The sequence below is a fragment of the Bos javanicus genome, chromosome 17 (assembly GCF_032452875.1).
Source record: "Bos javanicus breed banteng chromosome 17, ARS-OSU_banteng_1.0, whole genome shotgun sequence".
Lineage (NCBI taxonomy): Eukaryota > Metazoa > Chordata > Mammalia > Artiodactyla > Bovidae > Bos > Bos javanicus.
This window is the reverse complement of record NC_083884.1, coordinates 33,673,552-33,745,640: the sequence shown is the minus strand read 5'-3', so window position 1 is coordinate 33,745,640 and position 72,089 is coordinate 33,673,552. Positions and strand designations below refer to the sequence as shown.

Sequence of the window (72,089 nt, the reverse complement as noted above, 5' to 3'; positions counted from 1 at the left end):
GATCTTTCCCACCCAGGAATCGAACTGGGGACCCCTGCATTGTAGGGGGATTGTTTACCAAATGAGCTAACAGGAAAGCCCATCTCATAATTAAAAGATAATAATTAAGAGATCATTTCTTCTCAAATCCTCCTTACAGGCAGATTTTTTGCAGCAAAATAATATATTTTCATTTTTTAAAAATTTTCTAAGGATTATCAGCCTTAAATTCTCCTACTACAAAAATCATTTATTAATACTAAACATGTTTAATGCATTTTGTACCCATTTTTCTTCTTCTCTATGTAAAGTTATGGTATAACTACAGAACATTTCCTTGTGGATTTTATGAATTTGGAGATACTGTGCATTGCAGGTAGATTCTTCACCATCTGAGCCACTGGGGAAGACTACAGTTAAGTCACCTTGTACTTTCTCCCCCCACATTTTACAATCTTGGTTCGCTTGACTTTTGTCTCCATAGACACTAAAGTGTCACCTATTTCTTCAGCTTTTCCTTCAATTTAAATTTAATATTCGATAGTGACATACAAACTCTTGGCTCTGTGTTTTTACTTATTTTGTTGACAATGAACAAGTTACTGCTGCTGCTGCTGTTGCTAAGTCACTTCAGTCGTGTCCGACTCTGTGAGACCCCATAGACGGCAGCCCACCAGGCTCCCCGTCCCTGGGATTCTCCAGGCAAGAACACTGGAGTGGGGTGCCATTTCCTCCTCCAATGCATGAAAGTGAAAAGTCAAAGTGAAATTGATCAGTCATGTCCGACTCCTAGCGACCCCATGGACTGCAACCTACCAGGCTCCTCCATCCATGGGATTTTCCAGGCAAGAGTACTGGAGTGGGGTGCCATTGCCTTCTCCAGAACAAGTTACTAAACCTTTCTAAAACTACTTCCTTAATTCATAAAATGTGGGTAGTGAAATGTATTTCATAAAATTTTGTAAGGATTAAATGCAAAGTTAACTGCATCCAATCCACTTAGCACAAAGCCAGACATAAACAGTATACTCTCCATAGCTCCTACGCTGAGGAAGAGAGTACCCGGAGACTCCATAACTTACAAGATATTTCTTTTTTTAAAGAAGAAAGAAAACCACTAAATTAGCCTTTAACCAAAATTCATGAATTCCCAAGGAAAAGCTCTTCTCTTCATTCTGGTCACTTCCCAAGTGTTGACTGTCTTCTAACTATCCACTTTGAATCTGATGGTCACTGGGCAGAGGCTGTGTTTCAGGCTTTGACTACTGGCCTTGTCCTAAGCAGGCTATTTCTTTGCAAATTCATCCTCTGATTGCTTTAACACCCATGTGTTCTGCCTGCTGTTCTCATTCCCCCAACTCCTGAACTGATGTTACTATTCTTCAAATTGAGAGCATCATGAGGATGGAAACCTACAGGGCAGAAGAATGAATTTAATCCCATTGTTAGTTTCTATTCTAAACTGCTCAGCAAGCAAAGAGCAACTCCTTATAGAATGTGTTGCTCCTGGGAGTGAAAGCGTAATGAACTGTAAAACCAGATGGTTCCATCCCCTGAAGCCTTTACAGGGTTAACTCCCCACAATCATGGGAGCAGCAAGGGTGCCATCTCCTGCCAGTTAGCTCCTCAAATTCCTGGGATAACCAACTCACTCTGTGTCTTCAAAAGCACTCTCCTTTGATTGGGAAAAATATTAAAATTTGTTGCAATGAAGAATGAAATGAAAAATGCTCAGTCCCTTGCTGTAGAAAACTGATAGGTAGTGTTTAATTCTCCTTTCAATGATTCCAAAGGGTTAACATTTTAATCTGTGAAGATAGATGGTTTTTGCTTTCAGATCGAAAGAGAATACAAATACAAGTGACGCTTACAACTATCTACTCTGTAAGAGACTTCATGCCTTTTACATGATTTTTACTGTGACTTTTTTTCCCCTCTTTTACTCTGGCTTTTCTGTTTGTAATCTGATTTAAAGAATTCACCTTCACTGCAGGCACAAGTTCCCTATAAAAGGCTAATAAGAATGGTAAATGCACATCAAGGGAAGTCTCTTTTAACAGAAAACTAAAGCTTTTACTGCAAATAAAATTGAAAATAATAAACCTGGGTCCTTTCTGCTTTCTGTATATCTTATTTTTAAATAATTTTTTTAGGGACAATAACTGGGACATTTATGATCTTATCATCAGTCAATATGGTTCTAAAGACATTTTTTTTTTCTCGGAACTTGGTAAAAAGTGCCTTCATCCAACAAATGCAAGATGAGGAAAAGAAAGAGAAATCTTAAGTTTGTTCATTTGGTCTATATTACAACCTGCATTGTCCTTTGGCTTTTTCAAATTGTGGTACTGTGCTAAACCAAACACAAATCTTGCAATACTATTTTCCTCAGAGATTGTTCTCAAAGATAACTATTCACTTATGACTTGAAATTTCAAAATACTTCAGAAATTTAATTGGGGGAGCAAGTGCTATCACTTTGAAGCAGTGTGTACCTATGTCTCATCTGCAAATCTCAACAGCTGTAAGTTTCATCACTAGTTTCTACAAGTCTCAGCAATCTGTTCATGGGGATTCCCAAATAAATCACAGGTTCCCACTGAAGGACCTAACCTGAGGTTTTATTTTCCTAAGTAGAATATTTCAGAATATTTATTAGTCTTTGAAGAGAAAGCTTATTGCTAATGCCACTTTGGCTTTTAATCTGCTTTTATCTATTTCTTATTTATCTCTACTTCACATTCATTATTAACATGACATTTATGAGGTATAACATTTTGTGCTACCCTAGTCACTAAATGAAAGTCTATAGTTGTATACACTACAATTAATTCTGATTAGTCAGGGGGAAAAAGAGTCTGCACACACAAGTCCATTTAGCTATTTTGATGGAATTAACTTGTCCTGCGAAATCCATAAACTAGCAATCAGTCAGCATTTCATGAAGGAATATGCTGTTTATTTCAATTAGTTACCAAGATTGAACATGCATAGGCCGTATCTCTAGTCTTAGTCACAATACCAGAAAAAGCAAAAATCTGATATGGCTAAGGGTTAAATCAGAACTATTCACACTCAGTCATCATCAGTCACAATAAAAGTTTTTAATGAATGCGTTAGGGACAGTTATTTGATTCAAGCCAGTTAATTTAGAATATCATTTGTTAAATTTGGCAAGTCCTATGGGGGAAAAAAAATGAAAAAGCAACTCACATTTGTTTTGTACCTTAGCAAGGATTTTACATATTAACTCCTTTAATCTTTCCAACATTCTAGTGAAGGTATTATATATATATATATTTTTTTTTTTTTTTGAAGAGGAAATGGAAGCTAAGAGAGGTTAAGTAATTTGCCTACAGTCATACTGCTAGGAAATAGTAGATTCTGGATTTGAAATTAAGGCCAACTTGAAAAGTTCTCACCTTTCTCCAGGCCTGAAGCCCAGGCAGGAAACAGTTTTACATCCTTAGTTAATTCATAGGGTTGCAAGCAGGGTACACTGAAGTGATGTCCTAATGAGTCATCATGGCATGGTTCCTTCTGATGTACAAATTGGCAAATGGAGCCACTTACTTGCAGGAAAGAGAAGAGATGGTTTTATGATGAATGAATAATATTTTAAAATATTGACCTAAAGGGTAAGTTAAACATATTTTTTATTTCCTTGGCTTTTCTTTTTGAATTGGGAATAAGCTCACTTAGTAAATAACTAAAAGGTAAAGTAAATAACTAAAAGTAAATAACTAAAAGGGCTTCCCAGATGTCACAGTGGTTAAGAATCCGCCTGCCAAGCGGGAAGTGCCAGTTTGATCCCTGAGTTGGGAAGATCCCCTGGAGAAGAAATGGCAACCCACTCCAGTATTGTTGCCTGGGAAATCCCATGGACAGAGGAGCCTGGCGCGTGACAGTCCCTGGGGTTGCAAAAAAGTTGGACATGACTTAGGGACCAAACACGAGCAACAAAGCAGGCACATTGTTCAGCACTAAGTTTTTTCCTCACAGGACAAAATATCTTGGCGATTCCTTAGTGTTATGTTAGTACATAGAACTGCCTCATTCTTAGTTTCAGTGTTCATTGTATGGATAGGCAATAATTTATTATTTATTTTACCATGGACATGTTGTCCAAACTTCTTTTTCATTTCAATTTTCATTTCTTTGCTTTGCTTTCATTTTTGTCTGCCAACTCTCTATCATTCAAACCATGCTTCTTCAATGAATAAACATGTACCTTCATCATTTCAAACATGTAGAGGCATATCTGCAGATAGAAGTGGGATTGTTGGATCAAAGAGTCAAAGAGTTTACAGTTTTCTTATCTAGGAAACTGCTTTCTGTAGGGACTGCCACAGTTTTATGCCTATCTGTGATACAGGAGCATGCCTACTTTCTCATGGACTTAAAAAGATTTTTAAAATATCAAATTGGGGAATTTCAGCCATTCTGAAAGACAAAAAAAAATGCCATTTTAGTGTACTTCTTTCATTATTTGTCCCTCTGGGTTATTTTTTGTATATGTGAAAGCTACTGAAAGTATGTATTACTTGTGTCCCTCATTGCTTTATTAAAATCTCTAATTGTGGTAGTTTTTCAGTTGATTCCCTTGAATATTTCCAAGTATGTGACATTGTCTGCACACAGTGATAGCTTTACCTTCTTTACAAACTCAACCTTTTCTTTTTTCTTTTTCTAATTGTGTTGGTACTAACATCAGAATAACTTTTATAACGGTGGTGATAGTGAATTTTATTGACTTATTCTGACTTTAGTGGCAAAGTGACTCATATTTATTAAGTATAAAGCTGACTTGTATATTAAGAAACAAATTTCATTCTATTTCTGTAGTGTTCTTCTTAAGAACTATTGTTGTCATGAGTCATCTGCCTTTTCAGTAGCCATGAAATATACATGCTTTTCTTTTTAGACGTGTAATGAAAAGAACTAAATTAATAGCTTTCTGGATATTAAGTCTTGCTCGAATTTCTGGAATAACCCTGCTGGTTATAATAAAATATTTTTTAATTTGGTGCAGGCTTCTGATTGCTAATATTTAATTAAAATCTTTCGCACCAAAAATTCATAAGTGAGATCAGTCTATTGGTCTGTTAATTTCTTTTTCACATAAGCTTTTCCGTGATTTGGGAAGGTTTACACAGGCAGTCCTCACTTTATGCTGCAGTGTGAAACTGTAAAAATTACCATGCATACTGAAACCTTACACAGTGATCTTTTTTTTTTTTCCCCCTGAATATTCGCTGGAAGGACTGATGCTGAAGGTGAAACCTTACACAGTGATCTTAATAATTCTTGGAATCTGGGTGCAAATTTCACAGCAGTGTAAATATTTGTGTTAACAGTTTCACCAGATAATTTCACACAAGTCAACTCACACTGACTGCTGAGATGACCAAAACAAGCCTTTATTGACTGTGAAAGGTCTTTTTTCAGTCTCCTCATGATCCCTGTTTTCTTTCAATGCAGCAACTAATTCTAGCTTTTTAGCTTGAATCCTAGTTAAACCGGTTGGGATTTTCTATACAGTCTCCACTTAAAAGTAGATGCAAATGCTATGTTTAAATCATAGTGGCTTTCTGTGTGCTTAGTACATTTTATTCCTTTTTTTTTTTTTTTTTTGGTATCCAGGAGTAGAATATGGAATCTTAGTTCCAAACTAGGGATCGAACCCATGCCCCCTACAGTGGAAGATAGAATCTTAACCACTGGACCACCAGGGAAGTCCCTAGTACCTTTTAGACCAAAGGATGTTCAAGAAAGTTTAGCTTGGTTTGTATAGTTACCAAACTTTTTCAACATGGTATGTTCCATAACATCATGCAGATCTAGATCTCATCCTATCTTTGCTTTAATGTTGCCATTTTCACATTTTCTAATTACATCCAATCCACTTTAACATCATCAATTCCCATGGTGTGACTTTGCCACATTTAAATCTTTATTCACCAATTTCTTCTTTTCATAATCCAGTTTTGAAAAATGTCTTATAGGTTTATCACTGTGAGATAAGGAAGCAACACAATTGCATGAGTTGCTGTCTGTGTATGAAATGAGTAACAGATAGTGACCAATTGACCAACTACCAATAGACTTTGAAAGAGAGGATATGATGGTCACTGATCACAATGCATATCTGTTATGTACATGTTGATTTGTGGACTAAAGTCCTGTCCATGAAGTTTGCGACCCTATGGACTGCAGCCTACCAGGCTCCTCTGCCCATGGGATTTTCCAGGCAAGAGTACTAGAGTGGGTTGCCATTGCCTTCTCCACCTATATAATTACTCATAGTTAATACATCATGGTGACTGAAAGTTTAACCCTGCTGTTGAGGAACTTGTGTTATTTAACTAAAATGTAATAACTGAAATTCATGTATATTGGAAACATGTAGTGTGAAGACTACATGTAAAGTATCTGGAAGTAGTTTTAGATAGCATTTTAGGACAGTTTTAAAAACATTAGACTTTCTGCTTAGTATCAGATAGAATTCCTCTGTAAAACGATTTATTCTTGCCTCCTTTTTGTTTTCCTTCCCAAGATAGCTATATTTATTCTATGGAAATCAGATACTTAGATTTTAAAAAATCTTTCTGGGGTCATTAAAGAAGGCTGAAGCACCAAAGAATTGATGCTTTCAAATTGTGGTGCTGTAGAAGATTCTTGAGAGTCCCTTGGACTGCCAGGAAATCAAGCCAGTCAATTCTAAAGGAAATCAACCCTGAGTATTCATTGGAAGGACTGATGCTGCAGCTGAAGCTCCAGTACTTTGGCCACCTGATGGAAAGAGCCAACTCATGGGAAAAGACCCTGATGCTGGGAAAGAGGAGAAGGGGGCAACAGAGTATGAGATGGTTGGATGGTATCACTGACTCAATGGACATGAATTTGAGCAAACTCCAGGAGATAGTGAAGAACAAGAAGTCTGGTGTGCTGCAGTGCATGGGGTCACAAAGAGTCGGAGATGAATTAGCAACTGAACAACAACAACAAAGGAAATGACTAATTGCATCCAGGTTTCTAAATTTTTTAAAATAACGTTAAACATTAGCTTTCCGGGTATACAGCAGATATACGTTGATTGTCTCAGTTTGATCCCTTACCCTAAGAAAGTGCACTTTTGCTGTTTTTTGTTATTATTGTTGTTGTTATCTGGGATCTGTTGTCACTGGATCATCCTTTCTACTTTCCCTGAAACAGTATTTGCTGCTGTTCATTGCAAAAAAATTGGAGGCCCTCTTACTTGTCATGGCAGACCTTACCTTTTTAAAAGAGTCTGAATTACCTGTCTTCTAATGTCACTGAAAATGAAGCATGCAGATTTTGTTAGTGTTCATCTTGTAACTTTTACATAATATTCAGACGAGAAAAGGGAAATTGCTGCCTTACATTTCATGATTACACTAAAAGTAGTCACTGGCTTTTTTCAATACAAAGCCAGATAATTTCACTCATTAATATATATATATCTAATCAATGACATTGAGTTTTTAAATTTAAATTGTTTATGAATTCTTTTGTCATTGTAGCAACTGGGGCCTTGGTTTGTGGGGAAAGTGTGGTTATAAAAGGAGAGTAGGTGACAGTTTTAGGTGGGGGAGTGATGAGGGGGTGATGAAACAGTTCTGTATGCTGACTGTGGTGGCGGTTATATGAATCTATGTGTGTGATAAAGTTTCATAGAACTATTAAAACATGAGTGTATGAAAAACTTGTGAAATACAAAGAGGATCTATAGCTTTTTATAACTGTCCCAATATCAACTTCCTGGTTTTAGTAAGTATACTATGGCTATGTAACATGTTATCATTGGAAGAATCCAGATAAAGAATACACAGGAACTCTGAACCATTTTTGCAAGCAAAATAGAAAGCTTGCTTGCATTGGAGCAAATTCTTGCTCTAATTCTTTGATCGATTTCTTCATACTGAAACATAAACTTTTTAGATAGATATGACTGTAGATAGTAGGAAACTCAATAATATTGTTTAGTCTATGCTCATTCAAGGTTAATAATGTGTTTCATATGTGTCATGGTTGTATTTTCATGTAGCATGGTTGTCTCTCTTCACTTGAAAAATTGGATAAAAAAAAGAAAGACTGTGAACAACTGGGTTATACGCTGCTGTTTTCTATGCTGATCCCTGACAGGAAAACAGGAGCGTCTCTGTTCATAGCATAGCAGGTTGAGAAAGGAAATATGATCCACTGTCCTTTGGAATTATCCAAGTTCACAGTGGATTCCCTGTGGAAATGGAAGTATGTCGGAACAATCAATGTGAAAAGGGGAACAAAAACATCTTAGAGGTTGGGGTGGGGATGGGAAACTATTCAGTTTGGCTTAGGAAGATCTGTCATATGACTGAGACCAAGTTTTCTGAGTCATTTTGTTAAAGGAGGAAGCTGAACTAGATGACCCAAGGCAGTGCTTCACAAGCACGCCTGAAATCCAGAAAATACTGTTGCTAAAGTGATTCTGATGGCCAGCTGGGTTTGGAAGGTCTTTGATCCAAGATAAATCATACATTAAAAAGTATTGTTTTAAGCAAGACTATAACAACTTTTCCGAGAAGGCAATGGTACCCAACTCCAGCACTCTTGCCTGGAAAATCCCATGGACGGAGGAGCCTGGTAGGCTTCAGTCCATGGGGTCACGAAGAGTCGGACACGACTGAGCGACTTCATTTTCACTTTTCACTTTCATGCATTGGAGAAGGAAATGGCAACCCACTCCAGTGTTCTTGCCTGGAGAATCCCAGGGACAGTGAGGGGGGCCTCGTGGGCTGCCGTCTCTGGGGTCGCACAGAGTCGGACACGACTGAAGCGACTTAGCAGCAGCAGCAGCATAACAACTTTTATTGCAGAGATAATGTTCCCAACTTAACCACCAATTAATTGAAAAAACGTGACAGTTTTTAAACCAATCCATATGTGCATTTCCAGACTTATTTAAAAATTGTTTTTTATCCACTGGAAATTTTGGATCACCTTCGAATTTTCATTCTTAAATGAAGAATGTATTTGACTGAAATGTAAATAGCACCTTTATTGCAAGGAAGTCCAATTCTTTTTGATATATTATAAAGTACTGTGAGTAACTCATTGCTCAAGATTTGAATAGGGTCACTACCAAAAAAGGAGAAAATACTTTGATAAAGCTTCTATATGACTTTATGAGTGATTACACATTTCTTGCTTAACATGTTTTATTTTATATTCTCATTAACTCTTCATTGCCTCATTTTCAACATTGACTGAGAAGGTTTTTTTTTTCCTAAAAATATATGTTTTATATTGTCTGTTGTGTTGTTGTGTTACTAGCTCTGTTACATCTAACTCTTTGTAACCCCATGGACTTGCCAGGCTCCTCAATCCATGGAATTCTCCAGGCAAGAATACTGGAGTGGGTTGCATTCCCTTCTTCAGGGGATCTTCCCAACCCAGGAATCGAACCCTCATCTCCTGCATTGCAAGCAGATTCTTTACCATCTGAGCCACTAGGGAAGCCCTTTATACCGTTTAACTACAACAGTTTTAAATAGTTTAGGTAGAAGAATCTACCTAACTGCTTTAAATCCTGACTCTTTACTTCAATCTATATTCCTGCTTGCTTCAGTTTAAAAAAGTCTACCCTCAAATTATTTTTCCTTTAATACTATATTTTACCCTTAAGCCATTGACATATTTTAAAAATAGAAACCAATAAATGTTTCTTCAAATATTCCTAAGGGGCACAGTACAAGAGAGATGGGCAGGATAACAAGAGCTGTTGCCCACACTTGCCCATCTTCTCCCATTAAGGTTCTAGGGTGTCACTCCTGGCTCAAGTCCCACACTTGTACTCTCATCACTGCCCGTGGGAAGGACTGAGATCTGCACTGACAGAGAATGGCTTTTTTCCCCCCAGGAACCTGTAAGCCTGGGCAGAGAAGACATCTGCATCATATACAGTTAGGCTCCATGAGGAAAACATTTCAAAGCACAATGACCACAGTCTTCTTCTTTCTTAGGACATTATGAAAGGCCCAAATGTTACTCTGGGAATTAATACCAAAGAACAGTTCACTCAGTGCAGCGTCACGGGCAAGTGATCTGTCATTAGGCAATGGCATAAAGCTGCTCTCTTGCTTGAATCCCAACTGAGCTCTGGCTGATCTCAACATGTTCCTGTATATTCTTCACCTGTGCTGTGCTTAGTCGTTCAGTCATGTCTGACTCTTTGTGACCCCATGGACTGTAGCCCGCCAGGCTCCTCAGTCCATGGAATTCTCCAGGCAAGAAATCTGGAGTGGGTTGCCATGCCCTCCTCCAGGGGACCTTCCCAACCCAGAAATTGAACTGGAGTCTCCTGCATTGCAGGTGGATTCTTTACCAGCTGAGCTATTAGGGAAGCCCTTATATTCTTCATAAATACATGTGTATGTATAATTCTTCAAGTACTACCAAATAGGTGGAGGCATGAACTGACAAAATGTCCACCAAGGATATGAACAGACATGACTCCCAGCATCTCCCTTTCCTCTTACAAAAGCAAGATTGATGAGGTTTGTGAAGCTCACAGGGAGGAGGGTGTTTTGCACTATCAGTGGTGCCCAGAGCCACACAAGCTTCACAACACTGGTCTAGGAGAGAGTCACACCCGCAGCCAGTGATCTACCTTAGAATAAGGAGCTTCTTGCTGCACCATTTATTTCCATGTGATACTTCTTATAATGTCTAGGCATGGCTTATCTTTACTACAACAGAGTGGTGATAATAGTCAAAATCTAAGAATCTTCTAATGTTATATGTACCTCTAACTCTTCATAACTGTTATCACAAATGGGATTTTGACTAAGTCTATAAACACTCCTTGAGCTTCCCTGGTGGCTCAGATGGTAAAGCGTCTGCCTGCAATAAGGGAGACCCGGGTTCGATCCCTGGTTTGGGAAGATCTCCTGGAGAAGGAAATGGCAATCCACCCCAGTATTCCTGCCTGGAGAATTCCAGGGATGGAGGAGCCTCGTAGGCTACAGTCCATGGGGTCGCAAAGAGTCAGACACAACTGAGAGACTTCACTTTACTTCATAAACACTCCTTAAACTTTCCCCCCACAAAGTATGTTATTGTCTTTAATATAGTACATTAGTAAATAGCAGATTTAAATATAAGTATTTTCATGGAAGTTAAAATTAGACTCATTATGTTAAAATAATTGGATAACTGAATGGAATCTTTAGGACATTTTAAATAGATTGCAGCATGCAAGTTATTAAACAATTATTTATTAAGAATTTTAGCCTAATACACTGAGAAAACCTAACTAAAATATTCCATTTGCTATAATGATGCATTTATCAAGTGTTTTTGGTAGCTGCTAGAAATCCTAGGTCTAGAGTGTCCTTTGAGTTAGCATTTGGACATTTCATAATACATAAGGATAGAGCTACTTTTCAGTCACAGCAAGATAGTCACAGTGATTAGTCATATAGGTACTAAAGCTAGACTGCTGAGGTTCACTCCTAGCTTTTTGACTCATCTACTATATGCTCTTAGGCAAAGTACTTAAACTTCAGTACAAACCTTGAGTGTCTCACTCGTAAAATGATGATGATATTAATGCTTACCTTTGTTGTGAAACTAAATGAGTATATAATATAAAATATCCAAGCCAAGCAACAAGTTGAAAATTTCACATTTAATATTTAAAAACCTATAAGATCCTCCTGAAATAAAAACTAATTAGAAATGAACAATTCTTTCAATAGGATTATCAGTGGACTGTACACTGTACAAGAAAGTCAATGAACTTGAAGATGGTTCAATAGAAATTATCCAAACTATAAACATACAGAAAAAAAAAATTAGTGAAAATAAACTCACAGAATAGAGGATCCAGCTCTGGGACAATATCAAACAGTCTAATATGTATATAAAATGGAAGCCTCAAAAGGAGAAGAGAGAAGGGGGAACCAAGTAATTTGAAGGTGCTATAGTCTTTTCCAAAAGTAATGAAGAAAATCAAATCATATATGCAAAAATCTCAGAAGGTTCCAAGTAACAAGAAAGGAAAACACATCTAGAGACATTCTCCCAGGCAATCTTCCCAACCTAGAGATCGAACCCACGTGTCTTATGCCTTCTGCATTGGCAAGCAGGGTCTTTACCGTTAGGGCCACCCGGAAAGCCCACTAAAAGTAATACATAAAAAGGAAATCTTGACAGCAGCCAGAGGTTGTGGTGGGTGGGGGAGCACAGTAGGGGCGGTCAGAGGAGGGATTAGATACAAACCAAGAATGACAGTGTTTATCTCACTAGAAACTTTGGAATCCAGAGAACAGTGGAGGAACATAAATAAACAACAACACAGATGTATATACTCAGAAAAAATGTTTTAAAAATTAAATAAAAGTGAAATAATAACTTTTCAAGCAAACAAAAGGTGAAAGAAATCACTGCCAGAAGATATGGGCTATAAGAATTGTTACAGGACTTCTTGATCAGAAGAGAGATGACAATAGATAGGAAACTGGATCTGAAAACAGAGAAATGAAGTTTTTCACTTTCATGCGTTGGAGAAGGAAATGGCAACCCACTCCAGTGTTCTTGCCTAGAGAATCCCAGGGACGGGGGAGCCTGGTGGGCTGCCGTCTCTGGGGTCTCACAGAGTCGGACACGACTGAAGCGACTTAGCAGCAGCAGCAGCAGATATGAAAAAGGGCTTCCCTGGTGACTCAGATGATAAAGAATCTGCCTGAAATGTGGGAGACCTGAATTCGATCCATGAGTCGGAAAGATCCCCTGGAGAAAGGAATGGCTACCCACTTCAGTATTCTTGCCTGGAGAATTCTATCAACAGAGGAGCCTGGTGGACTACAGTCCACGGGGTCTCAAAGAGTTGGACATGACTGAGTGACTAACACCACCACCAGAAATGAAATAAAGGGGAGGGGGGAAGTAAATATAAAGGCTTCGTTTTAAAATGATACTGGATGCTTGGGACTAGTGCACTGGGACGACCCAGAGGGATGGTATGGGGAGGGAGGAGGGAGGAGGGTTCAGGATGGGGAACACATGTATACCTGTGGCGGATTCATTTTGATATTTGGCAAAACTAATACAATTATGTAAAGTTTAAAAATAAAATAAAATAAAATAAAATAAAGCCTTTAAAAATAATTGAATGTCTAGAGGGAAAATATTTAGGAATACGTTGTGAGATTTACGTCGTGTTTAGATATAAAAATATGATAACAATAAGAGTATGGGAAAGAGAAAGTGGAAATATGTTATATGTAAAGTGTAATCTTATCTGAAGAAACACAGTGATAAAGTAAGGATGTGTACAGTAGACCCTAGAGCAATCATTAACAAAATTAAGAGCTATAAATAATAGCCAGTAGTTGGAATAACATGGAACCATAAAATGATACTCCAAAATTTATTTAGCTCTAGTCTAGATAAAATTTCCATTGAGAGGCACAGGCCCTAGAAAAGCTGAAAAAGGTAATACGGGAGGAATCATGCTATTTCATACTAAGGTTTAGTGTAAATCTACCACAATCAAGATTGAGCAGTATTGGCAGAGTAAGATTTACACAGATCAAAAGACAGAGAACCCACAGATAGACCCATACAAAGATGCAGAACTGATTTTTGACAAAGGTGCAAAAGTGGTGAAGAAAGAATAAACTTTTCAACAAAACTGCTGAAGTAATTAGATTTCATAGGCCAAAAAAATAAAAGAACCTAACCTAAACCTGAATATCAAATATAAACATTGTAAAACATTTAGAAAAAAAGGACAAAAATCTTTAGGGTCTCAGACTAAGAAAAGGGTTCTTAGATTTGACAGAAAAAGCACAATCTATAATTTTTTTTAAAAAACTGATAAACTGAAATGCATCAAAATTTACAACTTTTGCTCTGCAAGAGAGCATATGAATAAAATGCATACAAGCTACAGACAGAAAATATTTGCAAACCATGTACCTGACAAAGGACTAGTATCTAGAACAAATGAAAAGCTCAAAAAGCTACATTAAAAGCAAATCCAATTGGAAAATAGGCAATCAACACAAACATTTCACTGAACAGAATATACAGATGGCAGATAGACACATGAAGAGATGTTATTAGGGAAATTCAAATTAAAACATGGGTTACTCCTATATACTTATCAGAATGGTTGAAAGAGAAAAACAGTGACAGCATCAAAGGCTGGCAAGGATGTGAGGAACTGAAGCACTCATATTGCTGACGAAAATGTAAAATGATACAGTTACTTTGGGGGCTTCCCTGGTACCTCCATTGGTAAAGAACCTGCCTGCAATGCAGGAGACCAGGGTTTGAGTCTTGGGTCAGGAAGATCCCCTGGAGAAGGAAATTGCTACCCACTCCAGTATTCTTGTCTGGAAAATCCCATGGACAGAGGAGCCTGATGCGCTATAGTTCACGAGGTCACAAGAATCAAACATGACTTAGTGACTAAACCATCACCACTAGTTACTCTGGAAGTTTGGCTGTTTCTTATAATAGCAAACATGCAATTACCATGTGACCCAACAATGGAAGTCTGGGCATTTATTCCAGAGAAGTGATACTCTATCTTTACAAAGAATCTATACACAAATATTAATAGCAGATTTATTACAACTGAAAACTAGAAGAAACAGCCCACATGCCAAATTGTGAGATATAGATACCATTCAATATTATTCAGTAGTAAAAAGAAAATCTACTGACATACACAACTTAGATAAAACTCAAGGGAATTCTGCTGAGTGAAAAAAAGCCAATCCCTAAACAATATATATTCTGATTCTATTTATATAACAATTTTAAAATAATAAAATTATGAAAATGGAGCTTAGATTAGTGGTTGCCAGGAATTAAGAATGGAGGGGCTTAGAAGAAAGCAGGTCACACAAGGGAGGCATGGAACTGTTTTGTATTTTGACTGTTATACAGGATACAAGAACCTATGAAAATTAGTCGCTTAGTCGTATCCGACTCTTTGAAACTCCAGGGACTGTAATACGCCAGGCTCCTCTGTCCACGGGATTCTCCAGGAAAGAATACTGGAGTGAGTAGCCATTCCCTTATCCAGAGGATCTTCCAGACACAGGGAACTAACCTGGGTCTCCTCCATTGCAGGCAGACTCTTTACCATCTGAGCCACCAGGGAACCTATTATGTATGACTGATAAAACTGAATAGAACTAAATGTCCACATGCCTGGGCTTATGGGCAAACACATGGGAACATGAAAACCTGGGTAAATCAAGTGAGTACAAGTAAAATGGGAGAAATTAGAATGATTAGTGGATATCACTATCAATGACAATATCTTGCTTGTGATACTAGTCTACAGTTTCTCAAGATTCTACAGTGGGAGGAAATTAGAGAACGGGTACATAGGATATCTATTATTTTTTTACAATTGCATATGACTCTACAATCATCTCAATAAAAATTTTAGTCAAAAAAATTGACAATTCCAAGTGTGGGTGAAAATGTGCAGAAACTAGAAATCTCATCCATTGCTGATGAGAATGTAAAATGGCACAACCAACTTGTAAAGATTTTATTAGTTTATTATAAATGCAAAGGTATACTTACCTTGCAATTCAGCAATACCACTCTTAGATATTTACCCAAGACCAATTAAATCATATGTTGACACAAATATCTAAATGAAGATACTCATAAGAGCATTATTCATAATAGCTAACAGGTGGAAACAACTCAAAAGTCTGTCAACTATTGAATGAATAAAAAAAAAAATTGTGGTATAGCCTTACAGTGGAATAAATACTGTTCAGCATTAAAAGCCATGCTACTCAACATTAAGAGCCAGGCTACATACTACAATATGGATGAATTGCAAACCATTATGCTAAGTGAAATAAGCCAGGCATAATTGCACCTATGTGATTTTATTTATATTTCTAAAAAGGCAAAACTTAAGAAATCAGGCCAGTGGTTGTCAGAGGCTGGTGGGTGAATGGAGAAAATTGATTTCCAAAGGGCATGTAAAAAGGAAATTTTTGAGATGATGAACATATTCTATATCTCAATTATGGTGGTACTGATATTGTATATGTATGTCAAAACTCATCAAACTATCCTTAAAGGATCAATTTTATTGTATGTAAGTTACACCCCACATAAAAAAAAAATTCAGCAAGACTTACGAATACAACTATTTCTATATATAACAACAAATAGAAAATAAAATAAAAATACGATTCGCGGCAGGATCAAGAAGCAACAAATTACCTAAGAATAATAGATTCACATACGTCTACAAGAAAACTGAGAGATATTACTGCAAATAATGATCAAAACAAGTGAAAGATATACAGGTTCATTGATTGGAAGACTAAATGTATAAACAAATCAATTCATCCAACTCCAAATTGATCTGCAGTTCAATTCAATGGCTCAGTCGTATCCAACTCTTTGCAACCCCATGAATCGCAGCACGCCAGGCCTCCCTGTCCATCACCATCTCCCAGAGTTCACTCAAACTCACGTCCATCGAGTCGGTGATGCCATCCAGCCATCTCACCCTCTTTCGTCCCCTTCTCCTCCTGCCCCCAATCCCTCCCAGCATCAGAGTCTTTTCCAATGAGTCAACTCTTCGCATCAGGTGGCCAAAGTACTGGAGTTTCAGCTTTAGCATCATTCCTTCCAAAGAAATCCCAGGGCTGATCTCCTTCAGAATGGACTGGTTGGATGTCCTTGCAGTCCAAGGGACTCTCAAGAGTCTTCTCCAACACCACAGTTCAAAAGCATCAATTCTTTGGTGCTCAGCTTTCTTCACAGTCCAACTCTCACATCCGTACATGACCACAGGAAAAACCACAGCCTTAACTAGACAGACCTTTGTTGGCAAAGTAATGTCTCTGCTTTTGAATATGCTATCTAGGTTGGTCATAACTTTCCTTCCAAGGAATAAACGTCTTTTAATTTCATGGCTGCAATACCATCTGCAGTGATTTTGGACCCCCCAAAAATAAAGTCAGACACTGTTTCCACTGTTTCCCCATCTATTTCCTATGAAGTGATGGGACCAGATGCCATGATCTTTGTCTTCTGAATGCTGAGCTTTAAGCCAACCTTTTCACTCTCCACTTTCACTTTCATCAAGAGGCTGTTTAGTTCCTCTTCACTTTCTGCCATAAGGGTGGTGTCATCTGCATATCTGAGGTTATTGATATTTCTCAGATTCAATGCAATCTCAGTCAAAATCTCAGCAAGTTTCTTTTTAAAATGACAATTGAGAAGCCAATTTTAAAAGTTCTATGGAAATGCAAAACACTGCGAAGAGTCAAGGCAGTCTTGAAGAAATGAGTGTGAAGATTCACACTGCTGTATATTAAAACTTATAAAGTCATAGTAAGTAAGTGTGTCTGATACTGGCTTGAGGATGAACAGAAAGATCCAGCCATGTAAGAATATCTGATTTATGATGAAGAGATATTAAAATATAGGGAGAGAAATAGATGCTGCATTAATTTGCTATTTCATCAAGATATAACAAAAACCGATTAGAAGAAAACATAGGAGACTTTCATCATGACTTTGAACCAGGCAAATACTTACATAACAGGACACAAAAAGCATAACTTCTTAAAAAATATTAAATAAGAACCTCTATTAAATTGTGCCATTTTGAGTGAAAGGGCAAAGCACAGAATCAGATATTTGTATTGTGTATATTATAAAAAGAGTTTACATCCAAAATACAAAAAATTTCTAGGAACCAAGAAAACCAAGGAGGAAAAACAGCAAAGTTCTTCATGAGAAACCTGTATGCAGGTCAAGAAGCAACATTTAGAATGGTACATTGAACAACAGATTGTTTCAAAATTGGGAAAGGAGTATCTTGTTTGTAATTGTCACCCTGCTTATTTAACTTATAAGCACAGTACATCATGAGAAATGCCGGTTTGGATGAAGCACAAGCTAGAATCAAAATTGCCAGAAGAAATACCAATAACCTAAGATATGCAGATGACACCACCCATAGGCAGAATGCAAAGAGAAACTAAAGAGCCTCTGGATGAAGGCAAAAGTGGAGAGTGAAAAAGGTGGCTTAAAACTCAACATTCAAAAAACTGATTGTGGTACCCAGTCTCATCAATTCATGGTAAATAGACGGGGGTAAAATGGAAACAAAGACATTATATTCTTGGGCTCCAAAATCACTGCAGATGATGACTGCAGCTGTGAAATTAAAAGACACTTGCTCCTTGGAAGAAAAGCTACGACAAACCTAGACAGTGTATTAAAAAGCAGAGACATCAGTTTGCCATCAAAGGTCCGTCTAGTCGAAGCTACGGTTTTTCCAGTAGTCATGTATGGATGCGACAGTTGGACCATAAAGAAGGCTGAGCACTGAAGAACTGATGCTTTCAAACTGTGGTGCTGGAAAAGACTTTTGAGAGTCCCGTGGACAGCAACATCAAACCAGTCAATCCTAAAGGACATCAGTCCTGAATATTAGTTGGAAGGACTGATGCTGAAACTGAAGCTCCAATATTTTGGCCACCTGATGTGAAGAGCTGACTCACTGGAAAAGATCCTAATGCTGGGAAGGATTGAGTGCAGGAGGAGAAGGTGGCAACAGAGGGTGAGATGGCTGGATAGCATTATTGACTCAAGGATGAGTTTGAGCAAACTCCGGGAGATAGTGAGGGACAGGGAGGTCTGGCATGCTGCAGTCCATGGAGTCGCAGAGTCGGACACAACTGAGTGACTGAATGACAACTTCACAAGACAACATATACAAATAAATGAAATTCATATGTAAAAGTGTCTACTTTCTTTAATCACCTGAGGAATGCAAATTCAAACCTCAAATGCAATACTAGTATATAACCAAACACAATGAGCAAAAAAGAAAACAACTAAATACCAAGGTTGACAAAGATGAAGAGCAATAAGACTATTGTATATGGTTGGAGTGCATAAAAATGGATACAACCACTTAGGAAAATTGGGTTACATTATCTATTAAAGCTAATCATACACATAAGACCCAGTAATTTCACTCATCATGAAAACAATGCTTATAGATGGACATCAAAAATATCCACAAAAATATTACTGCCTGTAGAATTCCTAAGAGCCCAAAGCAAAAACAATCCTAATGCTTATTAGTAATAAAATGGATTTTTGATAGTAAATTCGCACAATGCATGCTATGTAAGTTTGACAAGACAGTAATATACAGCATTGAAAAGGGGCAAACCACTATTATATATACAGTGTGTTTAAGTTTTAGAAATATAACATTAAGGGGAAGAAAACACAAAAAAAGACATTGTTTGATTCTATTTCTATGAAATTTAAACAAGCAATCAACACCAATATATGGCGAAGAATAGTGGTTTTCTTTGTTGGAGGTTATGTCTAGGAAGTGGTCAACTTCTTGATCAGGGTGATGGTTCAACAGGTATGTTCAGTTTTTATAAAAATGTATAGGACAGTTACTTAGAACCTGTGCATTTTCCTGTGTACGTTATAGTTCATCCTAAGTTTACAAACAAAATAGGAGTAACAGACACTCATTAAAAATGTAGCATCAGTTCTTTTGGGACATATTTTAGGATGCTTTACTGTATTAGCAGGACAGGCAGAGACTCTATCTTTGTGTGTGTGTGTGTGTGTGTGTGTGCACACGCGTTGTGCTCATTGTTTAATTGGAAGATAACTGCTTTACAATGTCATGTTCGTTTCTGCCGTACAACAATGCAGAGATCCTATCTTAAAGATGAGTTAGTGGTAGTATTTGCATGATGAATAAAATTTTCCCAGAAATTCGGGAATCTATGCCTTTGGTGTGCATCTCACTACTATTAGCTGGATTCCCTCCAACTCTTAGGCAAAGGAGCGAAAACAGTCACTGCCAAGTTCCCAGGGTATTTCCTTGGACCACCAGCTAGAAAACTCCATGTACATTTATTTAGTCAGACAGTTTAAAATTATTCTATGTACAGTACCACCTCTGTTAAAAATTATGAAAAATTTTTAGAGTAAGACTTTTACTAACAACTTTATAAAGAATGTAAGATAATTACAATAGAACCCTGTCATTACTGTAGAATTACCTATCAGAACATGCCTTGCTGACTTTACAAGCTATTTGGAGTATACACACACACACACACACACACACACACACACACACACTGTGTTTTGCTAGAGGAAGCAGAAAGTCATGAAGTGACCTAAGTTTACTGAGTGAAGAATAGAAACTTATTTTGAAAATGAATGACAAGTTTTGCAACAAAACCCCCAATATATCAAATTTAAGATGCCCACAGTGTTCTGAGGATCAGGGAGCATACATGCATACAATTTACTGGATTACTGCAATTTCAGAGGTGGGAAACCTGACATAGTGAGAGATACGGTGTTACTGGGGAAGGGTAGAGAATATTAAGTCCTTATAAAAGCTTTAGGAAGATACTAAGGCTAGATCTTTTTAATTTCTACCTTCCTTTGAAAGTTTTTCTATCTCATTTTTTTCTTTGTAAAATGTTTCCAAATTCATCTCCTCAGTACTTAAAAGAAGTTAACAGACAGCTGTTTCTACTGTAAGCATGCCATGCACCTTCTGCGGATTCAACGATAAAATTAAAACAAGGTATTCTCTGTAAAGCAAATATATTTATTATGCACTTTCATTTACATAGGGATTTTTGCTTAATATAATACAAGGAATAAAATAAAACTTTTACAATGTGAAATTCAATGTACATTTTTCGGCTATTTACATACCCCCAAACCAAGGGAAAAATTCAAAAAGAAAAAGCATTTGTCTGCAACTACATTTGCTGCAAAGTGTAAATGGAGGACATTTAAAGTAAAACAAGTATTTGCATAGGCAAACAATATTGGAAAAAGTACTTACTCCTGTTTTTCGAGCAGTGAACTACTTTTGGTGAGGATTCTGGTAGGTGTGGGGGGTGAGGGGGAGGGACGCAACATAACTGGCTGTATTCTGCAGAACACACTGGGTTCTGGTCCATTTTCCTTCCAAAACCTTTCCTACACACATGGAGACTTTATTTTTCATTACTGTATTTTTTTTTTAATCACTTCCTCTGCTATCAACTCATGACTTTTAGGAAAGGAACACAAATGGAAGGGTATAAAACTGTTTAAAAGCATATGGCATCACAGTTGTATTGTGGCAGCAGGTGATTTACAAAATTTAATGTTTTTTATTTAAAAAATAGTTACTTAGGAGTTTTCTATTTATGGGACTATTTTTAGTCTCAATGGAACAGAAGTTATTTTCAGTCATGGTATTAAATAAATCCCCACAGAAACCAATCAGCAAAGCAGGGCTTCTTCCACCCCCATATTAGCCTTATCCTAACTGAAAGCCATTGCTGTTCTATTCCAAAACTTAGTTCATATAAAAACATCCAGAGGAATATTTACTTTTGAAAAGTGTATTTCTCCAACAGGTTCTCTTCCTACCAACTGTTTCAAGTGAATATAGTATGGATGTGAAAACACTGAGCTCTTCAGAAAACAGAAATCCCTTGTGTCACGAGTCATATCTTTGCCCGTTGGCCACAAGGTGCATTTTTGTAAAAACAATAAAATTAAATAAATACAATTCCAATAATTCAAGGTTTAATAGAAAAACTGGCAGCTTTCAAGATTCTCTTTCTAAAGAAAAATACACCTAATAAGAAATTAGAGCTTCCTCTTCTAAATTAAGTAAATGTACTGTATTTGAGATATGAGTAGAGTTGGTTCTAATAATAGGATGTGTTCATAGTTATTAACAGAATCATTAACACTTTTAAGGCTACTTTGCAAGAGTCCTATTAAGTGTATTTAATAAATGTCCCATAGGGACAAAAATTCAACACTTGAAACATTCACATTTGAGTTATAAATATTGCCATGTCACCTTAATATTGATTGAATTTATCTCCTATTCTGATTATGACTTACCGATGATACAAACACCCAAGTTTCGCTGACTTTAAAAAACAGAAGCAAAAACAAAAGCCTTACAGGAAGATCAAGTGAAACATTTGTCACGACCAACTACATATTTCTTCCTGTTTCTGTGAACAATGCGTCATGTATGTGTCCTTCATATATGAAGATGACATTACTGACCTCAGATACTAAGACATTTTCTAAAGATTTTTGTCCAGTAGTTGCAATGGTTTTGTGCTGAATCTCCAAATTCTCTTTCCTATTCCTCTTCATCAACAGCACATGGAAAGAATAGAATTTCTGGGTTTTGTAGGATCCCAGGGCTTTTGCAAAGATCAAACCTGCAACCTTGGTTTCTAAACAATAAATTTGACCCTCTCCAGACAGGCATAAAACCCACCAAGCTAGCTCAACTGGTTCAAGTGTCCATCCAGGAGGTCAAGGTGGTGAGTCACATGCTCATCTAAACAGTTGACTTTAGTTTCCTTGGTTACAGACTTCACCCCTAATCCTGGCATCTATCATTCTAGAAGTGATTGTCCAAAGAGTAAAACAGGAAAGAGTATGTGGACAGAAAAGTGCAAATCCATTACTACTATTTAGCAAATAGCAATTAAAAAATACACCTGTGCTATGGCCGATAGGTTAGTAGTGTCATCTCTGAAGGACAACACATATTCATCAAGAATACTCATCCAACTAATCATTAAAATTGATCCAACTGATTCTGAGTAGGGGCTATTTTGGACATGCAGTGATTTACAAAACAGAAACGACTGAGAGAGAAGCCGGCATCACAGTTCAAGGTGGCAGATGTTTTACATAACTGGATGGAAGAAGAAAGAGGGTAGTCAGTGAATTGTTCAGGGATCAAAAAGCTACCCTCAGATAGACAGCTACATCTCCCTCTACACACGTACCACTGAGGCCTGGCTCTGTCCCTGAGAATTTTCACGCCTCAGGAATGATCGTCTGTCTTCTCGGATGTGGAATGACAAGTGAGAGGAAGGTGAAACTGCATCCCAGTCAATGAAACAGAACTTTGTTCTGCCTATAATCTGTGTGTGGGTTTTCTTTTTCTTTTTTTTCACACCTTTAGCTGAAGATTAGGAGGATTCCACTGAGAAATCCAAATTTAAACTACTTAGAGCAACTCCCTAAAATACTAGACTTTTAAAAAATCTTTCACGAAACTATTTTTTCACCTTGATGTAGCATTAAATAGAAACACATTTTTAACCAATGCTGAAGGTGTAATGAACATAAAAGAGTTGCATGATTTATTTTATTGAGTGACATTTTTAAGGATACAGGAGACAAACCATACACTACAACAAGGTAAATGTGACTGAAACAGTATGCTTAAGTTTCGTTTGCCACAGAAAGAAAAAAATAAATACAAGGAACACTGCCTTTTCATATATATTTGACCATGGCACATGCACACTTATCAAATATTAACTTAAAATACTCAAAATATTTTTCATCTTTTATCAGGGAACTGCAGTATATATCTGCATTAAAAAAAAAAAGTGCTTACTCTTGGGTAGTGAATACAAAGCACACAAAATGAAATTTTTTAAGCACAGAGGGTTACATTGAGAAGGCAGCCTTACTACTTAGGCACATGACAGTATTTAAGGTAACTGTACTGCAGGTATCACATTCTTCTTTTTTTTTTTTTCAGCAAATCAACAGGCATTTTATATTTTCATCCAGTAGCTGAAGAATCACTCCAATCACAATGTCTTCTGTTTCACAGAATAGGAAACTAATACAAAAGTTAAAAAAAAATTAATTTCTATGTTATACTTATTAAATATAACTACATATAGTTTTGAAATCTACATAAGAAAGGGTTCAATCCCTAGGTTGTGAAGATCCCCTGGAGAAGGGAAAGGCTACCCACTCCAGTATTCTGGCCTGGAGAATTCCATGGACTGTATAGTCCATGGGGTTGCAAAGAGTCGGACACAATTGAGTGACTCTCACTTTCACATAAGAATATATATATATATGTATATATATATATATACATATATATATATATATTTACTATGTAAAGCACAAAAGTAGACCTATTAGAGATTCACTAAGTATAAATTACTTAAATATTCTACAAGTGTTCACCTTAATTCATATGTTTTATTGTAAAATATATACCCAGAAACACTTAATATTTACAAAAGATATCATGAGAGTTAGAGGGCTGTACCATCAGAACTAAATATTTTAAAAATAAATCACATTGGAGAATGAATTAACTACTTTTATACGACTTATGTTTGAATGATATTTCACCAGTCCTCCACAGATTCACATTGAAGGATGTTTATTATTAGAATGTATAGGAAATACTTGTCTATAATTATACACATGTATAAACATTCATGTGTATAATTTAGCACACGTACAAACTACAAACATACATGTGTATAATTATACACATGTACAAACATATTTGTGTATAATTTAGCAAAAATGCCTAATGAAATCTTGAATTTTTCTCAAATATGAGAAATGTATTTCTGAAAAAGTATCCATAATATAAAATTATAATTCAATTTTCCCATTAACCTCCCCTCTATAATTAGAATAGCATCCACAGTAGTAGAAAGGAGAAAAAAGTTTTTATTTAATAAATATAACTTTGAGGTTTAAAACAATTCTGACACTTAAATATTGGTCCTTGAATACCCTAAATATCTACTTTTGATATGTGTAAATTTCACTTGAAAGATTCTTAAGAGATCTGTCATAATAAAAATTACCTTTTATGATTAATTTTTTAATGTCTTCCAGGGTGAAAAAAGGAAGGAAATTAACATTCACTACCTACCTACTAAGCATTACATACACGACTTTACTCAAACCTAAAAGGGGAACAGCCCCACCTCTGTTATCATAAAAGAACTTTTAAGGGGGAGTACGATTGTATAGGAAGGAATCTTTGATTTGAGATCCATAAATAGCATATTCATTCATTCACTCATACAAAACATTTTTACTGAGAAACTGCTATGTGTCCAAGCAGTATTCCAAGTACATGGAATAAAGTGGTAAATAAGAGAGATTAAAAATCCCTACCCTCACAAGGCTGACATTTCAGATGAGAGGGGACAAATAATAAACATAATAAAGTATATAAACCATGTTAAGAAATAAGTACCATGGCTAATGTGAAGCAGAAAAGGGGGAAAGGGAGTGGTGGAGGTGGTAGAATTCAAATTCCAAAGAGTAAGGAGGGAGGATCTTGCTGAGAAGAGGACACAGATAGTGATGAGGTGAAGGAGCTGGCCATGTGGATTAGGGAAAAGAGCATTCTAAGGGAACAATATATGGAGGGAACCACACTTTGGATATTTATTCTTTATGTTGATGAAATGTTACCTTTTATAATGGTGTTTCCTTTTTATAGTTGAAGCTAGGGTCAGAACCCTCAATCTGAAGCTTCAGAGCTTGTTTAAGGCTTAATTCCGTCTCCGAGGAAGGGTATCCTTCTAACACTTCCTGATGCCCTCTGTCTTGTATTGTCCGTGGGACTGAAACCCTACCGAGAAAAACCTGGTTGCTCTGCAGATGATAATTTGGATTTGTCATTATACCGTTTCTCTTCTTCTGTTCCCCACTTTGTTGGTGAATAAGGAACTGCTGTTGAGATCGACCTATTTCTGGCTGAGCTGAAGGAATCATGATTTTACACTGCGAATCTGCTGGCATCTGCTTAGATGGTGCACTGGTCCCAGATTTGGCCGTGGGTCCTCTTTTATCAAACTGAGTCATTTCATATTCTAGGACCTTCGGCTGTGAAGAATTATTTTGTTTAGCTTTTTTTCCAGCTGACCCAGATTTGTTGGAATTTTCTGATTTCCCCCCTTTATTCGTTTTTGTTGACTTCAAGCTGGGCTTAACTTGACTCCACTCAAACTCACTACTCGGTGAATGATGGCTCTGGCCCAAGGACTGTGTTGTGGAAGACGGGGAGACAATCGACTGGCGACTTCTACTGCGCGGCAACGAGTGCTGCTGAATTTGTTCTGTAAATGACAAGCTGTGGAAACTGTCGATTGGCACTGTTTGAGCCGTTGCTGTAGATGAAGTAGTTCTCAAAGATGAATTTTTTGAGCTTTTCAAGGAATTATTTGACAATGATGACTTTTGCCGATCAACTGTCGAATCAGGTGATTCTGAAGGAGAACTGAATGCATGAGCTGGCCCGTTTGGCAAACTGCGCAACGAAGGCTGCGCTTCCCCACCACCAGTGCTGCCTGAGCTGTTTGATTTAATTGTTAGGGACTGCATCTTCGATGACACTGACTGTAGAGGCTTTTGCTCCATCGTGTGAACAGGAGATGGAGAACAGCCATTCAAGCTGGATGCACCATATTTTTCTAATAATTTAATTATTTGAGAGTGTCCGTTTTTGGCTGCAACTCGCATAGCAGTACGTCCAAATTGATCAGCGTGGTTTGGATCAGCACCGTGCTCTAATAAAACCTGCACGACGTCAATGTGTCCTTCCTGGGCTGCAATGCAGAGCGCGGTGGCGCCCTGATTACACGTGTGGTCCACCACGGCGCCATGTTCAATGAGAAGCTGCACCACTTTGACGTGGCCCTGCCAGGCTGCAGACTGCAGTGCAGAGCGCTTTTCATTGTCAGCAGCATTGACATCAGCGTGATAGGTGATCAGAACCTGCACCATTTCCAAGTGGCCTTGCCAGCACGAGACATGAAGTGCTGTCCTGCCTTCAGCATCACTTGCTTCCACATTTGCACCATTTTCCAAAAAATACTCAGCCATTGTAAGCTGATTTTCTAAGGCCAAAATATAAAGTGTTGGCCTACCATCAGCATCTTTGTAGTTAACATCAGCTCCATGGCTAAAAAGCAATTCAACAATGTCCCGGTGTCCTTCTAATGCAGCGACCCGCAGAGCATTTCTTCCATCATAACCTCTCTGATCAATGTTGGATTTATTCTCCAGTAATATTTGAACACAGTCATAATGACCCTCTTGTGAAGCTAATATGAAAGGTATCCGCCCATCGTTGTCGATCTCATTTGTTCTAGCACCTTGTTCAATAAGTGCTTCACATATTAATCTGTGGCCTTCAAAAGCTGCCATGTGCAAAGGTGTCCATCCAGCATCATCTCTGTGATTTTCATCTAAGCCCCGGTCCAGCAGAGTACGGACTACTTCAACGTTTCCTTGGGCTGAAGCTATGCTAAGCACTGTTCTCCCTTCACTGTCAATGCTGTCCACAGCAGCACCCCAAAACAAAAGCGTGTTTACAACTGAGGCATGACCCATAGAAGCGGCAGCTAGGAGGGGTGTACGCCCATTGTTATCCGTGTGGTCGACATCAGCTCCCCCCTCTAGAAGCAAGTCAACCACATCGACATGTCCTTCATAGGCAGCCACCAGTAGGGGCGTCATGCCATCTTTATCGCAGTGATCAACTTCAGCACCTCGATCAATCAGAAGGCTAACGACCGATGCATGTCCTTTACTTGCAGGAACACAAAGTGCAGCCACAGAGAGTGCAGTCCTGCCGTCGACATCCTCATGATTGACTTCTGCTCCGTGATCCAGCAGGTGTTCCACAATCTCTCTATGTCCCATGTAGGCAGCCGCTATCAAAGCAGTTCGGCCTTCATTGTCAGCTTTGTTGACTTCAGCACCATGCTGGAGCAAGTTCAGCACAATATCCTCATGTCCTCCCCAGGCTGCTGCTCTCAGAGCTGTTCGGCTGTCGGCATCTGCACAGTCCACTTTTACGCCAGCATAAAGCAGTGCAGACACAACCTCGGTGTGACCACCCCAAGCCGCGGATCTCAATGCTGTCCAGCCATCCTGATCGGTGTGATTAATATTTGCTCCACAACCAATCAGACAATTAACCACCTTGGTATGTCCTTGTCGAGCAGCCAGGGTAAGCGGTGTGTGTCCGTGAGCATCTTCTATTTCTAAATCTGCTCCCCTAGAGACCAGTAAATTCACCACATCGAGGTTGCCACTGTAAGCCGCATTAGCCAGTAACGTTCTCCCATTCGAATCACACTGATTTACTGAAGCTCCATTGTCTAATAATGTCCGAATGGAATCCTCTCTTTCTAAGGCCTGCCGGACGATGCATGATGTGCGATCATCTTCACTGTTGACATGAGCGCCAGCTTTCACCAACAGCTGCAGCACTTCTTGTTCCTTGGGTATTAAAGTAGATAGGGAGTCTCTGACAGGTGTGCCATTCCATATCATCCACAGAGCTAACTCAGCTGTCTCTAACTGTAAGTTCGAATTAATTAAGTGCAACGCAAATTCTTGTGCTTCCAATGGTGTTAAATTCTTGGCTTGACAGGTATAACTCATAGCCAACATTCGGTGTCCTTCTGCTGCATTGCATAAATACTTCTGAGTGCAGTGTTTCACATCCAGGAGCCACTCTGCAAAACTGTAGTGAAACAGTATTTTAGTATTTCCAAGTCCATCAACAAGAAGTTTGGAAAGGACATCTAGCTTGCGTTGAAAGTCTTCCAAGGTTAATGACATATTTTTTGTCCATACTGCATGATATAATTCTGTTATGGTCAGAGGCCGGCAGGCTGCAAGAATCACATTCAAGATAGGCTGAACCTTTGCAAACTGTTTTCTTACGAAAAGTCTTTGACACAGCCAGAGATACAGACCATTTAGAGTTCCTGGGATGTCACGAATCTCTCTCAACATAATAAAATTTTCTACAACTCCATCGAGAACTCGTTCTAGATAAAGAAAGCACCCGCTACTTTTAATGTGCAGTTGATTTAACATCTCTGCAGTTTCTTTCGTGAGGTGTTGTCGCAAAGCTTCTTCTTGATCTAAACGATGAAGGATGTACTGCTGAACATCCTTAACGATATATGCCTTCCGAAGGTCATCTAAACTTATTTTTCGAAAACCTAAGGACAAAAAAGTAGGTGTCAATTGAAAATGATTATCAAAGTTGCCATATTTCAAAGAGAATGTGTTCAACATGTGACAAACTAATAATCAAATAAATTAATAGCAAGTCAATTAATACTAATACACAAGTCAATCAATACCTAGAAATATAATAAACAGGTTTTTTTTTTTTCCTTCTGGAAAAACACGCTGATGACAGATAAATTATTTCATTTTACTGTCCACAAAGCGAACTATTTATTTGTTTAGTGGTTCAGTGCTCCTCTCAACTTCAACTAAACGCTTATCATTAGAGCATTAGAAATCTTTAGCTATATCCAAGCACTTTGGGAACTTTTTTTGATCCCTCTCAAATGATTAGGGCAAAAAGCTGCAGAAGACATAAATAAGATTTGTTTTTATAAGCTGATCTTTTCCATGTGAAAAATTTACATATGTCTCTGCATATAACCGAATGTACACTAGTCTTAATTATGGAATTGAATATTTGCATACAATTAGAATAGCACTTGTCACCACCTTTAAATTACATTATTTTACATGTCACTAAATTTAAATAATTAAATCTTAGATTGTCAAAAACAGCTCCAATCTGAAGATACAACTTGGTTAAACCATGTTAACAAAACTTTAGCACATAAAAATAAAGCAGCTTAATAAAATTCAAACCAACCTAAAAGCATACTAGTTAACAGCTATTCAAAACTCACTTTAAATTCTTTGAAAGGAATCATAATTTCATTTTTGGAAGGGAGATGATATCCTGTTTTATAGATATGGATTTATTAGACAATTGTGTAATTCATCTTCCAGAAGAAAAAAATGCTGAGTGAATGAACTCTTTCTTAAGAGGAATAAATCTAGAAATGCAGCAAAGATCAGTGATGGTCAATTAGTACTGAGTAAAATACTCTCACTCAACTGAATAAAACAAATATGAATACACACACACACGCACACACACACACACATATATATATATAACCTACTATATTCCAGGTACTATGTGAAGAAATGAGACTTGGATTTTGTTATCAGAAGTCAGTGAGAACCAAGACAATAATGTGAGCGGATTTGTATTCTGAAAGACTATTCTAACATCACTAAAGACAAACAGCTAGAGTGAGTCAACACTTGGGGCAAAACTTTTTAGAGTCTTTATTAAAGTCTACATAAGAATCACTAAAAGCTGCAACAACCAAAGCAGTGGCAGCAGCAGATAAATAAAAGCTGGATTTGGGAATCAGGAGAAGATCATTCCAGTCAGAGGGAAAATCAAGCACAAGCCCCTACAGCAGAAAAAACAGATCTGAAAATAACAAACGTTAACCGACAAAAATATAGAGAAAAGGGAAATTTCATGTTTTGCCGGCAGGAACATAAATTATTTCAAGCACACTAGATAGCAGTTTGTCAAAATTAAAGCTCAAAATGTACACACTCTATTCTCTAGTAATTCCACATGTTTTTATCATATAAACTTATAGCACATGTGCACAAGAAGGTGTGTTTAAGCACATTCATGAAGCATTTCTTGTAATAATGAAAAACTGAAATAATGTCCATAAACAGAATAATGGAAAAACTGAGATTTATTCATGGGAAGGAATAATATACAGCAGTTAAAAGCAATGAACTGGGTTTAAAAGTAGTAATAGAAACAAGGCTCAAAAACATTGTTTTTGTTGTTTGATTTTTTTTTTCATTTAGTGAAATGATAACAATAGTAGTGATACATTTGTGAAGCACTTATTATGTACTAGGCATTGTTCTAAGTCGCATAATAAGACTTGTCATTTAGACTCACACACAAAAATACTCTATGGGGAAAGTAATAGAAACATGTAATAACCATCGATTCATAGATGAAGGCACTGAGGCACAGACTGTATTGGAAGCTGCATAAGGTCACACAGCCAGTGAATGGGAAGAGCTAGGATGGTGTATGCAGCGTTTCATTTATGTAAAATATAAAAATAGACAAAATGAAAAATATGAGCTAAAAGGACAAAAATAAACCAATAACACTGGTTGTCTCAAATGAAGAAGGGAAAGAAATGAGATGAAATAAACCAAAAGGGGCTTCAACTTTACCTGTACCTGACATACTAAGAGATATCCAAGTTCATCCTGTTAATTCCCTGACTTTTATCAACTCAATTTCCAATAACAACAAAACAGAATAGCATAATGGAAACCAAATCAAAAGGTATTATTAGTAAGGCAATTGAAAAGAGAGGGAATAAATCTGGTTAAAGGAAGTCGTTTTATCAAATTAGTAAGATTTCACCCTTATGTAAGATGTACAGAACTATTTTAAAGTGATATAGCTAATTAACCAATAACTTAATTATTATCTCCCCAATTACACTATAAATCCTGTGAGTGGTCCTTGTTTTATGCTCCTTTTCATTCCCACAGCACAAAAAAAAAAAAGCACTTTACATAATCTAATAGGAGTAAGCACTTTACTGTGGGAGTTAAAAAAAAAAAAGTAAAGTCAGGAAACAAGAAAAGAAAAGAAAAAAAAAAAAAACCTGATCACGTACTTTTAAACATTACATAGATTACTTTCTCACACATAGGAAAAGGGTTTAAAAAAATAAAGGATCTACTTCAAGAGGTACCCTCAAAGGCTGTCGACTCTGTCTCTCCTCTAAAACCAGGAAAAACATCTTAGACAAACTGCCATTGATTTTTAAGGAGGCATATTCCGGACCCTCAGGATGCTCAGTCTAGTTAGAAGAAATATAAGCCGATCAGGAAACATCAGCATAAAATATGTAGCCCTCACCTTCGCTAAGGAAGTTATTAGGTAAAGAATCTTGAAAAAAAAAGTTACTATTAAATTAACTTAAAATATTTTATGGCCTGTTTTTAATACCACTTTAAAAAGTTGAAAATCGCTAACAGAACAGAACAGCTGAGAGAACAGCAGAAACAAGGACCAAATTTTCAACTGAGTACTCTCCTCTGAGAAAGAAATACAAGTCTTAAGTTCAGCAGTGAAAACATTTGCAGATGGCAGGAATTACACTTACCAGTAAACATTTTAGTAACAGCTTTGCTCTGTTTTCGGGCAGAACAGAGAAGCAATAGCCACGGTGGAAAGAACTCGTGGTGACCAGCCAAAAGCTCTGCCACAGTCCCAGATAAGCTGGTGGACGTCTGTTCACCTTCAGTAATGTTACACCCTTCGTCCACAGAATCCACAAGAAGATAGAGGCTTTGCTGGGGTGGCTTCATTCCCAAAAGAGGGAGCAGGACGCACCTGTAAACCACATCCATGTGAGCACTTGCAGTGTTATTGGCTATGATATTAAGATTTATTATCCCAACACTAGAACTACAGGTTATAAATACTGTTTGAAGAAAGATAAAGTTTTAGAATAAAAATACTGTACACGTTTCAATTCCTTACCTTAATATGAATACTGGTCCTAAATAGTTCACTTTTTCAAAAACAACATTTTCCACAATAAAGTGTATGAAGGTGTGGGTGAATCAGTGATTCAGTATACTTCAGAAACGCAGTAAGAACTGGAGAAAACAAGACTTCAATATTCCTTTTCTGATTTTTTTATCAATAATAAAAGCTTGAAATGTTTATAACAAAGCTAAAATGTAAAGGAAAAAAAAACTGGGGATCACTTCCATAATATAAAAAAATATCACTTTCTTTATACAGGATTTTATCATGTCTTTCACAAATAGACTGCACTTGATCTAGTTTGTCACACACAAATTTTATTTTAAAAGACTTTTCAAAGATAAACTGCAGTCTAGGTCTCATTTGATGTATGGTCAAATTTCAGTGTAAAGAATAAATTATTTGGTTTAATTCTACAGCAGAACACATCTCCTACTCAGACTGTTTATACTGAAGTTGAATGCAACTTTTTCATAACTAAAATAATACTCATTCATTTTCAACAAATATGTATAGGAGCATTCCATGTGCTCCATGAAGTACTAAAAGATACAATGATGAAGAGGACAAACTCCATCTAATTATGAACACCAGAAATTTACAGATGATCCTTTCTACAACTCTCTTAATCTTTCAATTCCAGTAGCAACCAAGATCCAATTTATCACTAAGTCTTGTCAATATTTCTTTATAAAATATCTCAATCCCACCTTGGTTTGTATTATCACTGTATTCCAAAAGCTACTGTCCTGTCTTTCACCCGGGAACCATAGCAACGTATGTCTTCACCCACTGCCTCCAGAGTTCCTACGGTGGCAGAGTTAAAATTTTACAAGTTTGCTCCAGCCATACTAGCTTTCTTTTGCAGACCCCTTCTCCCTACTGTTTTTGAGATATATTTGTATATATCTTGTGACAGCTCTTCAATAAGAGAACTTCTTTCCTTTGCAGGCTAGTGTATCCAGTGTTTAGGTTTCTAAGAAATCTCCTTATGACCAAGAGTTATGGGCATGAACAAGTTCTTTGTGCTTTAACTTCTCTCCAGCCAATTAAGATGAGAAGCTGTGGGGATGTACATAAGGCAGCCTTTCTCCCCACAATCCCCTCCCCACAATCCTCAAATGTCTGATTCTCACATATAGCTCATGTGTGCGACTCACTCTTCCCTGCCCTCTTTCTTCTTCCTTTCTGCTTAACTGGGTGCAGGGAAACTTCCAGCGTAAGTCTCCTGTCTCCAGTTCTAAATGAGAGCCTTTGTGATAATGTTCATGGTATGCATATAAAAATGTTCTGTCAGTTTTGTCTGCATCGCCATTTGACATTAACTTCTACGTTTATCTTGAGGTTGGGGTTTACAGGTCTCTGGTAGTTTTACTTTCTTTCTATTTGACTGTTTCTAAGGACTCACTCAATCATGTTAAAACCAGAAGTCAATCTATGGCATTAAAAATGTTGAGCAATTTTTCCTAGCCTTGACCTCACCCCTAAACTCAAAGCTGCCATCTCCTTGTGGATGTCCTACAGGTATCTCAGATTTAATATGTTTTAAAAAGTATTCTTTCTCAATTTCAAACAAGTTCCTCCCCACTCATCTCTCCATGTCAATTAGTGGTATCCCATTTCCCCCCTAGTTTCTTTAGTTAAAATCCTAGGACTCGTTCCTGAGATCTCCCTTTGGTTCCAGCCACACTGCTCTCCTTTCACTTCTAACACCAAGCTTTTCTCCAGTCAGGGTCTATGTACTTGGTACTCCCTCTGCCTAGAAAGCTCCCCCAGGCAGAACTGCTCTTCCTTCAGGTTTCAACACAAAGTTTATTCCTGAAGATGCTTTCCCTGATCTGTTGCTGCTGCTGCTAAGTCGCTTCAGTCGTGTCCGACTCTGTGCGACCCCATAGACGGCAGCCCACCAGGCTCCCCTGTTCCTGGGATTCTCCAGGCAAGAACACTGGAGAGGGCTGCCATTGCCTTCTCCATTTCCCTGATCACGATATCTTAAATCGTCTTCGTCACGTACTGCCGTCGCCCTAACACCTGATCCTGCTTTGCACGCACTGCTGATCGTATTCTCAAAGGAACTTACTGTATTACTGTGTACTGGTTTCACTGTAAGGCTGGAGTGAAGCTCCTCCACTTCCATGCTGCCCCCTGCCCCGGACAACGCCTCTCTTGTGCTGTCAGATGCCCAGCACTCAAAACCATTATTAGCACATCACAAACACTCAATAAAGTTTGCTTCATGAGTGAATGGCAATTAATAGGAAAACTGCTACTTCAAAACACTAGATAAAAATGTTACTAGACTCAGACCTCCCATCTTCAGTTTCCTTTCATTTATTTCAACAAAAGCACCATATGGGGATACCTACACCACGAAGTGACACACAGATCCACTTTTTCTACCAGGTTCCATTTCATCATTTCATAAAATGACAATCCCATCAAAGTATGTAGGCACAAAGCCCAGAGTACTTTAGGTAGTCTAAAACAGATTTTTCTTTTTGTGAATATATATGTATATACTTAAAATCTTCAAAATGAGATAATGTTATGGTACTAGTTTATCACATTCATCCAAAGAAACCATCTTTAAAAGCACCAGCAGGCTACAGGGCTTTTACTTTGTGTATGTATGTGATTAAATGTCCTATATTTCTTAGCTACATTATTAAAATTTAGAAAATATATATTACATTCTTAATATTGTTGAGTTTAATTTAAAGTCCTGAGCAGCTTTCCCATTTGCAATTCTATCTTGAGAGTAAGCACTGGCAGCACCATGCTTCTGTAGCTGGCCTTCTCATTTCCAGGTCAAAAGGCAGCTGAAAGACTATCAGGGCAATTCTGAAATGAAGTTCATTCTTTTTTGTTTTCAATACAGTGAATTTACCTACTGCCCCTTTCTCAGGAAGCTAATTAACTTTTAAAAGCTGCTACATGTATTATAAGGAATATACTAATAGATACCACATGTACAATAATTTCTTAAGGTTTTCACTGTTGAACATGGGGTTTCTTCTCCTTCTCTGGCTTGCTCTCTCAGATGTAGACAACTAGCTACACCTTTCAGTCTTACAATAAAAGTCTTTCTTTCACCCTTACAACAAAGTAAGCCAGACAAGCTGCAAGTTCAAGACTTTTCTTGAACCCATGAGAACTTAGGTCAGAGGGCAACCAACTAGCCTCACATCGAAGGTGACACAGAGGCATAGAAAACACATCTGCTTACCTGGGCAGATGCTCCTAGACACTGGAAAACAACCGGAATTAAAAATAGGCAAAACACCCGAAGTGACACCTCACCAAAGCTATACAGGTGGCAAGTAAGCATATGAAAAGAAGTCCAGCATCATGTCATTAAGGAATTGCAAATTAAAACAAAAAAGCACTGCTACATATATTTTAGAGTGGCCAAAATCCAAACACTGACAACACCAAATACTGGCAAGGATGTGGAGCAATAAGAACTCTCATTCATTGCTGGTGGGAATGCAAAATGGTACAGCAAGTCTGGAAGACAGAGTGGTAGCTTCACAGAAAATGAAACATACTCTCATACAAACCAGCAACTGTGTCTCCTGATATTTACCCAAATGAACTGAAAATTTATGTCCATGTAAACCCCTGCACACAGATGTATATTACAGCTTTATTCCTAATTGCCAAAATTTGGAAGCAACCAAGGTGTCCTTCGGTGAATGTTAATAATCTGTTAAGAAACATTGGTTAATAAACATCCAGACAATGGGATATCATCAGCTCCAAAAAAGAAATGAGCTATCAGGCCATGATGAGGCAAAAAGATAAGACACTGAAAGATGAACTCCCCAGGTTGGTACGTGCTCAATATGCTAATGGAGATCAGTGGAAAAAGAACTCTGGAAAGAATGAAGAGACAAAGCCAAAGCAAAAACACCAAGCAGTTGTGGATGTGACTGGTGATAGAAGCAAGGTCAGATGCAGTAAAGAACAATATTGCATAGAAACCTGGAATGTTAGGTCCATTCAGTTCAGTTCAGTTGTTCAGTTGTATCCAACTCTTTGCAACTCCATGAATCGCAGCATGCCAGGCCTCCCTGTCCCTCATTAACTCCCAGAGTTCACTCAAACTCATGTGCATCGAGTCAGTGATGCCATCCAGTCATCTCTGTCATCCACTTCTCCTCCTGCCCTCAATCCCTCCCAGCGTCAGGGTCTTTTCCAATGAATCAACTCTTCGCATGAGGTGGCCAAAGTATTGGAGTTTCAGCCTCAGCATCAGTCCTTCTAATGAACACCCAGGACTGGTCTCCTTTAGGATAGACTGGTTGGATCTCCTTGCAGTCCAAGGGACTTGCAAGTCTTCTCCAACACCACAGTTCAAAAGCATCAATTCTTCGGAGCTCAGCTTTTTTCACAGTCCAACTCTCACATCATACATGGTCACTGAAAAAACCATAGCCTTGACTAGACGGACCTTTGTTGGCAAAATAATATCTCTGCTTTTCAATATGCTGTCTAGGTTGGTCATAACTTTCCTTCCAAGGAGTAAGCGTCTTTTAATTTCATGGCTGCAGTCACCATCTGCAGTGATTTTGGAGCCCCAAAAAATAAAGTCAGCCACTGTTTCCACTGTTTCCCCATCTATTTCCCATGAAGTGATGGGACCAGATGCCATGATCTTAGTTTTCTGAATGTTGAGTTTTAAGCCAACTTTTTCACTCTCCTCTTTCACTTTCATCAAGAGGCTTTGTAGTCTCTCTTCACTTTCTGCCATAAGGGCGGTGTCATTATGTTAGGTTCATGAATCAAGGCAAATGTGAAGAAATTTGAAGTGGTCAAAGAGGAGATGGCAAGAGTGATCATCAACATTTTAGGAATCAGCAAACTAAAATGGACTGGAATGGGTGTATTTAACTCAGATGACCATCCTATCTACTACTGTGGGCAAGTATCCCTTAGAAAAAATGGAGTAGCCATCACAGTCAACAAAAGTGTCAGAAATGCAGTACTTGGAGGTAGTCTCAAAAATGACAGAATGATCTCTGTTCGTTTCCAAGGCAAACCATTCAATATGACGGTAATCCAAGTCTATGCCCTGAACAGTAACACTGAAGAATTATAAGTTGAACGGTTTATAACTAACACCCCCAAAAGATGCCCTTTTCATTATAGGGGACTGGAATGCAAAAGTAAGAAGTCAAGAAACACCTGGAATAACAGGCAATTTGACCTTGGAGCACAGAATGAAGCAGGGAAAAGGCTAAGAGAGTTTGGCCAAGAGAACGCACTGGTCATAGCAAACACCCTCTCTTCCAACAACACAAGAGAAGACTCTATACATGACATCACCAGATGGCCAACATCGAAATCATATTGATTATATTCTTTGCAGCCAAAGATGGAGAAGCTCTATACAGTCAGCAAAATCAAGATCGAGAGCTAACTGTGGCTCAGATCATAAACTCCTTATTGCAAAATTCAGACTTAAATTGAAAAAAGCAGAGAAAACCACGAGACCATTCAGGTATGACTTAAATCAAATCCCTTATGATTATACAGTAGAAGTGACAAATAGACTTACAGGACTACATCTGATAGACAGAGTGCCTGATGAACTGTGGACGGAGGTTTGTGACACTGTACAGGAGACAGGGATCAAGACCATCCCCAAGAAACAGAAATGTAAAAAATCAAAATGGCTGTCTGAGGAGGCCTTCCAAATATCTGTAAAAGGAAGGAAGTGAAAAGCAAAGGAGAAAAGGAAAGATATACCTATTTGAATGCAGAGTTCCAAAGAAGAGCAAGGAGACATAAGAAAGCCTTCCTCAGTGATCAATGCAAAGAAATAGAGGAAAACAACAGAATGGGAAAGACTAGAGATCTCTTCAATAAAATTAGAGATACCTTGGGAAACTTTCATGCAAAGATGAGCTCAGTAAAGGACAGAAATGGTATGAACCTATCAGAAGCAGAAGATATTAAGAACAGGTGGCAAGAATATACAGAAGAACTGTACAAAAAAGATCTTCATTACCCAGATAATCACGATGGTGTGATCACTCACCTAGAGCCAGACATACTGGAAAGTGAAGTCAACTGGGCCTTAGAAAGCATCACAAAGCTAGTGGAGGTGATGGAATTCCAGTTGAACTATTCCAAATCCTGAAAGATGATGCTGTGAAAGTGCTGCACTCAATATGCCAGCAAATTTGGAAAACTCAGCAGTGGCCACAGGGCTGGAAAAGGTCAGTTTTCATTCCAATCCCAAAAAAGGCAATGCCAAAGAATGCTCAAACTACTGCAGAATTGCACTCATCTCACACTAGTAAAGTAATGCTCAAAATTCTCCAAGCCAAGCTTCAGCAATACGTGAACCGTGAACTTCCAGATGTTCAAGCTGGTTTTAGAAAAGGCAGAGGAACCAGAGATCAAATTGCCAACATCCGCTTGATCATCGAAAAAGCAAGAGAGTTCCAGAAAAACATCTACTTCTGCTTTACTGACTATGACAAAGCCTTTGACTGTGTGGATCACAATAAACTGTGGGAAATTCTGAAAGAGATGGGAATACCAGACCACCTGACCTGCCTCTTGAGAAACCTGTATGCAGGTCAGAAAGCAACATTACAACTGGACATGGAACAATAGACTGGTTCCAAATAGGAAAAGGAGTACGTGTATTGTCCCCCTGTTTATTTAACTTACATTCAGAGTATATCATGAGAAATGCTGGGCCGGGAGAAATAACAATAACCTCAGATATGCAGATGACACCACCCTTAGGGCAGAAAGTGAAGAACTAAAGAGCCTCTTGATGAATGTAAAAGAGAAGAATGAAAAAGTTGACTTAAAGCTCAACATTCAGAAAAGTAAGAACATGGCATCTGGTCCCATCACCTCATGGCAAATAGATGGGGAAACAGTGGAAACAGTAGCTGACTTTATTTTTGGGGCTCCAAAATCACTGCAGATGGTGAGTGCAACCTTGAAATTAAAAGACTCTTACTCCTTGGAAGGAAAGCTATGACAAACCTAGACAGCGTATTAAAATGCAGAGACATTACTTTGCCAACAAAGGTCCATCTAGTCAAGGCTATGATTTTTCCAGTAGTCAAGTATGGATGTGAGAGTTGGACTATAAAGAAAGCTGAGTGCCGAAGAATTGATGTTTTGAACTGTGATGTTGGAGAAGACTCTTGAGAGTCCCTTGGACTGCAAGGAGATCCAACCAGTCCATCCTAAAGGAGATCAGTCCTGCGTGTTCATTGGAAGGACTGATGTTGAAGCTGAAACTCCAATACTTTGGCCACACAATGCGAAGAGCTGACTCATTTGAAAAGACCCTGATGCTGGGAAAGATTGAAGGTGGGAGAAGAAGGGGACAATAGAGGATGAGATGGTTGGATGGCATCACCAACTAATGGACATGAGTTTGTGTGAATTCCAGGAGTTGGTGATGGACAGGGAGGCCTGGCGTGCTGCGGTCCATGAGGTCACGAAGAGTTGGACACTACTGAGCGACTGAACTGAACTGAATCTTAAAATTTATTACCGAGTGAAAAAAGTCAATATAATTTCTGACTGTCAAATATTCTGGAAATGGCAAAACTGGAAAAAGTTGAAGGCTCACAGGTTGCCAGAGAACAGGGAAGCAGTGATGAGTAGACAGAGTACAGAGGATTTTTAGAGCAGTAAAATATTGTGTAGTTTTACCATAGAAAACTATACAGTAATGGTATATACATGTCATTATACATTTCTTAAAACCAACTGGATATACAATACCAAGAGTGAACCCTAATGTCAACTGTGGACTTTGGATGATAATAATATGTCGATGCAGATTCATCAGTTATAACAAACAGACCACTGTGATGCAGGATGTGTCTGTGAAGGTATGGGGATAAACAGAAACTCTCTGCACTTTCCACTTAAGAAGAAAGCAGTGAACCTAAAAATGCTCTAAAAAATGAAATTTACAAGTTAAAAAACAAAAATAGTATGGTATTTGCAGAATACCATAATGACACATTAAGTTAAAAACAGACCAGTGTAAATATAGGAAGCTGGTTTTCCAGTGTTGCAAAGATAATTCAATTGAGAAAGCAAAGTTTTTTTCAACCTAAAAAATTATACACAATATTACTAAATTACTCATTTTGAATTCTGAAGTCTAAGATCTTACTACTAGGCTTCTCTCATGATCCCTTGGTTAAGCATCCACCTGCCAATGCAGGGGAGACCAGTTTGATCCCTGGTCCGGGAAGATCCCACATGCCACGAGGCAACTAGGCCTGTGCACCACAACTACTGAGCCCGTGCTCTAGAGCCCTCAAGCCACAAGTACTGAAGCCCACACACCCTGGAGCCTCTTGTCCACAACAGAAGCCACTACAAAGAGAAGCTGGAACACTGCAACCAAGAGTAGCCCCACTCGCTGCAACTGGAGAAAGCTCGCATGCAACACGAAGACCCAACATAGCCAAATCTAAAAAAATAAAAACAAATAAAATTTTGGTACCACCTGGTGAAATCTGTCATCAAAATATTATACGTTTTAAGTTTACCTAGAAGGTTAATCCTATATGCCTAGCACCTTTCCAAAATCATCTGGAAGTACAATGCTGACATACCAGCCTGTCATTTTATTAATGAAATATTAAATTCTTTCAAAAGGCTATGCTTTAAAATAAATGTTTTAAAAGCATGTGAAGTAGAAAAACTAAATCACTAATAATTCTTACTTAATATATCTTGCCTTAAGAAAACAGACCCACATTCTTTCTTTTCTTTTTCTCCAGTTTCATTAAGATATATACTTGACATACTGCATTTTATAAGTTTAAGGACTATAACACATGTACGTACATACTGCAAAATGTTACCACAGTAAGATCAGTTAACACCCATTATCTCACAGTTATAATTTTTTTTTCCCTTGTGATGAGAACTTTAAAATCTATCCTCTTAGCATCTTTCAAATATACATTATTGCTAACTGCAGTCACCATGCTGCATGTACACTCCCAGGACCTATCTATCTTATAACGGGAAGTTTTTATCTTCTGACCACTTTCATCTAATGCCCCCAACTCCTAATCCCTGCTTCTGGGAACTACAAATCTGATTATTTGTATTTCAATGAGTTTGGTTTTTAGATTCTGAATATAAGTGAAAACATACAATATTTGTCTTTCTGTGTCTGAGTTATTTCATTCAGCATAATGTCCTCAGGATCCATTCATGTTGCCACAAATATTTTCTATGGCTGAATTATGTATATGTGTGTGTATCACAATTTCTTTATCCATTCATCTAAATCAATGCACACTTAGGTTGTTCCCTATCTTCTTTTAGAAATGAAATTACCCTCCAATAAATTAAAGCATGTGAAAATGTGGAATACGGTATAATTGATATCTCAAACCAGTTAGGGATCACATGTTATATATTATTAAAAAATCTCACGAGTATAATTGATAATTAAAATCAGGTCAGGACTTTAGCCAAAATATAGGGTGAAATTTCTCTCTAACATTGACCAGGATATTGTAGGGACTTCATGAACTGTTTCTCCATTAGCTAAAATACAGCAGGGAATTATGAAATATTAAAACAAAAATAAAAAAGGAAAATACCAGAGTCAAAAATAAACATTTCAAAGTATTAGACACAGAAAAGAAGCAAAATGCTGTGAGCCTAAATGAGCCTAAAACTTCAACCTGTCAAACAAGTCTGCAATGGCAGCCCAGAGATTAGATGGTGGAAGTAAAAACTGTGACAAGTTCTCCTGCCTCTACTGATAGGACTCGGACTCACTGAAACTAGGGGTTGGAAGAGGGGCTCTGCCCATGAATAATGAAAGAAGGAAACAAAAAGCACAGACTACCGCCTAGGGCTATGGCTTTTAAGAAGCAGCAGGGAGGGCAAAAAATCAGCCTCCACGGAGACAGGAATTGAACCTAAAAAGATCATGGGTCAGTGACTAAATCTACGAAATCACTTGAACAGGCTTGGAGTAGGAGCTTCATATCTCAATTATTGACCATCATCCTAGACTGCACTGATGGTAGGGAATGGTGGGGGCAATCAGCAGTTACAGCAAGGAGAACAGAGGTAGAAATGGTGATTCAAAAAGGACAGTGAAAAAATTACAAAATTCTTAGCACTTTGAAAGAAAGCAGCAAATGGAACAATCAGAATATGGGTTCATGTCCAAATGAAAGTAACTAACAAAACTAACAAAGAATTTAAAGAAAACCAATCTGTGATGTTCAGATAAATAAAAGATTATTTTATTTGTTTTAAAAAGAAGTTACTTAACAAGCAAAGGCACAAATCAAGTAAAACAGGAGAGAACCAGAGAAATTTTCCTCATAGGGACTTTCACTGCCAGATAAAATGCAGTAGGTGGCAGCAGCCCAAAATTCCCACTGCAACAGCTAGAAAATAATGTTATCCATTACAAAATTTACATTTTTAAAGACATGAGAAGGTTGTTGAAGCAAGAGAGCAAAATGAATTAGAACTCCAGAGGACAGGATTCATCCAAAAGGAACAAAACAAAAAGAAACCACCTGCTGATTTCCTCTAAGGGGTCATTTACTGATTTGGGGCATGTAGTGATTTTAGGTATGGACGAAGAATCAGACTTGGGCCACCCTGAGGGACTCTGCCAAAGAAACAACATCACCCCAACTTTTATAGAGATCAGACATTTCTCTTTTAGAGAGCAGAGTCAAATCTGAAGTGTCCCTAACAACAGGCTGTTTTCTCCAAGGTATCTCTGCTAAATTCTGGGTTGGGGAACTAGGATGACTGTGTCTAAAAGTCCCCCATAGTCTGTAGCTGAAGACAAAATTCTACCAAAGGGAGGGAATTTGCTTTAAACACAAAACTCACCTTCTTCAAGACGTTTGTTAGAATTTGAAGGTATAAAGGGCAGGAAGTCAAAAAACTAAATGGATACTTCTTGGGGAAGAAGTGAATTATCAACAGTCCTTTTGGAGCTCTCAATCAAAAGCTGAGAAGGTCCACACCAAAATGACAGAAATAAACTAGCTGTCTCAGTAAGACTTCAAAGGAGCCTCAGCCCAGCTCAAGCTCTATTTACAGCAGCCCCTCACTCTCTGCCCAAATGAGAAAAAAGCAAATCTTCTCTGATGAAAGATACTGTCTGGAACTCTACAGCATTTGACACACTATCTGACATACAATCAAAAATTATCAGACAGAAAAAGGGCAGAAATATGTGATTGGGAATTCAGAGGAAAAAGAAACAATAAATACAGATTCAAATAGACACTATTGTTAGCATAGACTAAACTAACCATAATTAAAATATTAAAGAAAACAGATTAGGAAAAAAGTGGATAAAAGATGAAGAATTTCAACCAAAAAAACTCAGAATCTATAAAAACAAAGAACTAAAATCCCACTTTAGAACAAAAAACTGTATGTATTTGATGTCAGAAATTCTTTGGGTATATTCAACACCATCATGAAAACAATGGAAGATGAAATTAACAAATTCAAAAATAAAGGCCAAAAGAAAATACCCAAACCTGAGAAAAGAAGGCTAGAACAGAGTAGTGTGGAAAATACATGAGGAATGCATTTGAAAGGTACAACTTACACACAACTGTGGTCTGCAAAGAAAAAGAATCAGCTCGAAGTAAATAGATGAGACTTTTCTAAAACTAATGAAAAAAATCAATCCACAGATTTAGGAAACTCAGTAAATCCAAAAACAGAAAAACTACCAAGAAACCACACTTACGCAAGACAAAGTCTACCAAAAAACAAAGAAAAAATCACAAATACAGAAAATCTTAAAAGGAAACAAAAAAAGAGAGAAGGCATTATCAAAGAAGCAAAAACAAGTCTTCAAGAAACTTTTCAACAGAAATGAAGATGTATAAGACATATGGCCACAGGACTGGAAAAGGTCAGTTTTCATTCCAATCCCAAAGAAAGGCAATGCCAAAGAATGCTCAAACTACCGCACAATTGCACTCATCTCACATGCTAGAAAAGGAATGCTAAAAATTCTCCAAGCCAGGCTTCAGCAATATGTGAACCGTGAACTTCCTGATGTTTAAGCTGGTTTTAGAAAAGGAAGAGGAACCAGAGATCAAATTGTCAACATCCGCTGGATCATGGAAAAAGCAAGAGAGTTCCAGAAAAACATCTATTTCTGCTTTATTGACTATGCCAAAGCCTTTGACTGTGTGGATCATGATAAACTGTGGATCATGATAAACTGTGGAAAGTTGTGAAAGAGATGGGAATAGCAGACCACCTGACCTGCCTCTTGAGAAATCTATACGCAGGTCAGGAAGCAACAGTTAGAACTGGACATGGAACAACAGACTGGTTCCAAATAGGAAAAGGAGTACGTCAAGGCTGTATATTGTCACCCTGCTTATTTAACTTATATGCAGAGTACATCATGAGAAACGCTGGACTGGAAGAAACACAAGCTGGAATCAAGATTGCCGGGAGAAATATCAGTAACCTCAGATATGCAGATGACACCACCCTTATGGCAGAAAGTGAAGAGGAACTCAAAAGCCTCTTAATGAAAGTGAAAGAGGAGAGTGAAAAAGTTGGCTTAAAGCTCAACATTCAGAAAATAAAGATCATGGCATCCGGTCCCATCACTTCATGGGAAATAGATGGGGAAACAGTGTCAGATTTTATTTTTTGGGGCTCCAAAATCACTGCAGATAGCATATTCAAAAGCAGAGACATTACTTTGCCAACAAAGGTCTGTCTAGTTAAGGCTATGGTTTTTCCTGTGGTCATGTATGGATGTGAGAGTTGGACTGTGAAGAAGGCTGAGCGCCAAAGAATTGATGCTTTTGAACTGTGGTGTTGGAGAAGACTCTTGAAAGTCCCTTGGACTGCAAGGAGATCCAACCAGTCCATTCTGAAGGAGATCAGTCCTGGGATTTTTTGGAAGGAATGATGCTAAAGGTGAAACTCCGGTACTTTGGCCACCTCATGCGAAGAGTTGACTCATTGGAAAAGACTCTGATGCTGGGAGGGATTGGGGACAGGAGGAGAAGGGGACAACAGAGGGTGAGATGGCTGGATGGCATCACTGACCCAATGGACGTGAGTCTGAGTGAACTCCGGGAGTTGGTGATGAACAGGGAGGCCTGGCGTGCTGCGATTCATGGGGTCGCAAAGAGTCGGACACAACTGAGCGACTGAACTGACTGAACTGAACTTAAAGGTATCTTTAAAATGCTGAAGGAAATACGTGCATGTGCACGCACGCACACACACACACACACACACACCTTCTAAACCTCTAACTCTGTACCAATTGGAAATATACTTCTAAAGTGAAAGCCATTAGAGAATAACAATTAATGAGTGGACTGCACAAGACTACTTTGTGACAATGTCAATATAAAAATCATTTGAATCCCTACACACTAACGTTTTAAAAAACACATAAAATAGTATTTACAAATAATATTATTTACAATAGTACAAAAAAAAATCAAACAGTTGAAAATAAATCCAATCCAAGATGTACTAGACCTATATACTGGAAACTATAATACACTGCTGAGGAAAATTGGAAAAAAAAAAAAATCTAAGTAAGTTGAGATGTACCATATTCATAGATTAGGGGATTCAACATTGCAAACAGGTCAATTTCCACAAATTAATCTAAAATTCAATGTGATCCTAATAAAAATCTCAGTCAGAATATTTATGCACTCAGTCTCTCATGTGGCCCTCACCATACCCTCAGAGAATGAGAGTGAAAAAACAAATACAGCATTGTGTGTTAGTATTGTTTTTTTAAAGAAGTTGACCTTGCAGGGGCCTACACCACACTTGGAGAAGCACTAAGCCATCCATACCCCACTTGCCTAGAGGACTATTTTACACTTTCCTCTTCTCAAAGTTCACTCCCAACTACTGACCTTGCTTCTTAGATAAAAATTATTTAAACACTGCTCACTACCTCCACCACTTCACCAAAGTCCAAGTATTATCTCTCAGCCTTAACTGCTGCACTAGTCACTTACTGGTTTCCTTGCCTGCGTGTTTACCACCCCAGTTCTTAACACGGTAGCTAGTGTGACCCTTTAAAACCATAAATCATATGATGTTTTACTACTCTGTTTAAAAGACTTAATGTCTTCTCATCTCCTCAAAGTAAAAGTGACTATCCTTATAATGGCCTCCAAGTCCATGTATTATGTGGCTTCTAACTACGCCTCTACTTGTCTCTTGGTTTCCCTTTGTTTTTCTTGGATAATACCAAGCCAGTTCCCACCGAAGGACTTTGCACTTGGAATCTTCCTCAGTCTGGATACTTCCTACAGAATGCCCTAACTTTCCCTACATAAATAGCAACTCTTTGGCCCCAACCTACTCAGCATATCACTCCTATCATCCTTACTTTGTTTTGATTTTCCACATACCACCTATTATCTAGTGATATGCTGTATATTATATACTGTCTTCTTAACTTTCCACTTTTCTGCCAACTACTCACGCCAACCCTCAAAATAAAAGCTCAATAAATACAAATGATACTTGCCACATTTTAACTAATATAACCCAGTATTAAGAACGCACCTGGTACATTCCTGCTATCTAATACATATTTGATAAAACAACAAAGGAATGAATAAACCAAAGTTGAATAGGGAACTCAGAAATACAGGAATGTGTGTGTATCTGACTGCAGTAGTATTAAAATCAATAGTGAAAGATGATCCATTCAACAAATACTACTAGAACAATCAAGTAGAAAACAAGTTTTTAAATTTTAAGACCCCAAAAGGCCAAACTATAAAGGAAATCATGAAAAGACTGATATTATATTCATTTTGTACATTTCAAAACAAAAATTACACAAGCAGAAAGACAAGGCACGGGATCAAGGATATTTAAAATAATAAGGTATTGTTTCACATTCACCTTCCAACACATAAAGAACTCTGAAAATATGGCAAGTGTTGGAGATCTGGTAGAGTAATGGAAACTCAAATTATACACTCTTAGAAGAGTATAAACTGATGTAATTTTAAAGAGTAGTTGGTACTATCTCCAAATTGAAGATGGATATACACACCTTAAGATCCAAAATTTCACTTAATACTTGAGTATTTAATTCAACTTGGAATTACCCTTCATTTCTTTATTCTTAATCTATGGACGCTAGAATACCCAAGAACGTTCTTAACTGTTTTGCAAAGTTAAAAAGTTGAATACATCTTAAGCGAGTATCAACATGACAATAAATGAATTATAGTATAAAAAATGAAATTATATACTGGAGAGTGGATTTGCCAGGTAGTGCTAGTGGTAAAGAACCTGCCTGCCAACTCAGGAGACCTAAAAGACATGGGTTCCATTCCTGGGTGGGAAAGATCCCCTGGAGGAGGGCAAGCAACCCACTCCAATGTTCTTGCCTGGAGAATCTCATAGACAGAGGAGCCTGTTGGGCTACAGTTCAAAGGGTCACAAAGAGTTGGACAAAACTGAAGTGACTTGGCATGCATGGTCATGTACTGTAAAGTGAACCATGTAGATCCACATGTAACAACATGGCTAAACAAACAAACAAAAAACAATATTACAAAGAAAATATTGCAGGTTAGTACCAGCAACACAATACTATTTATACAGAACAAAGTTTTTCAAAGTATAGTATGGGATCCCTAGAAGTCCCTACGGAGAAGGCAATGGCACCCCACTCCAGTACTCTTGCCTGGAAAATCCCATGGACAGAGGAGCTCGGTAGGCTACAGTCCATGGGGTCGCTCAGAGTGGGACAGGACTGAGCAACTTCACTTTCACTTTTCACCTTCATGCATTGGAGAAGAAAATGGCAACCCACTCAAGTATTCTTGCCTGGAGAATCCCAGGGACAGGGGAGCCTGGTGGGCTGCCGTCTATGGGGTCGCATAGAGTCGGATACGACTGAAACGACTTAGCAGCAGCAGCAGAAGTCCCTAATCAGGGTCATCATAAAACTAAAATGTTATTTGCCTTTTTCACTCTTGTTTTTTCTCAAGGATAAATGGACTTTTCCAGAAGCTGCATGCAGAAACATAACCATGATAGTCCAGCTGTCTTTTATTAAGCCTAATATTAAAAAGATTTGCAAAACTATGTAAAACAATGCTGCTATGTGTATTGTTCCCTTTTGTCATGGGCAATTCAGTTATTCTTTCATTAAAATATTATGTTAATGTATAAGATTCATTACTATTAAATATGTTAATATATATTAAATATTAGTTTAAATTTCAAATAAACAAATATTGATACACAGACATAATCCACATAAACAAATTCTTTGTGGTACTCAATAATTTTTAAGAGTATAGAGAGGACCTAGAATAAAAATGTTTGAGAATTGCCGATGTGGAACTACAAATGTACAGAACTAAAGCATGTAACAAGTATGTATAAATACATATATATCTCCCCATGTATATAAACTAGTCAAACTACATATGCATAACAAGTAAATTCACAGATGGGACACCTGGGGGTCACCTAAATTAGAATTAGAATGGGATACTTCAGTGGCTTTAAATGTGGATTATCTTTTTTTAAAAGAAACAGAAAACTCAGATTTAGAGTAAATGTGGCAAAATGAATAGGTACATGCATGTTTGTCTCTCTATTTTATTAATTTTCCTGTATAACTGAAGCTTTGGGGATAGGAGCAATGTATCATTTCCTCTATAATTTACTTTCTACAACGATTTCTTCCCTTTTAGTACCATTATTGTTTACCTTTCAATTCCTGTGAAGTCCACCATTTTGCAAGTTGCTTCTCTCCCTAAAGTAGCAACTTAACAAACATATTAACTGAGATTTAAATTGCAAAAGTTTTTTTCTCCTTTCTAACTGAATATGAATTTTAAATGACAATGTCTGAAAGAATGATAAGAGTTTCAAGTTGAAACTATGGATTTATAGAAGAGAGGCAAGAGGTGACATCACATCACTCACATGACGTAACATAAATCTGATGTTATTAAAAAGTTTCCATTTGATAAAAATTAATTTCAACATGAATTGTAAAAGACACTAATATAAAGTCATCAAAATGCTGGTTTTAAATACTTTTCATCTATAACTATTTTATCTATATGTACAGATGATTCCACAGGAAAACAGAATATTTCAAAGCTGAATATGTTCAGAGCAAATTATCAATGTGACAAGATTATTAATTCAGGAAGTAATGAGTCTTTACTATATTCTAAGCCCTAGACATATAAAGGCACAAGACAAACAAGTACTCTGTTCATTCCAGAAGCTAGCTAGAAAGTCAAAGTATGCACAAAATAATTCCCAACCATGATAGACACTGAAAATTAAGACAAAAAGAAAGCAAAGTGGGATGATGTAATTTAAGAAAATGATTGGCTGGGGCGACTCACTGGACAAAGGTAACTCTGCAAGGAGGAAACATTAAAACTGGTACACCTAAGTGATATCAGAGCAAGTGGCCATACAGACATCTGTTGGCCAGAATGTGACCTATTATAGAATAATAATAAGGTCAATGCGGATGACGAACAAAGAACAAGGCTGAGAACAGTACAGGTCAAAGTCAATGGCTAGGCAAGGACCAGACCATGTAAAGCTTAGAATTTATTATAAATAAATAATTTTATTTATTTATGAAAAGCAATAGCTATCTGCAAGTTTTAAGCAGAGAAATAACAAGATCTGATACCCTTAATTAATCTGTGAAGATAAGAGGGATAACAGCAGCAAGGAGCAGACCAGTTAGGACATCACTGCAAGGGATATGGGAGTAGCAGCAATGGCGATGAAGAAAAATTGAGTTATTTATCTTGGAAACAGAACAAAAGTAGCTGACAGAATCGGGGAAGGGGAGGAGTGAAATTGGGGGATCAATGAGGATGCTCAGATTTTTTATGAAAATTAATGATTTCCTATTTGAAATATCATTTCCTTAATTTTTGGATTGTTAGTTTTTTCCACAAGAGAGGTATACCACAACCACCTCAAAACTCAGGAGCTTAAAATAACAATCATTTATACTTTGTCCTGTGTCTGTATATTTGTTGTATTCCAGACTTAAGAGTCAAGCTTTGAGTTGGGTCAGGTTTGCACCACATCCCTCTCATCCTCTTGGGACCAACTAGCTGGCCAGAACATATCCTTCTCAAGGTGCTGAGCCTCAAAGAGGAGCAGCCCAATCACGTGTGCACGTGCTAAGTCTCTGTTTGGATCACGTCTACTAACATCCCCCATATCACATGGCTGACCCAAAATTAAAAGGCAGAGAAGGACCCAGAAGCACTGCAATATCATGTGGGAAAGACCAAGGATACCTAGAGAGAAGAACAAAAGCAAATAATTCAATCCACGGCAATATCTACGTATTCACTTCTGGAGTCACAACTGTTAAAAGGTTACAAGTTCTTGAAACATTCCAAATTGTTTTTCAAGATAACCACAAATAAGATATAATTCTCTTAATTAATTCTTATTTTCATTAAGTAATTATATGAACATTTTCAAATTTTACATTATTATCAAAGATTATTTAGCTACACCGGGCTTCCTGGGTGCCACCTGTGGTAAAGAATCCGCCTGCCAATGCAGGAGACGTAAGAGAAGTGGGTTCAACCCTTGGGTCAGGAAGATCCCTGGAAATGGCAACCCACTCCTGTATTCTTGCCTGGAGAATCCAGTGACAGAGGAGCATGGTAGGCTACAGTCCATCGGGTCGCAAAGAGTTGGATACGACCAAGCATCTGAGGACAGCATTTAGTTACATTACATATGTTGTAGAAAAGAAAATGATAGAGATATTTCTGAAATTAAGATAACATGAAAGAGAAGTTGGTTTGAAATTTAAAACAATTATATATAGTATAGTCAAAGACAGGACTTTCCTGGTGGCTCAGAAGCTAAAGAATCTGCCTGCAACGCAGGAGACCACGGTTTGATCCCTGAGTGGGGAAGATCCCCTGGAGAAGGAAATTGCAACCTATTCCAGCATCCTTGCCTGGGAAATGCCATTGACAGAGGAGCCTCTTGGGCCACAGTCCATGGGGTTGCAAAGAGTCAGACACAACTGAGAGACTAACACACTAACACAAAGAAAGTAGTAAAATAACTAGAGAATAAAGACAGGCAACCAATCAGAATACACTTCAAAGATTTTTTTAAGGCAAGAAGAGTGTTTACTTATTTTACTTTATAAAATCAAACCATTTCATTGTATAGAATTCATTTAAGCAAAATTGCTAAAATCAAAGTTAAAACTAAAAAAATCTGCAACATATAACAAACAAAAGGTCCATATTCTTACTAAGTACATTAAGATCTCATTAAACAATAAGAAAAATGAGAATATTCTTATTCATATCTCTTATCAACTTTAACATTGTCTCATAAGCTTAAAAATATTTCCTGAAAGAATAAATAGCTTAATGTGTTCTGGTGAAGTCTGGAAACATAATACATACTTTAGATGGAACAGAACCAAATCGTAAAGAACTTTTAAAGTCAAGTAGACAAATTTAAATTTGTTGTTTACATTATCACAGGCTCAGAGGAATGACCTAAAGAAAGCACTGTTTTACTTTGGTTAATTGGCCATTACCAAAAGGAATCACAATACAGAGATGCTAAGATTAAGTGGAGCACCTAGGAGGTGATGAACAAAAATTCTAGATTAGGGTAAAAGAATTCAAGAACCATTCCAAGAAAAAGATGACATACCATGGAATAAAAAAAGATAACAGAAAAGTCAAAAGAAAACTCTAGTATCTACCCTGAACAGTGCTTCTCAAACTTCAATGTGCACAGAATTCACCTAGAAATATTTTTAAAAGGCAGATCACTTCAGTAATTTAAGATTCTGCTTTTATAATAACCTCCCAGGTTATGCCAATATTGTTGATCTCATGATCATACTTTTAAATAGAAAGGGTTTAGAAAATAAGCGTAACTATGGAGCAACTTAGATAACAATCAAGCCTTATATTTTATGTTTTCTTACTGGCCTGTGTCCCTCCTTCTCAGCACTTAGCAAAGCTGCATTTTTTGTGATTATTTGTTCAATGTATGTCTCCCCACTTTTCAGTGTCCTGTTTAATTCACCACTTCAGTCCTGTTATCTGCACATTAGCACACATCTGGCACACAGCAGGTGCTGACTTTTTGTTTAAGAAATAAATTAGTGTCAATGAATAGAAATGCTAAAAGAGATGACGGGTTGAACAGAGGAAGGTAGGTGAGGGACACTCCAGTGAAAAGATCTGTTGATCAGAATGAACAGAAAGGTTGTTGATGTAGACTGGATTGCTATTATGTTAGACATAAGCATTGGTAGCCATGTAAGTAAATTATTGAAGGAGTGTATAAACAAATGGAGACGACATAAAGAGGCTTTGTTGGACAGCCAGAGAGAACCTAGAGAAAGCCCCATCAAAGAACACAGTCAGACAGAGGATTCTGAATAGAAGAAAGCACTAATAATGAAAAAAAATTACTAACATATATCATCTAAGGCTAAAGATAGATTAAAAGTGGATTCAGAAACTCTTAGGCTTAAACATCTTTCTGTAAATATGTAGAGATCAGATTTAATAGTTAACAGTGTTAGTTAAGAGTATAAGTAGTCTTAGATATAAAAAACAGATAATGGAAAGGAACTATTTTGCCCTGAAAATACCCTACAACTGAGGGTAAGAAGGAAGAACACACTCCAGTCCCATTCTGTCCTTTGCCCCTTTGTTGAGTTTGCCAAAAATACTTGGAGTCACTTGAGACAGAAGATAGACATCTGGCCATGTAAAACTATCTGGACCAATGCCATAGTCACACATGCTAAAGAGCAGACATCAGGTTAATAAATTAATAATCACTATACCAGCCTTCACAACCCAGATAACCACGATGGTGTGATCACTGACCTAGAGCCAGACATCCTGGAATGTGAAGTCAAGTGGGCCTTTGACAGCATCACTACGAACAAAGCTTGTGGAGGTGACAGAATTCCAGTTGAGCTATTCCAAATCCTGAAAGATGATGCTGAGAAAGTGCTGCACTCAATATGCCAGCAAATTTGGAAAACTCAGCAGTGGCCACAGGACTGGAAAAGGTCAGTTTTCATTCCAATCCCAAAGAAAGGCAATGCCAAAGAATGCTCAAACTACCACACAATTGCACTCATCTCACACGCTAGTAATGTTCAAAATTCTCCAAGCCAGCCTTCAGCAATATGTGAACCGTGAACTTCCTGATATTCAAGCTGGTTTTAGAAAAGGAAGAGGAACCAGAGATCAAATTGCCAACATCCGCTGGATCATGGAAAAAGCAAGAGAGTTCCAGAAAAACATCTATTTCTGCTTTATTGACTATGCCAAAGCCTTTGACTGTGTGGATCACAATAAACTGTGGAAAATTCTTCAAGAGATGGAATACCAGACCACCTGAGCTGCCTGAGCTGACAACAGACTGATTCCAAATAGGAAAAGGAGTACGTCAGGCTGTATATTGTCACCCTGTTTATTTAACTTATATGCAGAGTTCATCATGAGAAATGCTGGACTGGAAGAAACACAAGCTGGAATCAAGATTGCCGGGAGAAATATCAATAACCTCAGATGCGCAGGTGACACCACCCTTATGGCAGAAAGTGAAGAGGAACTCAAAAGCCTCTTGATGAAAGTGAAAGAGGAGAGTGAAAAAGTTGGCTTAAAGCTCAACATTCAGAAAACGAAGATTATGGCATCCGGTCCCATCACTTCATGGGAAATAGATGGGGAAACAGTGGAAACAGTGTCAGACTTTATTTTTGGGGCTCCAAAATCACTGCAGATGGTGACTGCAGCCATGAAATTAAAAGACGCTTACTCCTTGGAAGGAAAGTTATGACCAACCTAGATAGCATATTCAAAAGCAGAGACATTACTTTGCCAACAAAGGTTCGTCTAGTCAAGGCTATGGTTTTTCCTGTGGTCATGTATGGATGTGAGAGCTGGACTGTGAAGAAGGCTGAGCACCGAAGAATTGATGCTTTGGAACTGTGGTGTTGGAGAAGACTCTTGAGAGTCCCTTGGACTGCAAGGAGATCCAACCAGTCCATTCTGAAGGAGATCAGCCCTGGGATTTCTTTGGAAGGAATGATGCTAAAGCTGAAACTCCAGTACTTTGGCCACCTCATGCGAAGAGCTGACTCATTGGAAAAGACTCTGATGCTGGGAGGGATTGGGGGCAGGAGGAGAAGGGGACGACAGAGGATGAGATGGTTGGATGGCATCACTGACTCGATGGGTGTGAGTCTGAGTGAACTCCGGGAGTTGGTGATGGACAGGGAGGCCTGGCGTGGTACAATTCATGGGGTCGCAAAGAGTGAGACATGACTGAGTGACTGATCTGATCTGATACCAGCCTGGTCTGCATTTAACACTCACCTAAATGATGTAACATTTCAATTTCCTTTCTTATGCAAGAGCTTCAGCTGTCCTTCAATCAGGTTCAAACATATTCTAGATAGGTAAGTAGCAATATTCACTCACTCAAACAACACTCATATAGCACTTACGATATGCAAAATGCTGTTCAAAGTGCTGTCATAAACATAAGATATTAATCAGCCATGAATAATGTTATGAAAAAACATGCCTAATAGAAGAGATAACAAACCATGTATGCATAAGTAATTACAAAAGAAGTTAAGAATCTGAAGACCAATAAGGGAAGAAGTATAAAATGTTTAAGGAGGAGATAAAAAAAAATTAGAAAGAAAATTCCACTATTCAAGGATTCCTATTCAACATAAGGAACAAATGTCAGAGTCCAGTCTTCTAGCTCCCAATCTTTTTCTAACAAGCCATTGTTACCTTTCACCACTTTTCATAAAATTTTTCTGCTAAACTCTCAAAGTTTAGAGTTGTTCATCCTTAATTCTTCATCACAACTTTATTCCATTTATACTTAATCTGAGGTTACCACTGAAGATGTTTAATAATTCCTATCAACACTACCTGTAGCTCAGATGGTAAAGAATCTGCCTGTGATGCAGGAGACCCAGATTTGAGACCCAGATTTGACCCCTGGGTTGGGAAGATCCCCCAGAGAAGGGAATGGCAACCCACTCCAGTATTCTTGCCTGGAGAATCCCATGGACAGAGGAGCCTGGTGGGCTACAGTCCATGGGGTTGCAAAGAGTTGGACACCACTGAGCGACAAACACTACTACTACTATCAACATTACAAAGAACAAAATCTTTTTACCCAACTTGGAAAACTGACATCACACAGAAAGTTCACATCTGGCCTTGCCTATTGTTATCAGAAATAAAAGAAAATAATATCCACTAGGAACAAAGTTTTGTACTTCCACTCCACATCCATCTATCTCTCCAAAAAGACCCTAGCCTTGGGCGAGGGGCGGGGAGGGAGCGGGGCGGGAGGGAGGGGTGTCAAGGACCATGACAGTAAGGTTCAGAAAGAAGTTTTCTGGTTGAAACAATAACCATCTTTCATTGTGCTTCTGAACCAATCACAGGATCTAAAACCACTAACCCCTCCCTCATTCCTTAACTTGATCCTTTGGTCAAAAACAACTGGAATATGTTTTATGGTTATAGGACTACTAGGAAACTCGGTTATAGGACTACTAGGAAACTCTACCGCTAACTCTAGAGAAGTCAGTTCAACAGAAAATGCAAAGTTTTCCCATATAAGCCTGAAACGGGAGGCAGAATGAAATAAATCAGCGTTTGGTTCTCTAAACAAGTAAAAACCTAACGGTTGTCATCTTAGTTCCATCAATAGAAATAGAAGAAATATATATATTCTAAGAGTAGTGACAACAGCTTTGCACTTTAACCTGTGAAGAAAGAAAAATGGAAAAGAACAAAAATAAGAAATTAATGTGTCTTCATTCATCATTCCCTTTAATGGATGATCCAGTTCCATCAGTGTTAAAATGTGTGCTGCATCTATACAACAGCAAGTATTTACCCAAAGTGTTATTTTTTATAGAAATAAGATAAATGTTAGCATTAACAACTTAAAACTCCACGAAGACAGTGTATTTTGTCTGTTCTATTCATTAATTTATCTATAGCTGAATTCTACCTAACACAGAGACAGTTCTCAATAAATATCTGTAGCTGAACTGTGCTTAAAACACAAAAAGCTCTCAATAAACATTTGCTATAAGAACGAATGAATGGATGTCAGAAGAAATTTCTTGACAACTAAATCTCAGAATCAACAGAGTATACTCTACTATGTCAGAAAAAAAAGAAAGTAGCAGTATTTAACTAAACATGAAGTTACTTTCAGTTTTTTAATCATGAAGAAAATGTGATTTCAAAAAACTGATTATTAACAAGTTACTTCTTGGCTATGTGACACCATGTAAGAAGTTAGTTTGCAGCACTGCATATTATATCCAGTATCATTAAGGGTAAAAAAATAGGGATAAAAAATTAGGAAGTAAAACTGAAGAAAAGAGGATAAAAAGCATCCATTACTGAATCACTGAAATTTCCCCAGTTTTATGGATCTGTGAAGAACTATATCAAATTTCTATTTCTATTTAAATTATTTCACACATAAATATATGAAGTCATCAATATTAATTATCAAGTGTTAGAAAGTAACAATACACAACCTGGTTTGGGAGACTTTTTGTCAAAAATGAAAAAAATAATTACTTTTCTTTGTTTATATTTTATCTCCCATAATGTTATGATTAACTACATCCATCTCTGTCTCCCCCAACATATTGTTTAACTCTTTGAAAATAATGACCTTTTGCTCCATTGTCTACTTGTTGAATTACATCTATCCCTGCCTAAATAAAATATATGCCTATTAAAATTCTCCAAAGGATTTATTTAACAAGTCAACCAAACACCAGTAAAACCCACAATAAAATCTTAACTATTTGTCCAAAAGCAGAGGTCTAGATCATCTAATGTCATAGACTATGTAAAACTATCTTTTTAACTTTTAAGTGTGTTCTCATGTCTGCATTTGACGATGGTTATATTACTGCTTCACAGTCTCAAAGAAACATGCAGCTCTACCAATTATCAAAAACAGCTTTTCCAATATCAAGGGGTTACCTAGTTTATTTAATGACTCAATCATCATTGTGCAAGCTCAGTCTCAGTCATGTCTGACTCTTTGCAACTGCATGGACTGCAGCCTGCCAGGCTCCTCTGTCCATGGGACTCTCCAGGCAACAATACTGGAGTAGGTTGCCATTTCCTCTTCCAGGGTATTTTCCTGGCCCAGGGATTGAACCTGTGTCTCCTGTGTTTTCTACATTGGCAGGCAGATTCTTTACCACTGAGCCACTTGGAAGCCCACTGATTCATTACTTAAGTGAAAAAGAAAGTGACCCAAGTTTTTGAAAGACCCAGTAGAAAACTGTAAGAGTACCAGAATGGTACAAGTAGAAATACTAGATTTTCCCTCACCAAGTATAGACTGGGAATACAAAATGATTAGATCCTTCTGTCAATCAGAAAATCAATACTGATGTGGTTTTATACACAGCTGTATCTGCTCCTTATTCACCTTCAATTAGTAACTAAAATTCACCCAGTGGGGTAAAAATATAGAAAAACAATCTGAGTAGAAGGATCTTTTTAAAGAAAATCTCTGCTACTATAGAGAAAGATTTGCTCATGATCAGAATATATCAAAAATATACAGTTATCAGACTTGATTTTAAACATTTTAAAGTATTAAAAATTTACATAACTTATTTAACTAATTTCAATCAAACTACATAATTACATACTTTAGTTAGACTAAGTTCAACTTAGATTAAGCTTTTTGAAACAGTTTCTAAGATTTCAATAAATCCACAGTTTATGAAATTACTTATTGGAAATGAAAATTTAGCTCTTCAATGAGTGACAGTATCTCCAGAAAAAGTAGTAAGAGGAAAAGATTTGTTTATGCACACTTAAAACTCTTAAAAAGTAGAGTTTAATATTCAGGTTTGCATTATTGATTATTCCATACTGAACACTGTCCATCAAGCTTGGCATCTCAAATTTGTGATACAGGTATTGCCTAACAGATCGGCTCATTAATTTCAAAATGATCTAACAGTTTTGACTCTGATTTTGATGGCTGACAGCAGAAGAAAACAGATTTGCCCTGAGTTTTACTGGATGGCACTCACATGTTAAAAAGTCTGCAAGAATATCACACCTCTCTGTTTCTTCAGTGCTTCACACTCTGTTATTAAACAAGTAAAAGATATACTTTTAATTAATATCCCTACAATCCAAAGCTTAAATTTTGTTTCCTTCAACACTCAAAGTATACAAGTGTTTCACAACCACAGATTATCCCCAAATACACAATTAGAGTCAAAGTACTGGCAAAGTTAAGAAACAATACAAAACACCGAAGAAAAAAAAAAAAAAACCTTTAATTTTTTCAAAGAAACAGAACACCATGACCATGACTTATTTGTTACCTTTTAAATGCTTCCGCTGGGTTTCTCTCACATTCCCCGGGCTGTAGGAGGCTTTGAACTGCTGGATCCCTTAGTTTGTCCTCATATCCTTGGAGTAGTCCGCTACGGCAGATCTGAGCAACCAGACCTCTAATAAACCCTCCAACACACAAAGTATCAGAGTCCTGCGCTTTGCAGAAATGAAAGGCCAACGCCTGGCGATGTAAACCTCTCTGCAAGCTTGTAGGTGAACTTGGCCACAAGAGTTCAGTGCATAAGGCTGTCTTGCCACTGCCAGGCCCTCCTACCAATAATACACCCCAGGCAGCTCCTTTCCCAGAGACAACACTAGCATTATTCCCAGAATTCATTACAAGGGGTGGTGTGTTGACAGCACTGTTGCAGCAGTTAGTCTTCTCCTGGAGGCAATGCTGAAGCTTGTGGAAAACCCACTCCCTACAGTAAAACTGCTTCCCCTGCAGTAAACTCGTTTGAGCCATTTTGCAGACTTTCTCTTCCCAAGGATTAGTCATAATAGGTTTCTTACCATCAACATTTGCTAGCATCTGGGTACATCAACACAGGTCTTTACATCCTTTTGGACGGAACTTGCATATTAAGTTGAGTTTGAATGGCAGAGTAACCAGTTACAGTAAAATTCAACAGCCACAGAGTCCATCTGCCAACAGAATGTGCGTGACTTTATTTGGCTCTTTATTCCTGATAATCAGCAGAGAATATATGTTTATATTAATTGTTGAACTGGTGGAAAACTGCCTGGTTCCGAACCTTGACCACACTTTTCCTATATCTTGACGGGTCGCGTAACTCCATGATTACATCTGGAGTTTATGTGATTGTGGATATTTCAAGTATGCAGATGAGACAATACATCTGGAAAACTGAAGAGAAAGCCCAATCTTTCAATTTGTATAAAATGCTTCTCCAGATTTCCAGCGTTAACTCTGTATCTGAAAATTAGATGCAGAAAAACGTGTCCATTACAGTTAAATGCTATCAAAGGGATTACATTTATACAGTAGATTGTTAGTGCTATACTTCTTGTTGAAGGATAGTCAAAGTACTAGACCCTACAGGTTTTAGGTATCTGGACAACTGCCAGAGAGGGAACTGTTTCAGATTACTGTCTCTTATGTGGCAAAAATGGCAAACCACTGTTAACATCTTCTTAATTCAAAGCATTCATAAAATGCATTTTTCAAGATAGATCCTTAATGAACCTGTTCACAAGTTTCTGCGTTTAAGATGTCTAGGTAATCAATAATTCCCACTAGCAACTAAAATAAAACAAAAATACCTTCGTGCAAAATATCACATGATAAAAAGCTTATTTGTCAAAAAATACAATTATCCAGTTACAGTAATCTCAAAAACTCATACATTTCATCTCTGGCACTTTCAAAAAGTTGGATAACTACACCAAAATCATAATTACATTTTCCTTTCTCTATAGTTAGGCTTCCCAAACAGCTACATTTGAATCAAGTTACCCTGGATTTTTAAAACCTCACTATAGAAAGGAGAAATAAAGACTTTAGGCACATGCAGTACCATCCTTAACTCTAGCCAAAAAGGTCTTTCCGACAAGCTTGGCAAAATAGCGCCAGGTAGGGAAGCTCTATGAACTTGCACAGACCAGCCAGTCAAAGGGCTCTGTTGACTTGACTGGCCACAGTCCTTTGTTGATAGTTTGCAAAATCTAGCGGGTGATTATCAGGGTTGCGGCTGGATGGGAACGGGTTAAAAAGAAAAAGGGGAAGGGGGTGAGCTTACATGAATGATAAAATCCAAACACAAGTACTACGCGAATCCTTCTTTCCTCTGCGCCAAAGAGGATGGTTTCGGAGAGGGGGTGAGGCATGAAATCTACTACTGTGGCCGGAGAAAAGGCTGCCGGGGAGAATTCCTTCCAGGCAGGAAAGGGATAAGGAATAGATGGCTTGGGCTGGTGGGTGTTTGCCTACAGTTCCGGCCTCTAGTTTCAGCTGATAGACAAAAGGAACTCCGGGATTCCCAGCGACAGGAACCTCCTTCGGGTTCAGTGGCCCCAAGGAGCCACAGGAGGGCCACCTCGGAGAGGCCACGGACAGAGGTGCAGCCTCCACACTGAGGTCTTCCTTCCAGAAGGCTGGGAACGCCTAGACACCCGCCCCGCCCCGAGATCGGGGTGTGTCCTCTGAAGGGGGAAGGGGTGCCCGACGTCCTCGCCAATCCTAGATGTGGGGTCGCTTCGGGTCGGTGTCCAGCTCCGCGCCCCCAACCCCGAGCGCTGCTCCCGCCCCCGCCCGGCCCGCGGCGGAACGACGCTGGAAGTCGGGTCTGGAGCCCAGGGCTGAAAAGGGTGGGTGGGTGGGTGAGGTCCGAGCCCAGCCACAGCCCCCGAGATTCCGACCTGAGGGTGGGGCCTCGTTAACACCGCCGCTGCAGCCGCCGCCCCTCGGTTACCTCGGTCCGGGCTGCTGCCGCCGCCGCCGCCGCTGCGGAGTCTCAGTCTCAGACACTTGCTTTGCTGAGAAGCCACCGCCGCCAGCGCTCCCTGAACTCTCACTGCAGCCGCCTCCTCCGCCCGGCCCGGAGAACGCTCTCGGCTCCAGATCCTCCTCTTGGCCCCCGGCAACTGCCAGTTCCAGCTGCCCCAGCAGCTCCGCCGTGCTCCTCCCAACCCCCACTGGCCAACCGCCGCCGCTGCCGCCGCCGCCGTCAGGATAGTGACTGTCTCAGGCAGCCCGGGACCGGCTGGCTCCGCCCCGCCCCGCGGCCCCGCCCTCTCTGCACAGGCCACGCCCCTCCCGGCCGCCCGGCCTTTCTTCGGCCGCCGGCTCCGCCCCCCTGCCTCGCCCCTCCCCCACTGTACCGTCCCGTCGCCGCCCGTGCCTGGATGTGTGCAGCCGCTTGGGGCCGGCTGCTTTGCATCGCGGGGAGACCTCTCTGAGGGCTGCCTGGCGGCTCCGCCTTTCTCGAGGATGGGGGCGGAGAAGGGGGCGGGGGCTACGTTCTCACGTCCCCGAGCTCACGCGAGTCGCTGCCCCCGCCCACCCCGTCACCACTCGGCCCTGAGCCTTCCTTTGTCTTCCTGTCTGAGGGACTCGCTGGCTTTTGGGGCCGCTGCTAGGAGGGGCACTTGAGCTGGGAGAGTTGCCCCATGCCACTCCCTTAACCTTTTTGTCCCCAAAGGGCACTCCAGGCCGGTCCTTTTCTTCAGTCATCGGGGTCCCCATTCAATCTATTAAATTCCGGGGATGGTTTAACTTTCTCGATTTGGGACTAAAAGAAACAAGTAAGGACCGGGAAGGAGGTTGTGAAAACTAAAAATAGTAGGGATATGGGTCTGTGTTCCCACTTGCCTCATGAAAAGGACATGGCCTCCATCAGATCTAGTTGAAAGCTATCACTCTTGGATCTCAGGCAGCTTCCCTTCTGGACAGATTGATTACTCGCAGAGGCCACTATGGGGGAAAAAGACCGCGATCGAGGTCAGAATGCAGAATAAGATGAACTGCCCTGGAGGACCTGACCACAAGCAGTTACTTTTGAACTCAATGAGCCAGTTTGCATTCACGTGAACCTGGATTAGATTCCAAATTTCTTCTGGGAAAGTACTGTCAACTGATAGATTAAGAAATGCAGTATCTTTTTTATTATTTATGCTAAAACCATCAGCTCTCCTCCCAGCCTCCATTAATTTAAATATTCTTCTATCTTAAATGCTGAACCAGTCAGTCTCCCATCTGTTTTTAGGAATTTCGAAGTATAGCTGTCACTCTTAACTAGAAAAATGGACTGTACTTATGCTTACTCTTCCATTCTGTTTATTCTCAGGCTATCTATGGCAGTTGAGGTTTGTTGACCTTTAATTTTAATGTATTTGTTGCAAATTCTGAGGTTTTTTCCAGAACAAAACAGAGTATAAATTCACCAGAATTAGTGATAAAAAAAATTGATTTTTAAAGAGATACAACTTTGATATGCCTTTTGCTTAAGCCGTTTTAATTACCACTTAACTTGTCATACATTATTGCCACTGGAAAAGTTGACTCCAGTTTCATGGTTGTAAAATCATATGTTTGAGGAAATTTTAAATATGAAATATGTACATCGTAAAATCATTTCCATTAAACTATTTGTTAATGTATTAATTAAAATAATTTCTGTCCAATAGAGAAGTTACACAAACTTTTGGTTTACTGAGCCTATTTTTTTCAGATAACTAACCGTCATGGAATGCTGTTTTAAATACTTCAGCAATAACTAAGCTATAATCTTCAGACTCATTTAGAATTTTTTCCTTTAAAATTTATTGCACATTTCATTTTTATGACTTTTTGCTTTCCCTAATAGAAAACGGAGAAGGCAATGGCACCCCACTCCAGTACGGAAGTGACTTAGCAGCTAATAGAAAAACTTCTGAAAAATAAGGGTATGCCTCCATACCCTTTGTAGCAAGTTTCCCTGTATGTAAAGCATGTCTGTTCTTTTATTCCACACTCAACTTACATAGAGACTTTCTACACACACGGTATTGTGTTGGCTGCTGCTAAGTCTCTTCAGTCGTGTCCGACTCTGTACGAGCCCATAGACAGCAGCCTACCAGGCTCCTCTGTCCCTGGGATTCTCCAGGCAAGAATACAGGAGTGGGTTGCCATTTCCTTCTCCAATGCATGCATGCATACTAAGTCGCTTCAGTTGTGTCTGACTCTGTGCGACCCCATGGACAGCAGCCCACCAGGCTCCTCTGTCCATGGGATTCTCTAGGCAAGAATACTGGAATGGGTTGCCATTTCCTTCTCCCATTGTGTCTGGCATAATGATAACTTATAAACATGGACAGACACAGTTTCTTCAGGTCTGGGAGGCTGTTGCAAGGCAAAGGTAACTTGGGACTACTCTAGCCATTCTTTCTTTTCAGAACATCCATTTATTTTACCAGTTTTTATACGAAGCAATGATGTTTTTTAAGCTCTTTCAAACTCCTCGTGGCCAAATTACTGTCTTGGTCACCCAAAGCTGGAAGTCTCCACTGTTGAAAAGGAGTCATATGGTGGCTCACACAGTAAAGAGTCCACTTGCAATGCAGGAGACTCAGGTTTGATCCCTGAGTCCAGAAGATCCCCTGGAGAAGGGAATGGCAACCCACTCCAGTATTCTTGCAGAATTCCTGCAGAATTCCATGGACAGAGGAGCCTGGCAGGCTACCATGTCCATGGGGTCACCAAGAGTCAAATACAACTGAGCAACTAACACTTTCACTTTTCATATATGGCTTAGTAGGCCTATTAATTAACCCAACTGGGACATTTTTTGAGAACAAAAGGAACTAATAAAAACAAAATTATATAGTTCTTAGGTATACTTATCTATTGACCAAAACTTTGGCTCAATTATATTTGGTAGAGTTACTAAATAGTTCTATTTAAACATTATTTTTCAAAAAATAACAATAAAATATATATTAAAACATAAATATGTATTTACCCTCCAGATTTTACAAAATGTCTTTTTATCAATTACCTGAATGCTATTTTACCATTTGTACTTACTTTCAGTACATTTTCACATACTTTAATCAATTTCTTAGCATACTTTCTCCACCACCAAATACTGGTATTTTTCTAAAAAATACATTTTCTTAAATACAATTTTCCTTTTTCTAAATTTATTCATAAAATTGCCTGAAATCTTCTTCATGGTTACATAAACAATATATCATTGCCATCTTCAATGAATGCTTCTCTGTAGAACATACTTTTTTAACTTTTTCTTTTGTATTGGAGTATAGCTGATTGACAATGTGATAATGTCAGGTAGATAGCAAAGGGAGTCAACCGTACATATACATGTGTCCATTCTCCTCCAAACCCCCTCCCTTCCAGGCTGCCACATAACATTGAGCAGAGTTACCGGTGCTATACAGTAGGTCCTTGTCGGTTATCCATTTTAAATATAGCAATATGTACCTGTCCATCCCAAACTCCCTAACTAACCCTTCCCCCATCCTTCCCCACCCCTAACCATAAGCTCGTTCTCTAAGTCTGTGGATCTGTTTCTGTTTTGTAAGTTCATTTGTATCATGTCTTTTTAGATTCTGCACATAAGGGATGTCATACAATGATTCTGCTTCTCTGTCTGACTTCACTCAGAATGATAATCTCTACACCATAATGTTTTTAGTTGAAAATTTTCTCTATAAGTACTGAAGTACCTAGTAAGTTCAAAGCAAACTCTGTTTTTAAAAAATATATTATTATTTATATTCTTTATATTGAAATGTACAAATTTTTCAGCTCAAATCTTTTTACAGGTATGTCTTTTTTAAAACTTACAGTAGCATCTCTCAACAAATATTTTTTCAAAACAAAGCTCCTTATATAAATTTTCTTTATGTTGATGGTTTCAATTAAATTTAGATATCTCAAAATTATAGGTCTTCTGGTTTTTAACCCATTTGGATACAAAATATAATTTTATCCAGTTAAAAACAGCAGCTTTTTAACTGAATCAAAAGATTCTCCCCACAAGTTGAGATATTCCAAAGCCCAATTATAAATGTGAAAACTAGGTCTTTTGCAATATTTGTACAGTCATGTAATACATTTAATTTCTTCTTTGATTGGTAGACAAAAATTTCAGTAACTTCCTATTTGAAACCTTTGTAATTACAATTCTTTAAAAAGCTGCGGAAGACAAATACTTTGATTTTAAAATTTCAGTGATTTTAAATGAAATGCTGTGAAAATTTAGAGGACTCTAATTAGTGTAGGTCACTCAGGTTGTTTTACAGAGTAATTCATTTTATTAAACTGAAATAGAGTTGCTATGCAATGTTATATTAAATATAATAATGTAATTTTAGTTTAGGTGTACAACAATCAACATTTTTATAGATTATATTTCACTTAAAGTTACTACATAAAAATGGCTATAGTTTCCTGTGCTGTACAATATATTCTTGTTGTTTATCTATTTTATACATAGTAGTTTGTGACAAAGTAATTAAGAACATCCTGGGCAGTCTTTCAGATTCTATCACAAATTTAAAGAACTCTTTCATTGTACAGGAGCATTCAGTCTTGATATATGCTCTATTACAGGGTGACTCAGTCTCTGTTTCACATGTTTCAGATATACCTTACCTTTACTTTTCTACATTTACCACTGATTCTCAGAAGTGGCAGCCTGGTGGGTTCATGAACGTCTAAGGTGGCAGCAGCAGGCTAGGAGACACCTGACTAGCACACCAAGTACCTGGTAGGATCAGCAGGCTTGAAAGCTTCACTGATTACTCCCAAGACCAGGAGTTAGACCACTCTCCTGGTGGCTCAGATGGCAAAGAATCTTGTCTGTAATGCGGGAGACCCAGGTTCAATCCCTGTGTCAGGAAGATCCACTGACAGAGAAGGGGATGGCTATCCACTACAGTATTCTTACCTGGGAAATCCCATGGCCAGAGGAGACTGGCGGGCTACAGTCCATGGGGTCACAAAGAGTTGGACACAATTAAAGCAACTGAGCACACATGCAGTCTCTCCTATCAAGCTGAGTTTTGTTTTTTCAGCTAGTATCCTGCTCACTATCCCTGAAAGGAAGGGGTGAGTTACTTTGCATCTGGAAAGATTCCGGAAAAAGTTATTGCTGGCCGTCTTTCAGGTTTCCCCACACATTTAAAGAACTCTGTTCATTGCTAATGTATCTCACACACTATTAAACATAACCATGGCAGAAGCTGGAAATAAATATGAAGGTCTACCAAACCCATGCCAGGTTATTTTAATACTGCTATTAATAACAGTGCTTGGTTTACACAAACATGCACAAGTTATGTTAGTTATGTTAATTGGGCTTGATGTGGTGCTAGATTATAGAAAGTCTTTGATTGACAGAGTAAGCATAATGATAGGAATATCCGCTGTGGCTGCCCTCTTAAATACCCTTCTTAAAAGAATGCTTATTTAAGTCTTACATGTTCAAATTACTATTGCCAGCTGTATTTGTTCCTGTTCTTGAAGACAAGCCTAAAAATTGTTTTGTGCTTATAAAATGTGTAAGGTAGAGGCCTTTCCTTCAAAGAATTAAACAAACTCCAAAATAAGATGTATTTTGCAGAATTCCCAGCCAAAGGAAATCCAGACTCACTAGGCGTGGTTACAGTGCTCCACCTTATCCTACAGGTTTTTAGAACAAAAACTCTCAATAGGCTCCAAAATTACACCTGCAGTCCACATGCTAGAATGAATCCAAAATTCATCATCTTGTGCACGTCTCCAATACAAGGAATTTAAAGAAACAAATTAAGATCCTCTAAAATACGTCCCTCCAATGGATTCTCATAATTGCATTTTCCTACTTTTTCTTCCAGAAGCCCACACCCAAACACAGAGTCACCATCACCTTTTTATCAAATATTTCTTTCTGACAAAGATCATTCATGAAGTATTCTCTGAACATCATTTTGAATATCTGAAGACAGTGGAAACTGATATAGCAATATTACCTTCCTGACTCCTATGTTACATCCTTATATGTAAAAATAGCAATTGTTCAGTTGTTTAGTCACTAAGTTGTATTCAACTCTCTGCAACCCCAGGGACTGTAGCCCGCCAGGCTTCTCTGTCCATGGGATTTCCCAGGCAAGAATACTGAAGTGGGCTGCCCTTTCTTCATCTTCCTTCTCATTTCTTCTGAGAAGGTCCTTCTCAGGGGATCTTCCCGACACAGGAATTGAACCTGTGTCTCCTGCTTTGCAGGTGGATTTGTACCACTGAGCCACGAGGGAAGCCCCCCAAATACCAATAATTAGATATAACAACAGTAATCTGAAGCTAATGCTAAATGTCATTTTAAAAAGTTGACTTCTGTAACTTTATTATGTCCACTATACATTCTTTGACCAAATTACAGTGAAATACTAAGTGCAATTAATTTCTTTATTTGCTGCATATAGTTATCGACTTAGGTTCCTAGGTAAATGAGAGAGATTATTTTACTTATTGTCCTTAGTCTTTCTGGTCGTCTAGAAGCATACCTTGTTTTTCCTTTTTCCAGGTCTTGTCACTCACTAGGCCAACATGCCTTGGTGTTTGCAACCTCTGGGAGGGAGGTTGTATTAATTTGAAAGATAAATATTATGTACTTGAAAGCATAAAAAGAAACTGAACGAAGTGTCTGTGGGAGTACCTCATCTTGGAACGCATTTTTTCTAAGGTCACGGAGGCTCCTAGGAATGCCACACTTCCCATCCCATGCACGTTGCCAGGGAACTCATTTATATTGATGATGAAGATGGAAGCAGTGCAAGAGGCCTATGGCAGGGAAGTCTCGGAAGTTCGTTTTGTTTTGTTTTTCTCTCTGGTGGGCTAGATGTCAAATAACCTCCATAAGGTATTGATAATTTTCTTACTGGTCAGTTTTACCTGGGTGTCTATATTTCTTATTTTTCCTTTTTGTAGGCAAAAGTGCTGAAGAATGTTCAAACTACCGGATGGATGTGCTCACTTCCCATGCTAGCAAGGTTATGCTTAAAATCCTTCAAGCTAGGCTTCAGTAGTACTTGAATCAAGAACTTCCAGATGTACAAACTGGGTTTAGAAAAGGCAGAGGAACCAGAGATCAAATTGCCTACACTTGTTGGTTCATAGAGAAAGCAAGGAAATTCCAGGAAAGCATCTACTTCTGCTTCATTGACTATGCTAAAGCCTTTGACTGTGTGTATCACAACAAACTGAAAAATTCTTAAAGAGATGGGAATACCAGAACATTTTACCTGACCCTCAAGAAACCTGTATGTGGATCAAGAAGCAACAATTAGAACCTTACATGGAACAACAACTGACTGGTTCAAAATTGGGAAAGGAATATGACAAGGCTGTATATTGTCACTCTGTTTATTTAACTTACATCCAGAGTGAGTGCATGCATGTTAAGTTGCTTCAGTCATATTCAACTTTTTGTGACCCTATGGACCATAGCCTGTCAGACTCCTTTGTCCATGGGATTTACCAGGCAAGAATACTGGAATGGGTTGCCACTTCCTCCTCCAGGGGATCTTCCCAACCCAGGGATCAAACCCACGTTTCCTGTGGCTCCTGCATTGCAGGTGGATTCTTTACCACTGAGCCACTGGGGAAGCCCCTATATGCAGAGTACCTAGTGCGAAATGCCAGGCTGGGTAAGTTACAAGCTGGAATCAAGATCGCAGGGAGAAAAAAAAAATAATAATAAAAAAGATTGCCGGGAGAAACATCACACCCTCAGACATGCAGATGATACCACTCTAATGGAAGAATATGAAGAGAAATTAAAGAGCCTCTTGATGAGGGTAAAAGAGGAGAGTGAAAAAGCTGACTTAAAACTCAGCATTTAAAAAACTAAGATCATGGCCTCCAGTCCCATCATTTTATGGCAAATAGATGGGGGAAAAGTGAAAGCAGTGACAGATTTTTCTATTCTTGGGCTCCAAAATCATTATGGATGGTGACTGTAGCCATAAAATTAGAAGACGCTTGCCCCTTGGAAGAAAAGCTATGACAAACCTAAACAGACAGAGACATCACTTTGCCGACAAAGGTCCATAGAGTCAAAGCTATGGTTTTTCCAGTAGTCATGTATGGATGTGAGAGTTGGACCATAAAGAAGGCTGAGCACCAAAGGACTGATGCTTTCAAACTGTGATGCTGGAGAAGACTATTGAGTGTCCTTTGGATGGCAAGGAGATCAAGCCTAAAGGAAATCAGTCCTGAATATTCATTGGAAGGACTGATGCTGAAGCTGAAGCTCTAATACTTTGGCCACTTGATGTAAATAGTTGATCTTTTCATTGGAAAAGACCCTGATGCTGGGAAAGATTGAAGGCAAAAGGAGAAGAGGGCAGCAGCAGATGAGATGGTTGAATAGCATCACCAACTCAATGGACATGAACTTGGGCAAACTCAGGGAGACAGTTAAGGACAGGGAAGCCTGGAGTGCTACAGTTCATGGGGTCACAAAGAGTCAGGCATGACTTAGCAACTGAACAAGAACAACATAATTCTTATTAGCACTTGTCAGTTAGCCTAAAATGTGATCATTCCTTATATTTTCATTTAATTTTCAGTAATCCCCCTCTGTTTTTAAAAATTCTTCTGACAGAAAAATGTAACTAACATCCTAAGTCTGGAATTGAATTGGTTGAGGTGTACCATAAACCAAGTCTTTTAACCATGAAAGATAGCAAATACCCTACCAGAGATATTGCTATACTAGAAATATACTGAAATTACCATCACATTATTTTCTGAAAGCCACATGTATAGATCCCCACTCTACTGAAAAAAAAGCAATGTTTTTATGTCTTTTTCCAAGTATGAATGCTACCAGTGCAAACTAGATATGACAGAGATGCCCCCAAGGAACCATACCTGATGACATTTATGCCCTTAAACAGGTGTCTCACATTGTATCTGGTTTGACCTGTGACTTGCATTAACCAATAAAATGTGGCAGGAGTGATGTTATATTCATTCCAGACCTTGATCTGAAAAGAACTGGCAGCTTCTATGTCACACTTTGGAACACTCACCTTTAGGAATCACTGTTGAAGAAGTTTGGCTACCCTACTGAAGGAACCATGTGGAGAAACCATACAAGAAGGCCATGTGGGAAGACCTTGAGGTCAAATGGAAAGACAAAGAGACTCAGACAGGCTAGCATCTAGTTGGTCCTCCTGATGGCTCCAGCCCCAGCCACCATTAACTGCAACCTCACAAAGAACCCCAAGTGAGCCCCATGGAAGCATTGTCTAGTTGAACCCAGTCAAACCACAGAACCATAAGAAACGTCAAAATGATTGCTGTTTTAAGCCTCTAAATTGTGGAGTCATTTGTTGTTGATTAGCGACTAAGTTGCACCCAAGTCTTTGCAAACCCCATGGACTGTAGCTTGCTAGGCTCCTCTGACCTTGGGCTTCTCCAGGCAAGAATATTGGAGTGAGTTGCCACTTCCTCCTCCAGGGGATCTTCCCGACCCAGGGGTGGAATCCACGTCTCCTGCATAGCAGGTAGATTCTTTACTGCTGAGCCACTGGGAAGTCCCAGAGTCATTTGTTATATAGTAATACACAGTCAAAACACTATCCAATGAAAATATGGAATATCCTATTGTTCTGCCATTATTACATTACTTTTCTGTCTCTTCATCTTGTCTCTTGGGCAATTGAAATAGTTCTGAAGAACTGAAACATTATTCATATCATCCCAGTTTTCTATGCACTATCCTTTTGAGAAATAATTAAAGAAGTGAGATAGAAGTTAAGTGGACTTTTAAAATTATGTAGACTGAATGAGAATTTGTATGTATTTCCAGGTGTCTTTTCTCTCCACTGCATATTTCTTATCACATTAGAGGCCTTTGCTCAATAAGAACATCTCTGATTCTAGCCTGCCAGACAGTCATATAATACTTTCAAACAAAAAACATCTGGTTCCAGACAAGTGCTTTATAATAAATGAGAATCAGAAGCTGTGCTCTCAATTTACCAGCATAGTTTTACATAAAATTGGGCTGGTGTGTCAGGGGGTGATCTGAATCAGAAGCACATTCTCTCAATAGTGTTGATTTAATTTCTGAATGCCTAGACATTGACTACTTCAAAATTTAAAAAGAGTAAAACATTTTGGTTTAGACTTGGCCTTAAGTAGTAAAAGCTTTTGTTTCATTTCTGTTTCTTTTTTCTTAGGAGATCCTATACTTTGAAAAGAACACATTATTAAGAAATTTAGGCAGATGAAAGATATATCTAAGTTTGGGATGAACAAGCTCATTAATTATTCAAAATTTTAATAAAATTTTTAATTTAAAATTTTAAAATTTAATAGTAAAACTGAATATTTTTCAGTCAAATCATGTGAATTAAGAGCCCAGAGGAGGTGGAAAGAGAAGTGACCAATTTTATCCTGGGACTATGGTTTGGAGATATTTTAAGAAGTGTATCAGCATTGTCTGTAAGGTTGAATTGTGGTTGGAACATTAGGAGGGTCACAGCTTTAGTGAAGTATAGTTTGGGTCGGGGTCACCATATACAGTTGCGTAGGCTGTTCACTGCACAACTGGAGGTGACACCATTCAAATGGACTGTGATCCGATTCAAACCAACCAGATTGTATCAAGGTAGTGAGTGCAGTTAGAGATCGTGTTTGAGCACATGTAACAGAACCCACATTCAATGGTTTGATACATAAGGGCTTATTTCTCTTGTGTAATAAAAAGCCTGATGGCATGGCTTATAGTAAGTAGCTCAGCAATCCTCAACCCTTT

The 72,089-nt window shown here is 38.3% G+C and overlaps 1 protein-coding gene across 3 annotated transcripts; it reads right to left on the bottom strand.

Moving 5' to 3' along the window:
• Positions 1 to 20,635: 20,635 nt before the first annotated feature.
• Positions 20,636 to 61,337, bottom strand: ANKRD50 (ankyrin repeat domain containing 50). 3 transcript variants are annotated; one of them, XM_061384237.1, is made up of 5 exons: positions 61,251 to 61,337; positions 58,806 to 59,755; positions 31,938 to 32,167; positions 25,342 to 28,892; positions 20,636 to 23,722 (listed from the first exon to the last, which is right to left on the bottom strand). In XM_061384237.1, the coding sequence occupies exons 2-4, from the start codon at positions 59,348 to 59,350 to the stop codon at positions 25,345 to 25,347; spliced, it is 4,323 nt and encodes a 1,440-aa protein (XP_061240221.1). In that variant the 5' UTR covers positions 59,351 to 59,755; positions 61,251 to 61,337; the 3' UTR covers positions 20,636 to 23,722; positions 25,342 to 25,344. The 3 variants fall into 3 exon arrangements, with proteins under 3 accessions (XP_061240221.1, XP_061240222.1, XP_061240223.1); XM_061384238.1 differs by having other exon boundaries at positions 61,198 to 61,285; XM_061384239.1 differs by lacking the exon at positions 61,251 to 61,337 and adding an exon at positions 60,579 to 60,651.
• Between the last annotated feature and the right edge of the window lie 10,752 nt (positions 61,338 to 72,089).

Coding starts and splice junctions, on each gene's coding strand:
- ANKRD50 (XM_061384237.1), bottom strand. CDS start 59,350: ATGCTAGCAAATGTTGATGGTAAGAAACCTATTATGACTAATCCTTGG. Junction 32,168..58,805: donor CCAGCGGAAGCATTTAAAAG/GTAACAAATAAG, acceptor TGTGGTTTACAG/GTGCGTCCTGCTCCCTCTTT. Junction 28,893..31,937: donor TGTTACTAAAATGTTTACTG/GTAAGTGTAATT, acceptor TTTTGTCCTTAG/GTTTTCGAAAAATAAGTTTA.